Genomic DNA, 72,089 nt, shown 5'->3' on the forward strand with positions numbered 1-72,089 from the left:
TTGGAGATGAAGATCAAAGGCGTGAGATAAAAAGGCCATATCATATCACATTATGAATTGCATGTGATGTTAATCCTTTTTATGCATCTTATATTGCTTAGATCGCGGCGGTAGCATTATAAGATGATCCCTCTCACTAAAAATCAAGATAATAAAGTGTTCGTCCTTAGTTAGCACCGTTGCTAAGACTCATTGTTTCGAAGCATCACGTGATGATCGGGTGTGATAGACTCAACGTGTGCATACAACGGGTGCAAGCCAGATTTGCATATGCCGAAACTAGGGTTTGACTTGATGAGCCTAGCATGTACAGACATGGCCTCGAAACACGGAAGACCGAAAGGTTAAGCATGAATCATATAGATGATATGATGAACATGTTGATGTTCGCCATTGAAACTACATCGTCTCACGTGATGATCGGACATGGTGTAGTGGATTTGGTTCGTGTAATCACTAAGACAATGCGAGGGATATTGTTTTAAGTGGGAGTTCACATAGTTAATTTAAGAATTAATAGTAAACTCAATTTATCCTGAACATAGTCTAAATTGTATTTTGAATTAAATTTTGTAGAATTGGCATCCGTTTTCTACTTTGCGCTAGGCTTGTAATTGAGATAGAAATACTGTTAAGTCTGAGAAGTAACTTTACGTATTGGTACCATATTGTTAAAGAATCAAGAAATGATTAAGTCCTATAGCAACTTATGGTAATCCTCAAATTGCTGATTCAAAAAGCAATGGTTTCAATTGGTATCTAAAATTATCTTTTCTCCGTAAAACTTGATGTTCAAATCCGTTTGAAAAGTAAGGAGCTGAAAATTTTGTTTTCAGAAATAAGAAAGGTATGAGATATATGTGATATCTAAGACCTTATTACAAGATAATAGAATATAATTTAGTGAGACTACATAAACTCATAAGTTTTATGGGAATGTACGAAGGTTGAAGAAGCTAGGAGTCCCGATCCTCCAACTAGTTGGGCACTAACATTATTCGCATATCCATGTAAGCCATAGTAGCTTCATCATGATGTTGTCATGATTTGATGTGTAAATAATGAGTGAAATTGTTCATCACATTAAAAAGTTACTAATAGTGAAATCCAGAACACTTGTCATGTGATGATCAACTTCAAAGTGAGAACCTCAAGGTTATTGGTATTTTCCAACAAGCCTAGAAGTTATTGATGTTGAAGTGTTTTCAGAAATATGAGGAAAGTCGAAAGATAAACTACAAAAGGATTTTGGCAGAAAGAAAGAAAAGACTAGAAAGTCTAGCTCAGTTGTAAATAGATGATATACATGTTATGAATATATTCTTTGATTGGAAACACAATGGAATTCTTGGGTATTTGTACCATATTGGTTGGTATGAGATGTCCTACAACACAACGCAATACAAGAATACAATGACCTAAGTGACTGATAAGGAATGTGGTAATAATGCACGTCTGGACAAAATAAAGTGTTATTATGTTCGTCGTTGGCATTCTACCTAGCCCTTCAGAAATATAATAAAGAACTTAATAATTGTTATTTAGCTCTGGTCAAATAAAAACAATGAGTTGTTCAAAGTTATGACCGTACTCCATGTACGATGGATAAGTTATTATAAATCTTAATGGTGAAACACACATGCATAACACTGACGCTAAAATGCCATAAGGCAAATGATTTGAATTCCACTTATCTGTGGAACCGCCATTTTGGTCATGTTAGAAAGGAACGCATGAAGAAACTCCATGCAAATGGATTTTTGGAGTCATTTGATTTTTGAATCGTTTGGCACTTGCAAATCTTTTCTAAAGAAAATGACTGAAATACCGTTCATAGGCCAAGAGTTGAACGGGCTACTAACTTAGTGGAAACATACATGATGATATATGTGGTTCATTGGGCATAGTTGTGAGCGGAATATTCTTCTACTTCACGAAAACTTACAACAATGAATTGAGTGTATATATATGGATATATTTATTCGATGAGGAAGAAGTTTGAAACATTTGAAGAGATTCAAATAAATTTCAACATGAAGTGGAAATCATGGTAATAGAAAAGTCAAATATCTATGATTGGATCTGGATATTTGAATTGCAATTTTTAGCGAACATCTAAGAGAGTTATGGAATTGTTCCACAACTCACGTTTCTCGGAACACCATAGTTATGATGGAGTATTCGGAAGATGTATCCAAACCTTGTTGGATTAAGGATGATATAAATAAAATTATGCCATTATATTTTTGTAGATTATGCTTTAGAGACTACCGCTTTTACACTAAATAGAGCGTCATCATAAATCCGTTGAAATGACACCATATGAGTTATGGCATGGGTATAAACCCTAATAGTCCTTTCTTAAATTTTGGTATGCATAGCATAAGTAAATGAGTTTACAACCAAAATCGGATGAATGTCTTTGATGGTTATCCCAGAGAACAATTTGGGAATTCTTTCCACAATGAAGTCAAAGACAAAAGTGTTTGTCGATGTTACTTTTTCATTTCCAAAAAAATTGTTTCTAGTGAAGTATTTGAGTGGGAGGACAATGAAACTTGATAAGGTTGATGAACCTAAGCATGATGATCAGAGTAGCGAAACATCGGAAGTGGTTCCGGAAGCAGCCACGACGATCATGGCTCCCATGTCTACAAAGTGTTATAGTCATGGAGATCAAAGTACCTATTGAACCTTGTAGATGTGGTTTACTTTGTGATCAAATAAATGATTTGTGGATGATACGCGTACAGCACGCGACCGTTGGGAACCCCAAGAGGAAGGTGTGATGCGTACAGCAGCAAGTTTTCCCTCAGTAAGAAACCAAGGTTTATCGAACCAGTAGGAGCCAAGAAGCACGTTGAAGGTTGATGGCGGCGAGATGTAGTGCGGCGCAACACCAGGGATTCCGGCGCCAACGTGGAACCTGCACAACACAACCAAAGTACTTTGCCCCAACGAAACAGTGAGGTTGTCAATCTCACCGGCTTGCTGTAACAAAGGATTAGATGTATAGTGTGGATGATGATTGTTTGCAGAGAACAATAGAACAATTGCAGTAGATTGTATTTCAGATGTAAAGAATGGACCGGGGTCCACAGTTCACTAGTGGTGTCTCTCCCATAAGATAAATAGCATGTTGGGTGAACAAATTACAGTTGGGCAATTGACAAATAGAGAGGGCATGACAATGCACATACATGATATGATGAGTATTGTGAGATTTAATTGGGCATTACGACAAAGTACATAGACCGCTATCCAGCATGCATCTATGCCTAAAAAGTCCACCTTCAGGTTATCATCCGAACCCCTTCCAGTATTAAGTTGAAAACAACAGACAATTGCATTAAGTATGGTGTGTAATGTAATCAATAACTACATCCTCGGACATAGCATCAATGTTTTATCCCTAGTGGCAACAGCACATCCACAACCTTAGAACTTTCTGTCACTGTGTCCCAGATTTAATGGAGGCATGAACCCACTATCGAGCATAAATACTCCCTCTTGGAGTTAAGAGTAAAAACTTGGCCAGAGCCTCTACTAATAACGGAGAGCATGCAAGATTATAAACAACACATAGGTAATAGATTGATAATCAACATAACATAGTATTCTCTATCCATCGGATCCCAACAAACACAACATATAGCATTACAGATAGATGATCTTGATCATGTTAGGCAGCTCACAAGACCCGACAATGAAGCATAATGAGGAGAAGACAACCATCTAGCTACTGCTATGGACCCATAGTCCAGGGGTGAACTACTCACTCATCACTCCGGAGGCGACCATGGCGGTGAAGAGTCCTCCGGGAGATGATTCCCCTCTCCGGCAGGGTGCCGGAGGCGATCTCCTGAATCCCCCGAGATGGGATTGGCGGCGGCGGCGTCTCTGGAAGGTTTTCCGTATCGTGGCTCTCGGTACTGGGGGTTTCACGACGAAGACTATATGTAGGCGGAAGGGCAGGTCAGGAGGCGTCACGGGGGCCCCACACGCTAGGGCCGCGCGGGCCCCCCTTGGGCCGCGCCTCCCTAGTGTGGCGGCGCCCCGTGGCCCCACTTCGTCTCTCCCTCGGTCTTCTGGACGCTTCGTGGCAAAATAGGCCCCTGGGCGTTGATTTCGTCCAATTCTGAGAATATTTCCTTACTAGGATTTCTGAAACCAAAAACAGCAGAAAACAACAACTGGCTCTTCGGCATCTCGTTAATAGGTTAGTGCCGGAAAATGCATAAATATGACATAAAGTATGCATAAAACATGTAGATATCATCAATAATGTGGCATGGAACATAAGAAATTATCGATACGTGGGAGACGTATCAGCATCCCCAAGCTTAGTTTCTGCTCGTCCCGAGCAGGTAAACGATAACAAAGATAATTTCTGGAGTGACATGCCATCATAACCTTGATCATACTATTGTAAGCATATGTAATGAATGCAGCGATCCAAACAATGTAAATGACATGAGTAAACAAATGAATCATATAGCAAAGACTTTTCATGAATAGTACTTCAAGACAAGCATCAATAAGTCTTGCATAAGAGTTAACTCATAAAGCAATAATTCAAAGTAAAGGTATTGAAGCAACATAAAGGAAGATGAAGTTTCAGCGGTTGCTTTCAACTTGTAACATGTATATCTCATGGATAGTGTCAATGTAAAGTAATATAACAAGTGCAATATGCAAGTATGTAGGAATCAATGCACAGTTCACACAAGTGTTTGCTTCTTGAGGTGGAGAGAAATAGGTGAACTGACTCAACATAAAAAGTAAAAGAAAGGCCCTTCGCAGAGGGAAGCATTGATTGCTATATTTGTGCTAGAGCTTTGATTTTGAAAACAAGAAACAATTTTGTCAACGGTAGTAATAGAGCATATGTGTTATGTAAATTATATCTTACAAGTTGCAAGCCTCATGCATAGTATACTAATAGTGCCCGCACCTTGTCCTAATTAGCTCGGATTACCTGGATTATCATCGCAATGCATATGTTTTACCCAAGTGTCACAAAGGGGTACCTCTATGCCGCCTGTACAAAGGTCTAAGGAGAAAGCTCGCATCGGATTTCTCGCTATTGATTATTCTCAACTTAGACATCCATACCGGGACAACATAGACAACAGATAATGGACTCCTCTTTTATGCATAAGCATTCAACAATTATTAATTTTCTCATATGAGATTGAGGATATTTGTCCAAAACTGAAACTTCCACCATGGATCATGGCTTTAGTTAGCGGCCCAATGTTCTTCTCTAACATTATGCATGCTCTAACCATTCTAGCGGTAAATCTCCCTTACTTCAGACAAGACGGACATGCATAGCAACTCACGTGATATTCAACAAAGAGTAGTTGATGGCGTCCCCAGGAACATGGTTATCGCTCAACAAGCAACTTAATAAGAGATAAAGTGCATAAGTACATATTCAATACCACAATAGTTTTTAGGCTATTTGTCCCATGAGCAATATATTGCAAAGATAACGGATAGAAATTTTAAAGGTAGCACTCAAGCAATTTACTTTGGAATGGCGGAGAAATACCATGTACTACCTCCGTCCCAAGGAATAAGGCGCACGCGTATTCCAAGACGAATTTTGACCATAAAAATTAAGCAATAAAATCTTGGTTATATTATATGTAATTAGTATCGTTGGATTCGTATTGAAAAACACTTTCTAATGATGTCAATTTCACACAAATAATCTTTATATATTTAAAGTAATTCTTAGTCAAATGAAAAACACGTAAAACGAGGACGCCTTATTCCTTGAATCGGAGGTAGTAGTAGGTAGGTATGGTGGACACAAATGGCATAGTGGTTGGCTCAAGGATTTTGGATGCATGAGAAGTATCCCCTCTCGATACAGGGTTTTAGGCTAGCAAGGCTATTTGAAACAAACACAAGGATGAACCGGTGCAGCAAAACTCACATAAAAGACATATTGTAAACATTATAAGACTCTACACCGTCTTCCTTGTTGTTCAAGCTCTTACTAGAAATTATCTAGACCTTAGAGAGACCAATTATGCAAACCAAATTTTAGCAAGCTCTATGTATTTCTTCATTAATGGGTGCAAAGTATATGATGCAAGAGCTTAAACATGAGCACAACAATTGCCAAGTATCACATTATCCAAGACATTTTACCAATTACTACATGTATCATTTTCCGATTCCAACCATATAACAATTTAACGAAGAAGAAACTTTCGCCATGAATACTACGAGTAAAGCCTAAGGACATATTTGTCCATATGAAACAGCGGAGCGTGTCTCTCTCCCATACAATGAATGCTAGGATCCATTTTATTCAAACAAAACAAAAACAAAAACAAACCGACGCTCCAAGCAAAGTACATAAGATGTGATGGAATAAAAATAAAGTTTCAAGAGAAGGAACCTGATAATGTTGTCGATGAAGAAGGGGATGCCTTGGGCATCCCCAAGCTTAGACGCTTGAGTTTTCTTGAAATATGCAGGGGTGAACCACCGGGGCATCCCCAAGCTTAGAGCTTTCACTCTCCTTGATCATATCGTATCATCTCCCTCTCTTGACCCTTGAAAACTTCCTCCACACCAAACTCAAAACAACTCATTAGAGGGTTAGTGCACAACTAAAATTTACATGTTCAGAGCTGACATAATCATTCTTAACACTTCTGGACATTGCACAAAGCTACTGAAAGTCAATGGAATCGAAAAATCCATCAAGCATAGCAAAACAGGCAATGCGAAATAAAAGACAGAATCTATCAAAACAGAACAGTTCGTAAAGACGAATTTTATTGAGGCACCAGACTTGCTCAAATGAAAATTCTCAAATTGAATGAAATTTGCGCACCTATCTGAGGATCACTCACGTAAATTGGCATAATTTTCTGAGTTACCTACAGAGAATTTGGCCCAGATTCGTGACAGCAAAGAAATCTGTTTCTGCGCAGTAATCCAAATCTAGTATGAACCTTACTATCAACGACTTTACTTGGCACAACAATGCACAAAACTAAGATAAGGAGATGTTGCTACAGTAGTAACAACTTCCAAGACTCAAATATAAAATAAAAGTGCAGAAGTAAAAACATGGGTTATCTCCCATAAGCGCTTTTCTTTAACGCCTTTCAGCTAGGCGCGGAAAGTGTATATCAAGTATTATCAAGAGACGAAGCATCAACATCATAATTTTCACAGTTTGTCCCATTGGGTATCTTAGATGCTCCCTTATCTATAGTGGTTTTAAGAGCTTTATCAATTTTAGGCCTATAATAGCTTTTTGGTTTAGGCCCCTTAGAGACATACATGAATTTTTGCTCCTTACCCACATAAGCTTTCTCTCTAAACTTTATAGATGAAAAGGTTGAACCCAATGTTCCCATAGCCTCTTTAAGTTCACTAATCCTTTGGGTTTGATTATCATGAATAGCACAAGATTCTAAAATGGCAATTTTCTCATTAATTCCACCTAGAGATTTATCAAGTTTATCAGTGCCATCAAGTAATGCTCCCAAAGTAGTATCAATACTTGGAAGGTTTTGCTCTATGGTTTCCAACTTTTTCATGACATCTTCAAGAGAGGTTTCAATTTTAACTTCATTAACAGGTTGTATTCCAAATAAAATCTCAATAATGCAACTAGCTTCTAAGGCAGGAGTACCTAGGAAGTTACCTCCCGCGAGACAATCAAGAACATACCTATTCCAGCTAGAGATACCAACATAAAAATTCCTCAGTAGGATAGTGGTGGAGTGTTTCTTAGTGCACCTATTATGGGCATCACTAATTCTATACCGAGCATCTTTTAAACATTCTCCCCCTTTTTGCTTAAACGAACGAACTTCTACTTCAGGATTACTCATTTTAGCAATAGTAAATAAAGCAAACTAGATAAAGTAAATGCAAGTAACTAATTTTTTTGTGTTTTTGATATAGCAAACAAGATAGCAAATAAAGTAAAACTAGCAACTATTTTTTTTGTATTTTGATTTAGTGCAGCAAACAAAGTAGTAAATAAAACAAAGCAAGACAAAAACAAAGTAAAGAGATTGGGATGTGGAGACTCCCCTTGCAGCGTGTCTTGATCTCGCCGGCAACGGCGCCAAAAAACAGTCTTGATACGCGTACAGCACGCGACCGTTGGGAACCCCAAGAGGAAGGTGTGATGCGTACAACGGCAAGTTTTCCCTCAGTAAGAAACCAAGGTTTATCGAACCAGTAGGAGCCAAGAAGCACGTTGAAGGTTGATGGCGGCGAGATGTAGTGCGGCGCAACACCAGGGATTCCGGCGCCAACGTGGAACCTGCACAACACAACCAAAGTACTTTGCCCCAACGAAACAGTGAGGTTGTCAATCTCACCGGCTTGCTGTAACAAAGGATTAGATGTATAGTGTGGATGATGATTGTTTGCAGAAAACAGTAGAACAAGTATTGCAGTAGATTGTATTCGATTAAAAGAATGGACCGGGGTCCACAGTTCACTAGTGGTGTCTCTCCCATAAGATAAATAGCATGTTGGGTGAACAAATTACAGTTGGGCAATTGACAAATAGAGAGGGCATGACAATGCACATACATGATATGATGAGTATTGTGAGATTTAATTGGGCATTACGACAAAGTACATAGACCGCTATCCAGCATGCATCTATGCCTAAAAAGTCCACCTTCAGGTTATCATCCGAACCCCTTCCAGTATTAAGTTGAAAACAACAGACAATTGCATTAAGTATGGTGTGTAATATAATCAATAACTACATCCTCGGACATAGCATCAATGTTTTATCCCTAGTGGCAACAGCACATCCACAACCTTAGAACTTTCTGTCACTGTGTCCCAGATTTAATGGAGGCATGAACCCACTATCGAGCATAAATACTCCCTCTTGGAGTTAAGAGTAAAAACTTGGCCAGAGCCTCTACTAATAACGGAGAGCATGCAAGATCATAAACAACACATAGGTAATAGATTGATAATCAACATAACATAGTATTCTCTATCCATCGGATCCCAACAAACACAACATATAGCATTACAGATAGATGATCTTGATCATGTTAGGCAGCTCACAAGACCCGACAATGAAGCATAATGAGGAGAAGACAACCATCTAGCTACTGCTATGTACCCATAGTCCAGGGGTGAACTACTCACTCATCACTCCGGAGGCGACCATGGAGGTGAAGAGTCCTCCAGGAGATGATTCCCCTCTCCGGCAGGGTGCCGGAGGCGATCTCCTGAATTCCCCGAGATGGGATTGGCGGCGGCGGCGTCTCTGGAAGGTTTTCCGTATCGTGGCTCTCGGTACTGGGGGTTTCGCGACGAAGACTATATGTAGGCGAAAGGGCAGGTTTGGAGGCGTCACGGGGGCCCCACACGCTAGGGCCGCGCGGGCCCCCCTTGGGCCGCGCCGCCCTAGTGTGGCGGCGCCCCGTGGCCCCACTTCGTCTCTCCCTCGGTCTTCTGGAAGCTTCGTGGCAAAATAGGCCCCTGGGCGTTGATCTCGTCCAATTCCGAGAATATTTCCTTACTAGGATTTCTGAAACCAAAAACAGCAGCAGAAAAACAAGAATCGGCTCTTCGGCATCTCGTTAATAGGTTAGTGCCGGAAAATGCATAAATATGACATAAAGTATGCATAAAACATATAGATATCATCAATAATGTGGCATGGAACATAAGAAATTATCGATACGTCGGAGACGTATCAGTGGACAAAAGATCGATTTTGAACAATGATAAACCAACTACATACAAAGAAGTTATGATGGGCCCTAACTCCGTTAAAATGGCTATGCGCCATGAAATCCAAGATAGGTGAATACTTTTTGAAAGTAAATGGATCTATAAAATTGATGGACTTGGATGGAATATCCTTGAAGAAGCTCAACTTTTCGAAAAGTTGTTTACGACAAAGTTCAAAGAGTTGACTATGATAAGATTAGATCTTCCGTAGCGATGCTTATAGTCTATGTGGATTATTCTAGTAATCGCTACATATTTCTTTTATGAGATATGATAGTAGGATGGCAGAAATACATTCCTTACCAGAAGTGTGTATGAAGGATGTATACTAGATACAAACCAAAGAGTTTTGCCAGTCCATGGAATACTATATAGGTATACAAACTTCATTGGATAAAGTAAGTATCACGGAGTTGGAATCTTCAACGAATGAAATAATCAAAGAGTTTTGATTTCATCAGAAATGAATTTAAGTGGGAGCGCTGAGACATAGTTATAATATTATATGTGGATGACATATCATTGATTATAAATGATGTAATTATATACTTGATGTGATTAAAAGGTTTCATTGAGAATTAACTTCAATGAAAGGATATGGACTGAAACATATTTAGTGTCAAGATCTATGAAGATAGATTGAAACACATAATAAGTTTAAGTTAAAGTACATAGAATGAATATTGAAGTAGTTAAATATAAAAATATTAAGAAGGTGTTCTTTTCCATGTGAAGGTTTAACAAGACTTGAGTATATTTGACACTCGATGAGTAAAAACACATGAGTGATTTTAGATCACGGATAATATGTACAAAATCAGATGTCCTATGCTCTAAAGTGTTAAGAGCATATACCAGAATGATTCATGTAATGATCATTGGGCAACAGTAAAAATATCCCTGAGTGCTTTAGAAGAACCAAGGATATATATATATAGTGTTGTATGGGTAATGACAAACAAATCGCTGTAAAGTGTTGCACCGATATTAGTTTGGTCACATATAAAAAAAATCAATCTCAATTAGGCTAACTGTTGTTTAAAAGGTAGCACAATGAGCTAGAAGAAGTCTATGCTAGATTTAGATGAGTTCTAAATATTGTGATGGATTCTACAAACGAAGGCAGAGTATGTCATTGTTTTGACAATGACTAGGGAATTTTAAGTTGAGGAGTTCTTTGAGAACTTGTTGTAGTTCCGATAGTGTCAGAACTTTGAAGCTATATTGTGTGTGACAATATTAGTGACATATTTCAGACCGCGGAATTAAGGTTCCACCAGAAGACTGAACATATATGATTAATGCAACCTCATTTGGAAAATGAGTGATGCATTGAGACGCAAATGAATTGCAAAATACATACGTTTCTGAGCGTGTCGGATTCATTGACTGAAACATCTCCCATGAGCAAAACATGATAAGCACCAGAAGGCCAAGGTGTTATATCATTACAAATGTAAACTAGATTATTGACTCCAGTGCAAGTGGGAGACTGTTGGAGATATGCCCAAGAGGCAATAATAAAAGTGTTTATTGTTATATCTTAGTGTTCATGATAATGTTTACATCCCATGCTATAATTGTATTAACCGGAAACATTAATACTTGTGTGTTTTGTAAACATAAAGGAGTCCCTAGTAAGTCTCTTGTTAAACTAGCTTGTTGATTAATAGATGATCATGGTTTCCTGATCATGAACATTGGATGTTATTAATAACAAGATCATATCATTAGGTGAATGATGTGATGGACATACACCCATAGTAAGCGTAGCATATGATCAAGTCATTTAGTTCTTTATGCTTCAAGCTTTAATATGCATAGTAACTTAATCCTTCGACCATGAGATCATGTTAATCACCTACAACGGATGGATGCTTTGATGACACCAAACACTACTGCGTAAATGAGTTGTTATAAAGGTGGCATTAATTGTTCGGAAAGTATAGGGTTGAGGCACTTGTATCAATAGTGGGATTTGTCCATCCTAATGATGGATAGATATACTCTGGGCCCTCTCGGTAGAATGACATCCAATTAGCTTGCAAGCATGTGACTGGTTCACAAGGGATATCATATCACGGTACGAGTAAAGAGTACTTATCGGTAACGAGGTTGAACTAGGTATGGAGATACCGACGATCAAACTTCGGATAAGTAAAATATCGTGAGACAAAGGAAATTGTTATTTTATGTGAATGGTTCTTTCGATCACGAAATCATCGTTGAATATGTGGGAGCTATTATGGATCTCCAGGTCCCGCTGTTAGTTATTGATCAAAGAGGAGTCTCGATCATGTCCGCATAGTTCTCGAACCGTAGGGTGACACACTTAAGGTTTGATGTCGTTATAAGTAGATATGGAATATGGAATGGAGTTCGAATGTTGTTCGGAGTCTCGCATGGGATCCAAGACATCACGAGGAGTTCCAGAATGGTCCAGAGAATAAGATTCATATATAGGAAGTCACTTTCCAAGTTTGGAAATGATCCGGTGCATTTATGGAAGGCGCTAGAATGTTCTAGAACCTTCCGGAAGAAATCACCATGGAAGGTGGAGTCCCGGATGGACTCCACCAACCCTAGCCGGCCAGCCAAAGGGGAAGGTGGAGTCCATGGTGGCCTCCACCTCCATGGCCGGCCATAGGGGAAGGAAAGGGAGCAATCCCACTTCCCCTAGGTTTCACCCATATGAAAGTTTTTGAGTTGGACTCTTATTCGTATTTTGGGCAAACCCTTGGGGGTTCCACCTATATAAAGAGAGGGAGAGGGCTGACTACACCTTGGCCGCACCACCAAGGGGCACCCAAACCGGCGCCCCAAGCCCCTCCTCTCTCCCAAACCCTAGCTACTCCCTCCTCCTTCTTCTCCTGCAGCGCTTACGGCGAAGCCCTGCCGGAGATCTCCACCACCACCGTCACCACGCCGTCGTGCTGGCGTGATTCCGAGGAGGATCTACTACATCCACTGCCCGCTGGAACGGGGAGAAGGACGTCGTCATCAACACCGAACGTGTGACCGAGTACGGAGGTGCTGCCCAACTATGGCACCATCAAGATCTTCTGCGCGCTTTTGAAAGCGGCAAGTGATCGACTACATCAACCACGAGATTTATCTCGTTAACGCTTAGCGATCTTCGAGGGTATGTTGATCTTCATCTCGTTGCTACCATCTACTAGATTAGATCTTGGCTTGTTATTCGTTCTTGCGGTAGGAATTTTTTTGTTTTCTATGCTACGAATCCCATCAGTTGGATCCCAGCATATTTGTTTTGGATAATGACACACTCCATTTTAATTGCATAGAACGCTCTAGTTTTCGCTCTTATTGTTCTGCGAGTGTTCTAGTTTGCTAGTGCTGCGTTTAGCTCTTGGTTTTCCATTCTTATTTTGTTCAGACCTTGTTAATTTTGTTTTGTCATGTATGATTAGCTCTCTGGTCCTTATTGATTATTATCTATGAGAGTTTTTTCAAATGAGTTGATTGGTGTTGGAGACGAGTAAAATGTTTCATGCTTACAGTGATGCAAAGGGAAGCTTGTTTAGACTGTGGCATAGACTTTGGCATGTCATGTTTGATGTCATTCTTATCATATGCTTAGTGGTTATTGTTGTAGGATGACTTGTCTCAAATAGCTGAGAGTGCATAATGTGCCATTGAAAGAATCATGTGTTGTTTCCATCATAAAAATCATAATATTGTGTTATTCTCCTTTGATGCTTTATTGGGTTGACTTGGCACATGTTTACACCATGTTATGACTACAAACCAGTCACCTAAAGCCTCCGTGATCATTTAGTTTTTAACTTGTAATATCACTTTATGCTTTGATTAATAATGTTTTGTCGCTACGCATGATTATGACCATTATTGCTCTCTTAGTTGGTCGCTCCCAATCTTTTGCTAGCCTTCACCTATACTGAGTATGAGCTCTACTCGTGCATCCAACCACCAAAAACCAAATTTGATAAAGTGTCCACCATATCTACATACTAGCATCATTGCTATTCCAAATATATATTCATCATGTTTTTATCTATCTTTCAAATTAAATCTTGTCATGAGAAAATTAGTTAGTAAAGCTCTCACGAACTTGATGGCACATTTACTCGTGCACTTAATAAACCTGGACCATTGTGACTATCTTATGAAGATTATATGATTGCAAATTACGAGTTGGGAGTTAGCACAACCATGCTTTCATGAGGCACGCTCTCAACATTGCACTCATTCCTATTTAGTTGATATCATGTTCTTTTGTTTATGGATGCCTAGTGGTGTGAAATAAAATGGAAACTTGTAAGTCCATGGAGTTTGTATATGTGTTAGAGAAACGTCTGGGCGGCCAAATTAAGCCATGCATCATTCATGGTGGAAATTTACAGCGAACCATAATGAGCATTCTGTGACGCAACTTCAATAAAACTATGCCCATAGTAAATAAAAGGATTGTTGAGATGCTCATTGTCTGTTTGTCTTGTCATTTTGGTATGGGGGTGCTCCTATATCATGGGGCAGGAGGTACCCCGTTGGCGTTGTCAATGATACATATATACTTACAATGACAAGAACTTACTTGGAACCTAAATTGAGTAGCATGAGGTTTAGGTACTCGTATTCAAGGGGCACGAGATTTTCAACTTGTGATTTGTCAAGCATATAACTCATATTTGCCCTTACATTAACTTTAACCATTCAAGATGCTTATGCTAGGGGTAATAAGAGCTCAAAACTAATGAGTACCATACTTTTTTGGTAGGTTTATAAAACTTGTTAATCTTGCTTCCTTCTTCGAAGGACCCTCTCTTTTACTTTTATGTTGAGTCTTCATATTCTTGCTTTATGCACCAATTAAGGGAGCATAGTTGTCATTCTTAGTATAATATGCATAGTTCCAAAATTTATTATTGATTGATTCATGATTATGATATTGCTTGTTCTCAAATTACTTGTATCTATTCACCCTTTGAACTTTTAAGGTGTACTGGCATTTATGTTTTGCTACTCCATAAAGGACAAAATGAGTACCACTTTGCTATGTTTTATCTATGCTAAAAAACAAACAGTTACTTTCAGTACACAATTATTCTTGATGCCCCATGCTTGTTTTACACCAGTTTATATATGTTTTGATCAAGATTGCGTTGGCTGCATGAGTTAATCTTGGGATGCTGATACGTTGCAAACGTATCTATAATTTTTGATGCCCCATGCTTGTTTTACACCACTTTATATATGTTTTGATTACACTTCGTTGCACTTTTATAGATTTTCTGGCACTAACCAATTGACAAGATGCCACAGTGCCAGTTCCCTTTTTTTCTGCTGTTTTGTATTTCAGAAAAGTTGTACAGAAAATATTCTCGAAATTGGACGAAACAAAAGCTGAAGATCTTATTTTTCCGTAACGAAGACGAAGTCCGGAGGAGAGACGAAGAGGGGCCACAGGGCGGCCAGACCATCCCTAGGCGCGACCCAGGGCCTAGCCGCGCCAAGGGGTGGTGTGGGCCCCCTGGCCTCCACTGACCTTGCTCTTTCGCCTATTTATTCATGATCTCGGGAAAAATCTAAACATCCGAGCCTCCATCCACAAAAAGTTCGGACGCGGCCTCCATCGCTGACCCTAGCTCGGGAGGGTTCTGAAGCTCTTCCCGGCATCCTGCCGGATGGGGAGATCATCACCAGAGGCCTCTACATCGCCATGCCCGCCTCCGAAGTGATGCTTGGGTATTTCATCCCTGGACTACATGTCCATAGCAGTAGCTAGATGGTTGTCTTCTCCAATTTGTGCCTCATGTTTAGATCTTGTGAGCTGCCTATCATGATCAAGATCATCTTTATGTACTGCTACATGTTGTGTTTGCTGGGATCTGATGAATATTGAATACTATGGTGAGATCGATTATATACTTGTCATATGTTGTGATCTTGCATGCTCTCCGTTTTCTAGTAGATACTCTGGCCAAGTAAATGCTTGTAACTCCAAGAGGGAGTATTTATGCTCGATAGTAGGTTCATGCCTCTAGTTTTCTGGAAGAGTGACAATAACTTCTAAAATTGTAGATGTGATGTCGCTACTAGGGAGAAAACAACAATGTTTTGTCTATGGATAATTCTATTGGTTACTTTACACATATTGCTTAATGTGATAATCTGTTGCTTGCAATTTAATACTGGAAGGGGTTCAGATGATAACCGGAAGGTGGATTATTAGTTATAGACGCAGTTGGATTACGGTCTATGTATTATGTTGTAATTGAAGGAGATATGCCCTAGAGGCAATAATAAAGTGGTTATTATTTATATCTTTATGTTTATGATAAATGTTTATATATCATGCTAGAATTGTATTAACCGAAACATTAGTACATGTGTGATATGTAGACAAACAAGAAGTCCCTAGTATGCCTCTTAAACTAGCTTGTTGATTAATGGATGATTAGTTTCATAATCATGAACATTGGATGTTATTAATAACAAGGTTATGTCATTGTGTGAATGATATAATGGACACACCCAATTAAGCGTAGCATAAGATCTCGTCATTAAGTTATTTGCTATAAGCTTTCGATACATAGTTACCTAGTCCTTATGACCATGAGATCATGTAAATCACTTATACCGGAAAGGTACTTTGATTACACCAAACACCACTGCGTAAATGGGTGGCTATAAAGGTGGGATTAAGTATCCGGAAAGTATGAGTTGAGGCATATGGATCAACAGTGGGATTTGTCCATCCCGATGACGGATAGATATACTCTGGGCCCTCTCGGTGGAATGTCGTCTAATGTCTTGCAAGCATATGAATGAGTTCATAAGAGACCACATACCACGGTACGAGTAAAGAGTACTTGTCAGGAGACGAGGTTGAACAAGGTATAGAGTGATACCGAAGATCAAACCTCGGACAAGTAAAATATCGCGAGACAAAGGGAATTGGTAATATATGTGTATGGTTCATTCGATCACTAAAGTCATCGTTGAATATGTGGGAGCCATTATGGATCTCCAGATCCCGCTATTGGTTATTGGTCGGAGTGAGTACTCAACCATGTCCGCATAGTTCTCGAACCGTAGGGTGACACACTTAAAGTTGGATGTTGAAATGGTAGCACTTGAATTATGGAATGGAGTTCGAATATTTGTTCGGAGTCCCGGATGAGATCCCGGACATCACGAGGAGTTCCGGAATGGTCCGGAGAATAAGATTCATATATAGGATGTCATTTTATGTGAAATAAAATGTCGCGGAAGGTTCTATGGAAGGTTCTAGAAGGTTCTAGAAAAGTCCGGAAGAAACCACCAAGGAAGGTGGAGTCCACAAGGGACTCCACCTCCATGGCCGGCCAGCCCTAGATGGGGTGGAGTCCCAAGTGGACTCCACCATAGGGGGCCGGCCACCCCCCACATGGGAGGTGGGAATCCCACCTTTGGGTGGGAGTCCTAGTTGGGCTAGGTTTCCCCTCCTATGGAAGGTTTTGGTTTCGGGTCTTATTCGAAGACTTGGACACCAACACTTGGGATCCACCTATATAATGAGGGGCCAAGGGAGGGGCCCCGCCCCCCCAAGACCATAAGCTGGCCGCCCCCCATAGAGTGGCCGGCCACCCCCTCCCAAACCCTAGCCAAGCTCCTCCACTCCATATTGCCCGCATTGCTTAGCGAAGCTCCGCCGGACTTCTACACCGCCACCGACACCACGCCGTCGTGCTGTCGGATTCAAGAGGAGCTACTACTTCCGCTGCCCGCTGGAACGGGGAGGTGGACGTCGTCTTCATCAACAACCGAACGTGTGACCGAGTACGGAGGTGCTGCCCGTTCGTGGCGCCGGAACCGATCGTGATCAAGATCTTCTACGCGCTTTTGCAAGCGGCAAGTGATCGTCTACCGCAGCAACAAGAGCCTCATCTTGTAGGCTTTGGAATCTCTTCAAGGGTGAGACTCGATACCCCCTCGTTGCTACCGTCTTCTAGATTGCATCTTGGCTTGGATTGCGTGTTCGCCGTAGGAAAATTTTTGTTTTCTATGCAACGTTATCCTACAAAGGTATCGAGCCGTGTCTATGCATAGATGGTTGCACGAGTAGAACACAATGGTTTGTGGGCGTTGATGCTCTTGTTATCTTTAGTTTGAGTACTTTGCATCTTTATGGCATAGTGGGATGAAGCGGCTCGGACTAACTTTACATGACCGCGTTCATGAGACTTGTTCCTCGTTCGACATGCAACTTGTATTGCATAAGAGGCTTTGCGGGTGTCTGTCTCTCCTACTATAGTAAAGATTCAATTTACTCTTCTATTGAAAACATTAGTATCAACGTTGTGGTTCATGTTCGTAGGTAGATTAGATCTCTCTCGAAAACCCTAAACCACGTAAAATATGCAAACCAAATTAGAGACGTCTAACTTGTTTTTGCAGGGTTTGGTGATGTGATATGGCCATAATGTGATGATGAATATGTATGAGATGATCATTATTGTATTGTGGCAACCGGCAGGAGCCTTATGGTTGTCTTTAAATTTCATGTTGAGTAGTATTTCAAAGTAGTTGTAATAGTTGCTACATGGAGGACAATCATGAAGACGGCGTCATTGACCTTGACGCTACGCCGACGATGATGGAGATCATGCCCGAAGATGATGGAGATCATATCCGTGCTTTGGAGATGAATATCAAAGGCGCAAGAACAAAAGGGCCATATCATATCACATATGAACTGCATGTGATGTTAATCCTTTTTATGCATCTTATTTTGCTTAGATCGCGACGGTAGCATTATAAGATGATCCCTCACTAAAATCTCAAGATAATAAAGTGTTCATCCTTAGTAGCACCGTTGCCAAGTCTTGTCGTTTCGAAGCACCTCGTGATGATCGGGTGTGATAGATTCAATAAGTACATATGACGGGTGCAAGACAGCTTTTGCACATGCGGATACTAAGGTGGCCTTGACGAGCCTAGCATGTACGGACATGGTCTCGGAACACGTGATACCGAAAGGTAGAGCATGAATCATATGGTTGATATGATGAACACTTTGAGTGTTCGCCATTGAAATCACACCTTTTCTCGTGATGATCGGGTTTAGGTGCGGTGGATTTGGTTCGTGTGATCACTAAGACAATGCGAGGGATATTGTTTTGAGTGGGAGTTCACTTAGGTTTTTAATTATGTTGAATTAAAATTTGAACTCAATTTGTCATAAACTTAGTCTAAACTATTGCAAATATATGTTGTAGAGATGGGCGTCCCCAATCAATTTTAATCGGTTCCTAGAGAAAGAGAAATTTAAGAGAAACTGTTGCAACTTCATCGACAGGTACCGTCATGTGAGGATCTTCCTCTCTGGCGGAAATCTGCAATTTGTGCTTGATGCACCGCTAGGTGACCCTCCTGTGAAGATGAATCCGATGAAGTAAAAGCTGTTTACGCGACTCGGAAAACTCGGTACTCTCAAGTTCGGTGTGCCATCTGTGCGATCTGGAATCCGATCTTCAAAAACGTTTTGAGCACCATGATCCTCATGAGTTGATGAATGAGCTGAAAGCTATATTCGAGACTCATGCGGCGATGGAATGCTATGAAGCATCGAAACATTTCTTCAAATTTGTATGATGGAAGAAGGCAGCTCCGTTAGTGAGCACATGCTCGCCATGACCGGGCATGCGAAGAAACTCGATGACTTGGGAATAGTGATTCCTAACAGATCGGGATTAATCGTGTCCTTCAATCACTGCCACCAAGTTACAAGAACTTTGTGATGAACTACAATATGCAGAACATGAACAAGGAGTTACCTGAACTTTTTGGCATGCTAAAAGCTGCTGAGATTGAGATCAAGAAAGAGCACCAAGTGTTGATGGTCAACAAGACCACCGGTTCAAGAAACAGGGCAAGTCTAAGGAAAATTCAAGAAGGGTGGCAAGAAAGCTGCCACGCCTCCTATGAAACCTAAGAACGGCCCTAAGCCCGATGCTTGAGTGCTATTACCGCAAGGAGAAGGGACACCTGGAAGCGTAATTGCTCCAAGTATCCGGCTGATCTGAAGAGCGGCCTTGTCAAGAAGAAGAAAGAAGGTATATTTGATATACATGTTATAGATGTTCATTTCACTGGTTCTCGTTCTAGTACACGGGTATTTGATACTTGGTTCGGTTGCTCATATTTGTAACTCGAAACAGAACTAAAGAATAAACGACAACTGCTGAAAGATGAAGTGACGATGCGCGTTGGAAATGGATCCAAGGTCAATGTGATCGCGATCGGCACACTTCCTCTACATCTACCTTCGGGATTAGTTTTAAGCCTAAATAATTGCTATTTTGTACTGCGTTGAGCATGAACATTATATCTGGATCTTGTTTAATGCAAGACGGTTATTCATTCAAGTCTGAGAATAATGGTTGTTCTATTTTTATGAATAATATCTTTTATGGTCGAGCACCACAAAAGAATGGCTTATTTCTATTAGATCTCGATAGTAGTGATACGCATATACATAACATTGATGCTAAGCGAATTAAACTTAATGATAATTCTACTTATATGTGGCACTGTCGTCTTGGTCATATTGGAGTGAAACGCATGAAGAAACTCCATACTGATGGATTACTTGAATCACTTGACTTTGAGTCACTTGATAGATGCGAAGCATGTCTAATGGGTAAAATGACAAAGACTCCATTTTCTGGTATGATGGAGCGAGCTACTGACTTATTGGAAATCATACATACAGATGTATGTGGACCAATGAGCGTAGCATCGCGCGGTGGTTATCGTTATGTTCTAACCTTCACAGATGATCTGAGTAGATATGGGTATATCTATTTCATGAAACATAAATCCGAAACTTTCGAGAAGTTTAAGGAATTTCAAAGTGAAGTAGAAAATCAACGTAACAAGAAGATCAAATTTCTACGATCTGATCGTGGAGGTGAATATCTGAGTTATGAGTTTGGCATGCATTTAAAGAAATGCGGAATACTTTCACAATTGACACCGCCGGGAACACCTCAACGAAACGGTGTGTCCGAACGTCGTAATCGAACTCTCTTAGATATGGTTCGTAGTATGATGTCTCTTACTGATTTGCCGTTATCATTTTGGAGTTATGCATTAGAGACAGCCGCATTCACTTTAAATAGAGCACCATCAAAATCCGTAGAAACGACACCGTATGAATTATGGTTTAATAAGAAACCTAAGCTGTCGTTCCTGAAAGTTTGGGGTTGCGAAGCCTATGTAAAGAAGTTACAACCGGACAAGCTAGAACCCAAAGCGGAGAAATGCGTCTTCATAGGATACCCTAAGGAAACTATAGGGTACACTTTCTATCATAAATCCGAAGGCAAAATCTTTGTTGCTAAGAACGGAACCTTTCTTGAGAAAGAATTTCTCACTAAAGAAGTGACTGGAAGAAAAGTAGAACTCGATGAGATTGATGAATCTATACTCGTTGATCAGAGTAGCGCAAAGATCGAAGTTGTACCTGCACCGCTTACACCGGCAACAGAGGAAGCTAATGATAATGATCATGAAACTTCGAACGAGGAAACTGCGAACCTCGCAGATCGACAAGGGAACGTGCCACTCTGATTGGTATGATCCTTGTCTAAATTTCATGATTGTAGAAAAAAATTATTAGGACACTGAGACTGATGAAGAAGCGATGATGAGCACATAATCCAACAAATGGCAAGAAGCCATGAAATCGAAATGGGATCCATGTATGATAACAAAGTATGGACTTTGGTAGACTTACCTGATAGCCGAAAGGTCATCGAGAATAAATGGATCTTCAAGAGAAAAACAGAATCGATGGTAATATTATCGTCTATAAAGCTCGACTTGTCGCAAAGGGTTTCGACAAATTCAAGGAGTTGACTACGATGAGACTTTCTCACTGTAGCGAAGCTAAAATCTGTGAGGATTTTGTTAGCAATAGCTGCATTTTTCGATTATGAGATTTGGCGATGGATGTCAAAACGGCGTTCCTTAATGGAGATATTGAGGAAGAGTTGTATATGGTACAACCCAAAGGTTTTGTCGATCCTAAAAATGCTGACAAAGTATGCAAACTTCAGCGTTCAATCTATGGACTGAAGCAAGCATCAAGAAGTTGGAACCGACGCTTTGATAAGGTGATCAAAGACTTCGGGTTTATACAGTGTCATGGAGAGGCCTGTATTTACAAGAAAGTGAGTGGGAGCTACGTAGCATTCCCGATATTATATGTAGATGACATATTATTGATCGGGAATGATATAGAACTATTAAGCGATGTTAAGGGTTATTTGAATAATAGTTTTTCAATGAAAGACCTTGGTGAAGCATCGTATATATTAGGCATCAAGATTTATAGAGATAGATCAAGACGCCTAATAGGGCTATCCTGAGTACATATCTGGACAAGATTCTAAAGAAGTTTAGAATGGACGAAAGTAAGAAAGGGTTCTTACCTATGTTACCAGGCAAGGTATTGAGTAAAACTCAAGGACCGGCTACGAGAAGAAAGAGAAAGGATGTGTAACATCCCCTATGCCTCGGCAAGAGGATCTATCATGTATGCCATGCTATGTACTAGACCGGATATAGCACATGCCGTTAGTTTGACTAGCAGATATCAAAGTGATCCAGGAATGGAACAACGGACAGCGGTCAAGAATATCCTGAAGTACTTGAAAAGAACTAAGGATATGTTTCTTTGTTATGGAGGTGACCAAGAGCTCGTTGTAAACGGTTACACCGATGCAAGTTGGAACACCGATCCCGATGACTCTAAGTCACAATCTGGGTACGTGTTTATATTGAATGGTGCCGCGATAAGCTGGGCAAGCTCGAAGCGGTGCACGGTGGCGAAGTCTTCAACGAGAATCAGAGTACATAGCGGCTTCGGAGGCTTCATCGAAGCGGTATGGATGAAGAGGTTCATTGTAGAGCTCGGTGTGGTTCCTAGTGCATTGGACCCATTAATCATTTCTTGTGATAACATGGGTGCCATCGCCAATGCACAAGAGACAAGGTCACACAAGAGGCTGAAGCATATCAAGCTGCGTTACCACTCGATTCGCGAGTACATCGAAGATGGAGAAGTAAAGATTTGCAAAGTACACACCGATCCGAATGTAGCAGATCCGTTGACTAAAGCTCTCCCTAGGGCAAAGCATGACCAACACCAGAATGCCATGGGTGTTAGGTATATTACAATGTAATCTAGATTATTGACTCTAGTGCAAGTGGGAGACTGAAGGAGATATGCCCTAGAGGCAATAATAAAGTGGTTATTATTTATATCTTTATGTTTATGATAAATGTTTATATATCATGCTAGAATTGTATTAACCAGAAACATTGATACATGTGTGATATGTAGACAAACAAGAAGTCCCTAGTATGCCTCTTAAACTAGCTTGTTAATCAATGGATGATTAGTTTCATAATCATGAACATTGGATGTTATTAATAACAAGGTTATGTCATTGTGTGAATGATATAATGGACACACCCAATTAAGCGTAGCATAAGATCTCGTCATTAAGTTATTTGCTATAAGCTTTCGATACATAGTTACCTAGTCCTTATGACCATGAGATCATGTAAATCACTTATACCGGAAAGGTACTTTGATTACACCAAACACCACTGCGTAAATGGGTGGCTATAAAGGTGGGATTAAGTATCCAGGAAAGTATGAGTTGAGGCATATGGATCAACGGTGGGATTTGTCCATCCCGATGACGGATAGATATACTCTGGGCCCTCTCGGTGGAATGTCGTCTAATGTCTTGCAAGCATATGAATGAGTTCATAAGAGACCACAAACCACGGTACGAGTAAAGAGTACTTGTCAGTAGACGAGGTTGAACAAGGTATAGAGTGATACCGAAGATCAAACCTCGGACAAGTAAAATATCGCGAGACAAAGGGAATTGGTAATATATGTGTATGGTTCATTCGATCACTAAAGTCATCGTTGAATATGTGGGAGCCATTATGGATCTCCAGATCCCGCTATTGGTTATTGGTCGGAGTGAGTACTCAACCATGTCCGCATAGTTCTCGAACCGTAGGGTGACACACTTAAAGTTGGATGTTGAAATGGTAGCACTTGAATTATGGAATGGAGTTCGAATATTTGTTCGGAGTCCCGGATGAGATCCCGGACATCACGAGGAGTTCCGGAATGGTCCGGAGAATAAGATTCATATATAGGATGTCATTTTATGTGAAATAAAATGTCGCGGAAGGTTCTATGGAAGGTTCTAGAAGGTTCTAGAAAAGTCCGGAAGAAACCACCAAGGAAGGTGGAGTCCACAAGGGACTCCACCTCCATGGCCGGCCAGCCCTAGATGGGGTGGAGTCCCAAGTGGACTCCACCATAGGGGGCCGGCCACCCCCCACATGGGAGGTGGGAATCCCACCTTTGGGTGGGAGTCCTAGTTGGGCTAGGTTTCCCCCTCCTATGGAAGGTTTTGGTTTCGGGTCTTATTCGAAGACTTGGACACCAACACTTGGGATCCACCTATATAATGAGGGGCCAAGGGAGGGGGCCGGCCACCCCAAGACCATAAGCTGGCCGCCCCCCATAGAGTGGCCGGCCAACCCCTCCCAAACCCTAGCCAAGCTCCTCCACTCCATATTGCCCGCATTGCTTAGCGAAGCTCCGCCGGACTTCTACACCGCCACCGACACCACGCCGTCGTGCTGTCGGATTCAAGAGGAGCTACTACTTCCGCTGCCCGCTGGAACGGGGAGGTGGACGTCGTCTTCATCAACAACCGAACGTGTGACCGAGTACGGAGGTGCTGCCCGTTCGTGGCGCCGGAACCGATCGTGATCAAGATCTTCTACGCGCTTTTGCAAGCGGCAAGTGATCGTCTACCGCAGCAACAAGAGCCTCATCTTGTAGGCTTTGGAATCTCTTCAAGGGTGAGACTCGATACCCCCTCGTTGCTACCGTCTTCTAGATTGCATCTTGGCTTGGATTGCGTGTTCGCCGTAGGAAAATTTTTGTTTTCTATGCAACGTTATCCTACAGTAATACCCAAACGAATCTCATAATAATCATCTTGTCATGTATGGTCTTTATTCTGTCAATTGCCCAGATGCAATTTGCTCACTCAGCATGTTATTTATTTTTATGGAGAGACACCTCTAGTGAACTGTGGACCCCGGTCTTTTCTTTTACACTGATAAAATCATCTTGTTGTGTTTACTTACTGCAAATACCGTTTTCTTTAATTTCACTGCAAACAAACATCTATTTTCACACTATACAGTTAATCCTTTGTTTCAGCAAAACCGGTGAGATTGACAACCTCACTGTAAGTTGGGGCAAAGTATTTTGGTTGTGTTGTGTGCAGGTTCCACGTTGTTGCTGACGCCGGTAGTGCGCCCTGCCACTAGTTAGCTAGCAACACATTCAGAAGTCACGCCTTTCTCCTACTATTCGATTAAACCTTGGTTTTCTTACTGAGAAAAAACTTGCTATTATGCTCATCATACCTTCTTCTTGGGATTCCCCAACGGTGTGCAATCTGAGCTCATCAGGAAGTGTGTGCGTTGACGCTCCGCGCCACGTCGAATTTCACCCGTGGGTCCCACCTGGCCGCCACACAACCAATTCCACAACTATTCCGTAGTTTCATTCTCCCAACCGCTGCTTTAGTTCCCGTCTATCGCTTCAGTCCCCACTCGCTGTTCCATGCTTTAGTGAGACATCTCACATGAGGTGGTTCACCATCTTAATGGATGTGCCAGTTCCCTAAGCGGAGACGCCTATCCTCCTATATTATAGCACCACCTGCTGCACACGCCTCCACACCTCCCCCTCACTCGTCTCTGTCGCCCTATCCTCCACACCTCCCGCCACACTCGCCTCTGTCGCATGGTCTCGCCACCACCTACTCCATGTTGGGCGCATTGGTTGCATGCCTCTGCAGCCCAAGCCTGTGGCCCCGCCACCCGAGCCCGAGCTTGAGCAGGCGTACTTCGCTTTCAACGATGAGTCCGATGACTCCGGGTTCGACTAGTGGAACCAAGCTCGTAGCGAACGCATATGCTGAGGTCGCCGAGGAGGAGGTGAAGTGGGCCACGGGAGGAGGAGTTTGTCAAGGACCCGGAGCAGGCGGCTATACTGGCGTCCCTCAACATGACGCGTGACAGGAGGGTTAGAGAATAAGTGTTCGAGGAGACCAGCGCCACCATCTTCGAGCGTGACATGTGGCCACGGAGGAGGCGGCTGAGCGGCAATGGCTGCTCGAGCTCCGCTCAGCGCCAGGCCAAGGAGGCTTCCCTCGAAGAAGCAAGGGTCACCCAGAACGAAGCGTCCCGCGAGTGGTGGGTGACACTCAAGGCCGAGCGTCGCAAGGGATCTCTAGCGATACCCGCGGCTATGTTGCACCGCCAGATGCGTGAAGAAAGGCTGTCAAGGAAGGCGATGGAGCAGGCGGCCAAGGGGATGAACGATGGCGAGGATGGCCTGTCGCGGCCCCAACTGGTAACTAGTAGGCTAGATTTTAATTAAACTATAGCAGTTTTTTTTAAACTTCGTAAAATATAACTAAATTTGAATGAAAACTCCCGAGGTCCCTAAAATTATAGGGGTGGCCGGTGTGGGAACCCTTTCCTATATCAAAAGGGGTACTACCGGCCTACCGAGGTCCTCAACAACACAGTACCGGCCCTTCTGCCGTTGTTTATCTAGGGACCCTGGGTGAGGATGCTCTAACATACCCAAATCGAGATGTTCACATCCCTAAGCTGTCGGGACGAATGCGAATGGGACACGCACTGATAGAGGTCAGCACCCAATGCCTCACGAGCAGCAACACATGCCGGTCATTTTATTCTGCTCGTTAGTCGTTACGATGTCATACTGTCTGAAAACTGCATCAGCTGACCAGGTTTCAAGCTCAAAGAAAAACTGACCAGGTTTCGTTCGTGAACATCCATAAGCTATCAGAGGCAGGGGTCAGATGTTCAGACGTCGACGTAGCGCGGCAGACCCCGACCGAAAATAAGACGCCACGAGAACTCTTCAACGCCGGAAGCAGAAAGGCGACGCCGCATAGGCAGAGGCTGTACGAAAGCGCATACGTACGTGCGTAGCAATTCAACAAGCTGCTCTCCAGTTTATTCTGGCAACATCACCACATAGTATAATTACTCTTGATATGTTCGTGCATACTATTGTTGATCTTGATATGTTCTGACTTCTGAGAGAGTACGGCGTCTTGGAAAAACTGATGATTCTCATTAGATGTTGACACCTAAACAAACGGAAGCCAGGTTGGCTGGGTGTGCTCTCCCGGCGGTCATGTTTTGTGACAGTATGCAAGAGGGTGCTTGAGACGGTTACCGTCCGTTTTCCGCTAAAATCGGGCAATTCTCTTCTTAATAAATGAGACGAAACAAAACTCTTGTCTCTGTTTCTAAAGAACAAACAACAAACGGAAGGTTCTCATTTGACCAGACAAGCAGAGACATCCTTCTTAAGCTTTTGTCTAAGAAGAATGCATGGTGTGACATGGACCGTCCGATCACGTAACAGTGCATGCTGTTTTGGCATACCCAGTGGTTTGGCTTGCCCATAGCCATATTGACGGGTACTTGGAATGTTCTTAATCCTTTTTAAGCTAGACTAGCTATAAAATCAAGTAGAGTTGACCAGATCGATCAAGGGCAAGTGGCAGAGGTAGGTCATGGAGATTTTCGGAGGTTCATATGGAATGGACGAACCGGTCAATCCTGCATGTAGTCTCTTGACTGACGGAGGCGCCGCATCACACCATGCAGTAGGTAAGGCTGCTGATAACACGAGGAGAAAACCGGCTTCCATTCGAATATTGTTGTTTAGAAAGGGGAAGAAAAGCATATTCGTGTACTGTTTGGCTCAATGCTCGGGAGATTGGCTGCAATATCTGTGTACTAATCATGGAATATGTTGGAACTGAAACTTTAACATGTTTGTAGCATGCACGATCAAGTACAGGTTGCCAAGACAGGTTTCAGAGTGGGAGGTCAAACTTTCTTATGGTTGACATGGGAGAAGTCGATGGTTTAGTCAACGCAGTAGGTACATTGCAGTGGCGAGTGGGCTGGTCAGTGGTCACATTACAGTAGGTACATGTAGATTCAGGACGAGCCTTTTTTCTGGTCCGCACGTACACTGTCAAGGTCACACTGCTTTCCATTTTCAGTTTTCAGACAAAAAGGAAAAGCTGTGGCCGATGTGTACATCTACCTAAGGGCATCTCCAGCGGCGCGACGCATTTTAATGTCCGCGAGCGTCCGTTTATGTCACGCTGCGGACGCAAAAATGACCGTTTTTGTCCGCGCGTCCATTTGCGTCTGGGTCTGCTCCAGCGGGGCGACGCATTTAATTTTTTTTCCTTTCTTCCCTCTTCTCCATTTAAACATAGTTTCAAATATAACATTTTAAAACATGATTTTACACAAACTAACACATAGTTAGGCACATGGTTTACACAAACTAACACATAGTTTGAACCATGGTTGACACAAATATAAAATTTAAAAAAACAGAAGCCACTTGTGTTGATTTCCGTATGTTCGCTGCCAAGGAAGAACATTCGAGGGCACACCTAATCATCCAAACTGGAAAATCCAGCGGGAGGAGACGGTGTCCTTGTTGGTTCTACCGAGGAAGAACAGACAGAGACCTTCACTACTGGCTTCGTCTGGCCTATAGCCAGATTCGCTGCAAAGAAAGAACACTCGACGTTCTAACTATCGGTGTCGGAGCCGGAGTCGTCGGTGTGGTAGTGCCTGCGGCAGGCTGTATCGTCGAACACCTTGACGATCATCTCGCCGTCCCCCTCGTAGAGGAAGGTGAGCTGGCAGCCGGGCTCGAGGTCGAGGTCACGGGCGAACTTGTCCCACCCCGTGTGCAGGTACATCTTGCCCTGCCCGTCGAACAGGACCTCCACGATCCAGCGGCAGAAGTTGCAGCTGGCCTCCCGTAGCTGCAAGTGCGCCGGCTCGACGCCGTCGACGAACTCGGCGAACTTGTCCGGTAGACGCTTGATGGCGAGTGGGTCGTCGTCGATGCGGAGGAGGAACTCGAAGCAGCCCTCCTCCTGCGAGGACGAGGAGGGCGCAGGCGACGGCGAGCGTGGGGCCGTAGCTGCTCCACCACGGCGGCCCCTGCCCCGGCCACGGGGCGCCAGGCCGCGGCCTCGACCGCCTCGCCGGCCACCAGGACCGGCCATGGACTTCCTCGCGGGCTTGGCTGCGTCGCAGGAACACCTAGGCGGCGCTACGGTCGAGCTTTGTGGCGGCTAGCTAGGGTTTCTTTGGAGGAGTGGATGAGGAAGAAGAACGCGCGCCCCCTTTATATAGGCCGGCGGCATGCGGTGGCCGCGGGACGCGTGGCGTCGCCATTAACCTGGTTGGCGGAGGTGGGCGGCCGCTCGGCAGCCGAGGCATCGTCGCCATTAGTGGCGCAGTGTGCCGAAGCGATGCAGCGACACAGCTTTGCAGTCGCTGGCGCGTTTGAGAAGAGGCATCGACGCAGGGTCGCTGCCAGGCGGGCCAGCCGAAACGATGCAGCGACGCAGCTTTGCAGTCGCTGGCGCGTTTGAGAAGACGCATCGACGCAGGGTCGCTGCCAGGCGGGCCAGCCGAAACGTCCGCCAGACACGAGCGACGTTTCCGGACGTCCGCCGAGACGCAAACCTGGCGCATATTTGGGCCAGGTTTGCGTCTCCGCGGACGGCCCGGTCACTTTGCGTCGCCCCGCTGGAACAGGCCCCAGACGCATTTCCGGTCACGGCGGACGAAAACGTTGTGTCGCCGCCGCGGGAGATGCCCTAAGGATTGCAAGATAGAGAGCAAACCTAGCAAAGCGTCGACTTAACTACGGTTCGTTCTTACTTAACAATTATTTTTCTTACTTTTTCAATAAAATAATATTAATACTAAGGTGATATCAATTACACTTAACCTGTCCAACAACATAATGACTAAAGCAAGTCTAATTGCTTTTTTTTTTTGATGTGGTATAAAGATCTGTACACAATAATAACAAAACATAAATTTTTGTTTAGGGGAACAACAAGAAATAATGGAAGAGTTTGAACATAAAAGAAGTCTAGCTCCAATCTTATGCTACCTAGGGCTCTACCCCTGCTAACAAACTTACTTACTCAGACAATTACTCCATTCCATCTCACCAAAAGTGTCTCAACTTTGTTAAAATTTGGATGTATCTAGACACTATCTAGTAGGCAGTTGCATTCAAGTTTTGACAAAGTTGAGATAATTTTGGTGGGATGGAGGGAGTACTACCGACGAAATCAAGTCGGGCATCTCTCACTTGAATAGAGCAAATTTCACAAAACCACATTTATTAGAACTAGAGCTTCACAAACCACAACAAAAGAAAATCTTATCAGAAAAATAAAAAAATGTGGTAAATTGATTTAGATAACCTAGATCCCACGATTTGATAAGTTTGACATTGTCATGATGTCATCTACACCCCGAACCCACAAGTTAGATGCACATGGTAGGAGGCGGTTTTCTTTAGTTTTTGTTCAGCCTAAGAAAACACAAGAGAACCGCTTCCTCTGTCATGTGGCCTAATTTGTTCGAAAAACAAAGTCAAGCTTACTAAATTGTGAGATTTAGATTGTCTAAAACAATTTACCAAAAAAATGTGAGATTTTCTCTTTTTTTTTAAAAAAAAAATCGTACATTGCCTGGACGGAGGATGAGATCCTCACGCTATGGAAATCAACCTGCTAATATTCGTTTTTTCTGATCGATTTCCTACCGTGTGTTCAGAAAACCTCCGGGTGGTAGTTCCCCGGCATGGAGCTCCCGGGCGCTGCGTTCCTGAGGTGCACGGACAGCGCGTACTTGTCCGCCTCCAGCCGCTTGACCTGCTCCCGGTACTGGAGGATCTGACCCTGGAGTTGCCTGCCCTTCTCCTCGTCCTCCTGGCGCCGCCGGTGCTGCGCTAGTACCGCCCTCTTCAGGAGGGAGTTATGCTGCATGGCGGTTCTCAGCAGCTGGTCCTTGTCGCCCTGTACCTGCGCGGCGCGAGAGCAGACGCTGCCCCCGAATGCCTCGAGGACCTTGGCGGCGCTGCACCGGGCATCTTCCACGGAGGTGGCGCTCACCAGCTGGCTCACGAGGACCTCTGCCCAGTCACCCGCCGATCCGATGCTCTCTGCCGCGGCAGCGGGTTGTGCCGGGACAGCCGCGGCGAGTTGATCGGCGACGCCGTCGCTATCTTGCGGCGAGTCCAGGCTCAGCTGGAGCATGCTTTCCAGCAGCGACTCGAGTTTCTCGGCGTCCATGGTGGCGGCCGGCGACGCCTGTTCCCTTCTCGCGGTCGACTCGAGTCGAGAGATCGGAAGTAGACTTGTGGAGAATCCCGGCGCGACGCTATGTATGGGATGGCTGGCTCGTGCGACGCTATTGGAAACGGAGTCCATGTCCGTATCCGAGACGGTCCGTTCCGTTTCTTCTTTGAGCGGGCTCGACCAATCGGTTCGGTGCGACCAAGCTCCATTGGCCCAACAGCTTTCCAGCCCTGGCCCGTCCGAAAGATCTGGGCTTAGCGCTCGGTCTGAAGACAGGCACGTGGGCCCGCCACGATCTTCTCTGCGCCATCCATAGCCAGATCGGACGGTCCGCACACCATCTGGGCCCACCACGGCTGGGTGGTCCTCGTGCAGACCACGCACACATCTTCCTTCTCCTCTCTCTCTCTTCCTTGCCCGTGCAGTCACCGATCCAGCCAACCATCCCGAAGAAGAAGAAAAAATCCCCGATCCAGCAAGCACAGCGCGCACCGGCGAATTTGGTGGGGAAGGAGATCGAGGCGGGAGGATGTCGTCGGACTCGTCGTCGTGGGCGCGCGCGCTCGTGCACATCTCGCCCTACACCTTCGCCGCCATCGGCATCGCCGTGTCCATCGGCGTCTCCGTCCTCGGCGCGGCATGGTGAGCCCAAATCTCCCCCCCCCCCTCCTTCACGCAAATCTGCTCGGATCTGCTTACGCTGCTCTCTCTCGCAGGGGGATCTTCATCACGGGGAGCAGCCTCATCGGGGCCGCCATCAAGGCGCCCAGGATCACCTCCAAGAACCTCATCAGGTGAGCCTTGCTGCCGTCATGGGCCTGGTTTTGGTTCCGTGCCGTCTCGCTTGCGCCGCGGTAGCTAGATTTGGCCCTGCTTCGCTCGCTGTTAGCTCCTGATTTGTGATTTCGTGCCGCTTTGAAATTGATGATTATGCGAGGCTGCATCAAGCCCTCAACGGGTTGGGCATTGTTTCTTCTGTGAGCTTAGTTAACGTCAGTGCTCGAGGAAATTTGTTAGGAGGATAGTTGAATAGAGCCAAGTACCATTCTTCTGTTAGTGCTGCTTCAAGTTAGCTTGCCATTCTCTTGTCTTGTTCTGCAAAGTACTTATGCATCCTGGATTCTTTCTCTGGTCAATTACTCTATATGAGTTGACTTACATAGATCTCTTGGTAGGAAGAACAGGGCATCGTCTCAGTTGCAAGCTATCCAAATACTCTCAAGAATACGCTAATGAGACATTTAACGAATGCTGGCTGGCTGGCTGGCTGGCAACAATGTGCATTTATTACCACCTACCTGAACCTTTCATCATCACTTAAGTTTGTCATTATGGCCTTTATGGTATATATATGAAGGGTTAACTTTGTTTTTGTAAACTATTGATTTGTAGCGTCCTTGTCATGTATAATTCACCTCTACTCACTCTTTGTTGATACTTCTTGTTACCGCTTATACTTACCATGTGAAGAAACTATCGTGATGTCTAACCTGGAAGTAGATCCTTAGCCAATTGTTGTCTCAGTCAGGCATCCTGAATCCTCACGTTTCCCACTTTATTATCAAACTGAATTTATTGTTTTCTAAGTTTTTCACAAGCGCTCCGCATGCACATATGCTGGCAACACACAAAAGCTATACTGCTATCAACTTCACTGGATCGTGGTACATAGAAAGTCAAAGCTGGAGGGGACATGTTGTTTTGGCTCATAGGTCCAAATTCACCTATTATGAAAAATACATTTGAAATGTATTTTAAAATGTCAATAAATTCTGAAACAAAATTCTGGGTGTACATACGGATATGCAATGTTCACACATCAAATTTTGTGACAAAAGGACATTTTTATGGGCTGTGTGAAAAAGACAATTAGCTAGGGGAAATCAAGTTCCTCTGTTATGGTTAGGGAAATCAAGTTCGTCCAGTGATCTTGCGTGGTGCAGTCTTGTTCTTTAGTTGGGCTTTATCATTTGATTCATCATTCAAAGCTGTGCTTGTAGCTTTTATTGCTCTACTATTGTTGTGATGTAGGATGTTCATTAGAATGATAATATTATAAGTGTGTAACTATAATGTTGGCTCTGCACGGATGATCATCATTCATGCTTAATCTATTATAGTCTTAATATGTAAAGTAAGGTGTTTTCACTTCACAAATAATGTCATGTAGCACAGGCACTTAGCTAGAGGAGGAAGCACACAAGTACATATGCTGTATTGGAGAAACACCAAGTCTGATAGGAACCTGGGAGTTAAATTGACAGTTTTATACACTTGTTAATACACAAGCTAAAACTGCTTTGTTACTAGAGTACAAGCTTAACCAATATTGGAGATACTAGTGGAGTGTTTGGTCCGTTATTCGGTGAGATCTGCACTGCCCCTATTTATTTAGTAGGCCATATTTAACGTTTTGTGTAGTCCAACCAGTAATAAAGATGGAGTCGTGGTGATGAATTTCAGTAGTTTCGTTAATTATAGCTTTGGTATACTCCCTCTGGTTCATATTAATGGACCTCATCTAGATGTGTATGTATCTAGCTAAGTTTTTAGACTAGATGCATGCGTATCTAGACAAAGTTGAGTCCACTAATATGGACCGGAGGGAGTCATAGCATGTGCATCTTGTGAATAAAGTATATGTTTTTAACAACCTATTAGTTATTTTGCTCATTTGAACTCAGCATTGTCATTTGTAATTTCTGAGGCAAAGGGCACTTACAATACATCGTGATGCATATGAGTACTCTTCTAACAGTTTGCAGTGGATAACACAACATGGATTACTTGATTTTTGGGATGTGTTTGGTAGCTTAAAAAAATTAATTACTCGTCTTGCATGACTGGATGATGCTGGATCTCATCCTTAACAGACAAACACGGTTTAATTGGTCATTTAAGCGGGTGGCTCCTTTTTGTGCCAAGATGTTTTTGAAGTTTTTTTTTTTTTTTTGCGTTAGTCCCTGAAATAAGTTCCATACCTGGCTTATAACCTGCCTCTGTCTCTCTGTAAGAACTCTCGGTATTTGTGTAAGGAAACAGGAGCCTCCTGGTTTGAGAAAGATTGCATTATGTCGTCAGTAATTCCCATAATTTCACTCACTCAACTGAACACCATCAGATGGGCTTATCTTGGCATCTAATGATTTATGCCTCTTTTGAGGAAAGTAAGAAAAGAAATACAATCTTGTGAATTTGGCAAAGCTGGTTGGGATGTTTGCATCTAATTATGTAGTAGAAATTTATCTGGTGTTAATTCTCAATTTTCTGATTAGCATATCGTGGGTATTGCCTTCTAACTTTTTGATACATACATGTATCTCCTTTGCTTTACAGTGTCATCTTCTGTGAGGCTGTTGCAATTTATGGTGTAATCGTGGCAATCATCCTCCAAACAAAGCTTGAAAGTGTGCCAACATCCCGAATGCATGATCCAGAGTCCATGCGAGCTGGTTATGCAATCTTTGCCTCAGGTCTCATTGTTGGCTTTGCTAATCTTGTTTGCGGGTAAGTGCCAGAGTTCAGATTTTGTTTTCTTGTGTATTATGTTTCCATGGTTCCAGATGATCAGATTTCGAACCTTCAGGGTATGCGTGGGAGTAATTGGAAGCAGCTGTGCACTGTCTGATGCTCAGAATTCAACACTCTTTGTAAAGATCCTGGTGATTGAAATCTTCGGCAGTGCTTTGGGCCTGTTTGGAGTGATCGTGGGCATAATCATGTCAGCTCAAGCAACATGGCCAACGAAAGCCTAAGTCCATCCATCTGGGAATCTGTAAATTATATTCGGTGAAACCTTTGGTCAACATGTGTTCAACTACTTATCTATATTCTTTTTTTTTTCTTTTGCACATTTTTTTGGTAAATCACATCGGTGCTTTGATGCACCTGATCGTAGAGATACTGTTCCTATTGTAAAGACTCCATGCCTGCCAGCTATCTTGTAGGTGCTATTGCTTTTGCAGAACGTGGGCTGCGTATTGAATAAGAGCATTGAACTCGAGAATAAGCATTTTTACTTACATTTTGCTCAGTGTTAAGTCCTGTGCAGTCACAAATTTAGGATGACATAAGGCCCTTTTGGAGCTCTGACGGGCATGCCTGTTTGGTGCGTAAGACGTTGATATTCTAGTGCTACTTGTGTTAATTTTCAGTGGGCAAGATGCATACTAGTGGAGCGTTGGGTGGATATGCTGTAAATCCATCCACCTAGTTCGAGTCCAACTTTTACGTTAACATAAAAATAAGATGGTTGATTCATGTTTTAATCGTGAGAATAGAAAAAAACAGAAAAATACTACTCCCGCCGGCTCAAATTAATATGCGCAGCTATATAAGCTATATATTGTACCTAGCATATGTGTAAGCTAGGCCATTTTTTTGAAAAAGGGGATTTAGAGATTTTATTACTACCTCCATCTCAAAGTAGGTCATCAAAGCCTTATGTCCAAAAAACACAAACAATGTACGGTGACCCAATATACCACTGCATATTATAGTACGTAAAAGCAAGTTTAGTAGGTCCCGTATTTAGTCGATCCATATCGGACGTGTAAAGGACCCTGTAAACGGTTTTTACGGGCTGAAAACGCTTCATAAATATCAGGCCCGGTATTCTCAACATGTAAAACAGAATATTATGATCATGTTTGATGTAAAAATTATAGCTATGCATCACATCGTATTCATGATCATATTTGATATGGAAATCTATCTAAAACCTTGCTTGAAAATACGGCTGGAGATGCTCTTATGGGCGACATAGTCGACATACTAACCGATTTGGGGTTGACCCGGGAAACGCAGTTTAGGATTGAGGACAAAAGGGAGAATCAACCACGGTGATGCGGGAGCGGAGGATCCGATATGAATCCAGAGAGTCAATCTTGGAGGAGATGGAAAAGTTCTGCACCCTGTCGCAGAAGGAACATCAATCCAATTCGATCTCCGATCTGTTCAATAAGCTGCGACACAATATTTATAGAATCGCGTGCGAGAGGGATTTCAAATTGAGCGAGGTAAAGTAAGTCCAGGAGACGGACGAGGTGCTGCTGAGGATCTCCATGGAGACGGAGGACAAGACCAAAATCAACTTGGAGACAGAGGAAACAAAAGAGAGGGACAAGGGGTCGCCGAGAGTTTCCATGGAGAAGGAAGAGAAGCTCTTTCATGACTACCGTCGCAAGTGGGAAACGTCGTGGTCCAGCAAGTTTGGACGCTGTGGTCGATTCGAAGACACAAGTGAGTTAACATGCCACTGATCTGCTTCTTGTTTATGCCTAACAAGTAGGACGGGAGAATTTACTTGTAATAATCTTCTTCTGTGATGGCTGCAGCGTTATTGAGTCCTATGCACTTTACATATTGTGCACCGGGACGCATCCCATATGCTGCTTCTACTGGGAGAACCTTGCAGTTCTACTCCATCAAAGTCGCGGAAATAAAAAAGGCTCTTGGGTTGACATGGCCGCTGGATGTGTACGGTGTAGTTGCTGCCCGAGACAATGTGGATCGCAATCGCAACATTATCTTCCTGCGTGGAAGGGATGACTGTCAAACACTCACTCAAAAGGTTCTTATCATATTATTTATATTCTCTTCTAGTTATCTGCGCACTTGTTGATTAGTTCAAAGGAGGTGAATCTAGAATTACGTTCTGTTAAAACACTTGTCAAGCAATGCTCTATTAAACAATAGACAATCACAAGGTGCATGCAGGGGGAGGGGAAAAATACTTCTAGCTTAGCAAAACTGATTATTTAATGGCAAATGCAGGATCCATTTTTGCGCTTGACTGGTCCGTCTCGTGCAATTGTGACTCGGGACCCTATTCACTTGGAAATCGAGCTAAAAGCAAAGGGAAGAACAAAGTCTGAAGATAGAGTGTTGATGACCGATACCTGGTATTACAGGGATAATTATTGTGGGTTATGTACCCTATATACCCCTCTTGTCACTAACCTTTGCACGATAGTGTTAAGCTCTGAGGAACTTGAAGAATCGGTCCAGGCCACTATTGTGGGTGTCCGTATTGTTGAAGGTAGTTTACCTGCAAAAAAAAAAGATAGTTCGCCTCCTTTTAAATATGGATGTAGAGTTGTCTGCTCCTCAACACCTCTGAATGGTATATTGCCTGATTCTCAACATATTACTGAGCCCTCATTTCGGCAAGTTGTGCTTCAAGATGGAGCAATGTCCGTGTGCAAGGATGGTTATCTTGATTTGGCAAGGCATGTCGTTTCTGTTGAATTAGGCAGACGGCTCAAAGTTATTGTTTATGCTTACTCACGATCTGGGGATATAGCTCCCCGCGGTCATATATTCTTTGATGCCCAAAAGAGCAATGTAAGTCATGGTTTATGTTACATTGATGACTATGAGGTGGAGATCTCTGTTGCTTGGTCCTGCCTTGTTCGGGAGAAGCTTTCCATATTGATGAAGGGGCGTGTCTAAGTATCTTGGTGTCCAGACATTATGAAAGCTGTCAAACTATATGTATTTAGTCTTCCAGTGTATCAATTCATGCTAGTTATGTTATCGGAACTATTTATGTACTGGGCTGCTGGTACTGTTTGTCCTCACAATATTTCTGACTATTTATGTATTGGTTAATAAATTATCTTCTCATGCATACTGTTTTAGCAAAAAATCAGCAAGACCTTTCGTGGTAGCACAATCTTTCTCTTCAAGAAGCAGGGTTCGTTTGTTAGCATAGTTCTTTGTCAAGTAATTCTTGAAGCTGATATGGCCGATTGCTTGATATGTATGAAGGGTTGTCCTCTCATTCACATCAGATCGCCATCGAGGAAACATCTAAAGTATGATTCGTGCCCAGGTTGGAAGGATTCTTGGTGATTTGCTGACCGTTTGATCTCTTCACCATTTTGACCTAGTGGTCCATTCCTCTCAATGTTGTTGTCGCCGCCGTTGTGAGTACGACCGAGTTCAATTTGTTTTGATGGGTGAGGTTTCAGACTTTTGGGTGCGAAAGCGTGTTGATGGCGATCTTTGTGTTCTGTAGGAGGGCGATAAGGCTAACGAGATGGGTGGCGCCGTCGTGAAGAAGGGCTGCGGTGGTCAATTTGGACTAGGAGGATTGGCTGGCTCCACCACCCCTGAAGCTTCTGACCAGGGCTGCAATATATGTAAGGATAAAAGGTCACACGAGCTGAGGTATAGCTATGCTTTATCTCTACGTTGTGCCATTTTGGATAGCTATGTTTTATCTGAGGTATATCTATGTTTTATGTGCATGCTGTGCATTTTGACAAGGGTAGCTGTTGTTCACCATGATGATCCCTGATACAACTGAGATGTTGGCGTGGAGACACTGTTTGCTATGGATTAAGTGATGCGATTGAGCATTTGTAAGGATGTTCTTTAGCATCTTTGGTGTGGAATTGTCTGCTTTAGTTGGATCATGCATATGCTGATCAGATGACACCATAATTTTCCTGGCATCAGCAGCACCCAGATTCTTACTGCTTGGCTCAGTGCAGCTAGAATTTGCCAGCTAGGTCTGTAGGTGTTGTAGGCTAGTAGGGACCATGACAAGCAAAGAGCTGCTGAGGTGCTTTATAGTTGCTTTTTCAAGGAATCCTGTCTTTTCATTTTTCTAGGACACAACCCTGCCTTTTCATTGAAAAATAGTTCTCCCATCCCAGAAATGAAGTCATGACATTGTCTTGAGACCTGAATACTATTTAGACATATAATGTGTCTCATGGGATATTATGCCAAATAGTGTTTTATGGGATATTATGCCAAATAGCGCCTTACGGGACACTATGCCAAATTAGAGCCAGTCTGAATTGGGTATTCTGTTGCTTTATGAAATGCTGCACTGACTTTGCCTATGGTACATTGGTACCTATCTTTTTCTAGACTACATACCTATCTTGTCTACATGAGAATATGTTGGAAAGTTACTACTAGTTCCAAAGAAAATACTTTTGTCAGAAATCACATGTGAAAATGAAGAGATGTAGTATTCTCCCTTTCTATTTTGTATCGAACTAAAACATGTAGTACTATGACTGGAATTGCCTGATTATAGTTTGATAAAATGTTTTTGCAATCTTTGTAGTCTCATCCTCAGTCTACAATAATGTATATATTGTGATACATTAGATGAATTTTATTCATAAGCATACTGTTGAACTTAAACCTGGAACTAACATGGGTTCCCTCCAGAATGTGGCCAACTAACTATGACCATTCATCCTAATATTGGTGAAACTAAAATAGAATGTCACTTATCAAGAAATTCTCACTGACAGGGGCATGTCCATTAGTGATGCATGATTCATCCATAGTATCACCAATTACTTTAACATAGATTAGTAGTAGAAGTATTGATAGTCTGCCCAGAAACACATACTGTGCGGATAATATATCTGTTTGTAAATCCACTTTAGACACCCCCTAGATAATGCTATCAATTAGTGAAGCCCCATGAATCCTCCTTTTATTTATGCTTTCAAGTTATCCCTACCAACAGAATGAGCTCCTGGAGTTCTCCCATCATCTAACTTTTCACCTGCAAGGACATCCACTAAATAATATAGTAGGGCCAAGACTAAGCATAACAGGGCAAGAAACCAAAGTAGACGAAACAAATAAGTAATGAACTTCCACAAGAATAAGGAATGAGATGCAATTAGGTTGTCGATATGTATCAGTAGAACTAAAGCTTCGGGTTTAATCTTATGCAAGCAAGTGCTTTAGAATCAGTGCTATGGAAGCAATAGAAATAAATCTCATCTGAGGTATGTTCTTCAGCTAGTCAATAACAGAACAACAACATCAAAGCCTTTTTCCCATGCAAGTTGGGGTAGGCTAGCTAGTCAATTACAGTCTCATCATAAAATTGACAAGCAAAATTCATGCAATTGCATCTAAGCACATGCCGTCCTGATCCAGTGACAGCCTGTTTCTTTGGGAAGCGGTAAGCACAGATTGTATTACCGGCCAGGGAAAATGACCTTGAGGCTCCAGCGGAGGATGAACTCCTAGTGCTTGATGTTGGCACGTGAGGTCATCCGGTAATACAATCTGTGCTTACATGAGCCTCCCTGCTTGCTGAGGCAGTTGACATGATCCCCGAATCTGTTGGATCTCCAAAAACCTGGCACTGCAATATTTTCCGAGGCAGTCAACCCATTCCTCCAAGGTCTTGGATCTTGAACACCTAACATTTAGCGAGGGAAACTTTGGTTGCAACAGCCGGTGCAACCCCTAGTCGTATCCATCAGTCGGCGCGGAGGGCACCCGCTATGTTGATCTCTTCCTTGATGGCAGCAGTGATGCAGGGCCTTACTTCTCCCTGCGGTGGCCTACCTCTTCGCCTCTGATTCAGATTCATACCTGACGCCACCGACACGCCACCTATGGCTCCTGTATTCCTATGGTGGAAGAGCATACTAAGATGGAGAAAGGAATACAGGGAAGCTGCAGGAGAAGATTGAGAATGCCAGCATGGAGTGTGGGTAGGTCATCGTGGGAAGATTAGGAGATGATTTGGAGCAGGGTGCAAGCAAGAAATGAGGAAGACACGTTGGGAATTCAAGAGCGAAGCTGGCAAAAAAATCAGGAACCAGATCCACACCAGGGAGCAACGGATCACCGTCACCATCACCAACTCCCCTTTGATGGTGAAGATAGCTTTCACCACGATCCTCCCAAATCATGCATGATATTCTGGTCACTGATTTTACCACGTTACATGGATCGTCAATCTGAGCCTGCAATTGGGCTGTAGAAAACGTTCCTACGCAAAAAAGACTTGTTTATATTCCCACTGCAGTCCAGTTTCACTAGACTGCAGATGTACAGCTCTTTTGCAAGATCACTTATCATCCTCATGGACAAATTAGATTAGCTCAAAATCTAATTAACAATCGAGAAACAAATTTTCATTTGTTTTTTTGCTACTAGTTGGTAGTTTCTAAAGATGTTACTCAACTATAATGTTCCAAATTCTGCAAACGACGTTCTCAGATCAGAGAAACAAGAGGTAGCAAAACTTTCTGAAGATACATTTCATAAGGTTGTTGGAACAGTTAAGAAAGACCTTCGGGCCAAGAAACCACCTTAATGTATAGTTCTTGATGAGCTTACTGAACCACAAATGAAGAAATCGAAGGAAAATATCCTCATTACTCCAAGCTTTATGCTTGGTGAAAGCCCTGTGTGATCACTGATGGGCATGTGCTCAGTTACGTTAAAATAGTACAGACAAAAACCGAGAGGTGGTCCACCGAATCGGTCCACCGCTAGCACCTCCTGTTCCTCTGCTCTCTTCTCTTCTTTGCGAAACGCCCAAGGTAGGGTTCTCGGTGGCTGAGCTATTAGCCCCCCCCCCCCCACCCCCACCCCCCCAATGCCCCCACCGCCACCACACCGCTGTCGTCCTTGCGTCAGCTGATGTGTATTTAATCTGATCTGTTCTCATGCTGTGAGCTTGGTCCTGCAGTTTTTTATTCCATCAGATTTGCTATATTTTTTGATACATTTTCTTTTTGGTGTATTGGTTCAGTGTACCATGGTGCAACCTAGAGTTTATAGCATGACTTAAACTGTCAGTATACCGTGGTGGAATTTTCATTTTTGCAACTAAAAGCAAGGATATGGATCAACTGTTGAATAATACTCTCTCTGTTCTTGTATACATGGCCACAGACTCATATTCTAGGTACTAAGAAAACAAATCTAACTAATAAATAGCATGATTAATTATTTGAAAATGTTCTTGTGTTTCGAGTCAATTGAAGGTGTTGCATGTGGTGCGTTCTTCTCTATGGCTGCATGCAACATTCACATTAATAAGCACCATCCTACTAGGTAGAAATCTATTCAGATTTTCTCTATTAGTGTTAGTGGTTTTGTATAGATGAAAAATGTATTTTCGATAGTGGCCTTGTATTCAAGAATGGAGAGAGTACATATGTATACTCGCGTAAACTATCAAAAGTAAAGTGACAAAGGAAATGCTCTGGACTTCTCTATTGGACAATATTATCCTTTTTGCTAAGAAATCAGGTTATTTGGTGAGTCCTTTAATCATCTTGAAGCTAACCTTTTTGTTTTGTTTTGCGTTTCCTCTTATTTGCATATCATTTGGCGGTTTTAGTACTTCCTCCGGTTCAAATTACTTGACTCCACTTTGTCTAAAAATAGATGTATCTAGTTAACAAACGTATCTAGGTACATCCGTATGTAGACAGAGTGAAGTCAATTAATTTGGATCATAGGAAGTATTATTATTTATGTCTTTTGATCTTCTCATGCTGACTGCTCTTTGCAAGATACTTCAACACATCCTATAGATCTTTCTGTATCACTTGATGATAAGTTGATATAGAATATTTCTTCCTCTGGGACCATTGTCATTTTTTCTGTCATGGCATATGTCTTTATAATAAAGCTTATTTACATAAGAAAATTTATCGTGCTGAGTGGATGCCATGAATACCAAAGCATGCTTATTAAGCTTTCAGACGATTTGAATTGTGTCAATTATTCACCGATAACATAATGGTGCTTAATGGACAACAGGAGAGTACGGTTTCTAGCAAATCATGTTGTCAGGAACACGGTATGTGTACTGCCATTTAGTTTAACGAATAATAGAGAGCTCAAGTAAAATCAGCAATACCCAATCCGAAATAGAAGATCCACTAAAAAGAGAGAGAAAAGAAATACATCTCACGCGAGAACACACCTAATAGTAAGATTACTAATTGCCATATATACCATGGTAAACATATGTGCATACATAGCTCCAAATAGACATGAGATGCTTTTGAACAGGGGATACAAAATATTTATTTGTAATTTAGGAAGGAACATCACATAATCGAATAAATTGGCTAGGGAAATCAAACTTGACCTGCAAATGTCACTTAAACTTACAGCTTTTCCATGGGTGCTTACACTCTCCCACTCCTTATAAAATAAGAAGAAATATTAAATCACCTAAGCCGTGTATGCTTGTATCACCTTAAAAGCCTAAAGTTTCTTGAACTTGGTGCAATGGGTCGTCTGTAAGTGTCATACCGTGATACATACTTATCAATTATAGTGAATGATTGTTGTATCACCATCCCTAACACTTATCCACTCAGTGGACCAAAACGTTTTTCACAGCTCTAGCAAACATGGACATGCATATACTCAATTTGTTGTGCACTCAATTTATAAGTAAATGATAAAGCTAGCAGAACATACCTTTTACCACCATTCCTAGTATAGACTCCATTGTTGCCTAAAGTGCAGCTAAAATTGTAGTGTTGGTCCTAGGTATCTGTTTTCATAATGTTCTGTCAGGTTGAACATTATTATTTTTCCTCGGTGTTGTGACAACATTACCACACCATGCAAATACAACTTCACTGTTCCTGCAAGAAGAGGCAATATCAGACATCACATATAATAGATACATGCAAAAGTAAAAAAAAAAAAAAAAAACTGCATTTGTGCTGTAGACCTCCCACTTTGACCATAGTGAATCATGCATCGCTTCAGATCATATAGCTCAAAGAAAAGGCCCTACACCATTACATACACAAATAACTCAACAAATGTTTGGTTTGACCCGAAGAAGGGTGATCTGAAATAGCTCAGAAAATGAACGGTACAGCTTGATCAGTAGTTTTTTTAAACAGAAGATAAGTCATATTTGGATGCAGCATGGACCGGATTAAATAGTTTAAGCTTATAATTTAACCATCCCCAATGACAAAGATTAGAAAAGGAGCTTGAATTATGATCACAATGTACATACGTGAGCAATATATAGAACCAGTAAGGACTTAGTTAGGTGCAGCCAGTCATGTAACAGGTGAATTACAAAAAAAAAATGAAGGGAACGAATTTTGCAACAAACGAGAAAGAGGAAACAAGAAAATGAAAAATAATGGAAAAGCGAAAGCGTCAACCTTACTTTGAAGAACTGATACATTTTGCTTAAGAAAAAAATGAATCCACTAATCTTCACTGCGACATCTCATAATGCATGTAGGAAGTAGAAATATATGTCATAGATGAAAGATCAAAGCGCTAGAGGGAGAATAATGTTTTAATCAAAATACTTAGCTCTTACTACATCGACCAATCTGCAGCTGTATGGTGAATTGGTGACTAATTGAAGCACATAGACATCATATTTTTTTTGGTACACTATACTGAATACATGTGTGTGGAATATATATATGCCTGCACAAACATTCTCATATCTGATGACATCAACCAGATTTAAAGGAAGATGTCAACATAAAAAAAAAAAGTCATGTCTAGTTGTAAGCAGTGAGGAGTAATGATTAACAGGTTAGATTTTTTTAGAAGGGATGAGTAACTAAAAATATTGGTGAATGTTGACATCATTTGTGTTCGCATCACAGTCATTGGCAATTCATCAAACAGTTCAAGTGCAAAGGACAAAGAGCAATCTCAAGCAGGGAGGCAAGGTTAAAGTCCAAGTTGTAGACTGTCCGATTAGCGGGTCGGTCAGGCACCAACAGGAGCTGTCCATACCAACTCATGCCAATCGTCCCTGCACTACCGCCACATGGGCCGTCAATGTTGCCGCCGTGCATCACCCCTTACTGAGATGGGAACCATGGCCGCACTGCAGTGTCGCCGTGATCCCAGCCCTCCCAGTGCTCCCTGACTCAGCATTCCCAACACGGTCGGTCGTCCATGGTTAGGAACTAACACGAAACTCTAATCCCCACCGCCTAGTGCCCACCTGAATCGCCGAGAGAGGGTGTACACAAGTCCGACCAGTGGCTGAGATCTCCACCAAAAAGGTCTGCTCCGTCGTCGAGAGCAGATCGATGGTTGGTGAGACGTGTCCTCAGCGTCGCCGTTCTAGCTTCCCCACCATGGATACTACAAAAAGAAAGAAAAACAAGATGCAATCAAGAAGAGGATGAAGGATGGGTAGAAGAATGTGGGCAAGCTATAAACTGTTGCCAGAAGGGTTGGGGACACCTCCATTAAGGATCCATTAAGAGCATATCCAGTTGCTGGGCTCCCAGGCCGAAATCCGGCACTAAATAGCACCGGATGGATGTAAATTTTGGCCTGTGGCGGTTCAGTTTCTTAGCGTGGAGCCCAGGAAATCCTGGTGATATGACGAATTCAAACGGAACATGACGAAAATCATTCAAACTTAACCTAAAATAAGAGATATTTAACATATATAGGAGTTCGTACATATATAAGCCGAATTTGTAATATATTTGAATTCGGCTAGAGGGAATATTAACTAAACATAAAAACACGACGTTCTACATGCCGAAATGGTGGTAGAACGTCGTGCACTCACCGTCGTTGTCGTCGGAGTCGCCATCGTCCTCGGGCGGCGCCTGCTAGCTGCTGCTCTGGCCGGGTCTCCCCAACGGCTAGAACCCTGGCCAGGGTCGCCGAGCGATACCACTCATTGCCGCCGCTGTCCTCCAGCTTGATGAGCGGCGCGCCGCGCGGCCGCCTCCTCCGGAATCTCGCGCTGCTGCTCCGCCTCCTCCCTCTCCCACTCCTGCCTGGACCAGAAGAGAGCCGCGTACATGGGAGGGCGTTGTCGGCGGGGACGAGGTCGTTCAACGACCTCACGATCGCCTCGCGGATCGTGGCGTCCTCCGTGGTTGCGGCCTGCTCGGCGGCGTGGTCGGTCGCCGCGGCAGCCTCCCTCTTTGTCTTCCGCTTCCTCCCGCGTGACGGAGACGGGGCACGCCCCTCGCGGATGACGAGGGCGCCGGCGCTGCATCTTCGGGTTGTCGGTGGAGACGCGGGCTCCATCTTGATGGGGCACAAGCCACTCCTCGGCGTTGCAGTAGGCGCTGACATAAGCATCCCCAATGGGCCTGCCGAAGATAGTACCCGGGATTTATTCAAGGCCCATGACTCGAAGAATAAGAAGATTCGGAAGCCCAAGATACTATTATGGAAAGATAGAGTTGTAATAGGAAGTGTAATTTGTAATTTTGCGGGGAGGGTCAGAAACCCTCCCGGATTCTGTAAACTTGTGTATACGAATCCCTCGGCTCCGCCTCCTATATAAGGGGGAGTCGAGGGACAAAGAAAGGATGGAATCATTGTTTTCTAAACCTTAGTTTTACAATCGTCGAGTACTTTTCGGCTGAAACCTTCGAGATCTACTTGCCCTCTACATCCAACGAAACCCTAGTCTACTACTTGTAGGCATTGACAAGTTGATACCTTGTCAATTGGCGCCGTCTGTGGGATTTAGAGGCGACAAGGAGCTGATCTCGATGGCACGTTCAGGATCGTCGACTTCATCGATAGCAAGCAATATCATGGACAGAGGTAAACAGATCGAAACTGGTCTCATTGATTTTGTTCCTCACCCGCCCTCCCGTTTGGATGCATATGCGTATCTGGAGGAGCCCACGGAGATGACGTTCGGAAGGTTCCACTTTCGCGTCGGAAAGGAGGGAACGTATCGTCTCGAAATTCCGACCTTCTCGAGGTTCTCAGCGGTCGATACTGACTCTTCAAGCTCGGCATCATCGGTCGAGTCAGGCGACGAAGAAATCTCCTCGCCACGTTTCATCAGCACCAGGGCAAGTGAAAAACTCGCCAAGATCTTCAGTGACATGTCTTTCGAGTCGTCTGCGGACTCCAATATAAGCAGCGATTCTGATATTGTTGACAACTTCGACTTTATCGACAAATCTACTACTGTGGGAAAGGTCTTCGCCAGTCTATATGATGGTGTCACCGATCTTGAAAAAATAGAAAAAATAAAGTATCATCAGATCTATGCGATCGGAGATTCAAGCAGACCTCAAGAACAGACATCAGAAAACTTCGACGAGGCGGGAAATCCGTTCGTTGATCCTACGGACCTTACGCGAGGACTGGGGACAAAATATATCGGCACGGCAACACGGGAGATGGTGCGATTTCCGCAGGCAGTATGGGATCGAGTGGAGAGAGCTATCAATGGGACAGAACCAATGACTGTCGCGGCAACACCAGAGGAGTTACAGGCGTACCAATATAAGCTCGCGCGTGCCAGGCGAGAACTCGAGAAACAAAAAATAGAGCTCGATAAAAGGCAAGAAGCAGCATCGGCGTCGAGTAGGCGAAGAGCAGCATTGAGCCGACAATCAGGAACTTCGGGCAGCAGTCACAGAGAAGCTCGCAACAGGGCAAGGTCTCGATTAAACAATATACCTGAAGCAGAGAGGGAGAACCTAGTCCAAAATCTCGACATGTCCTTTATGTCGATAGACACAAGGGGAAACATTATCCCGAAAACACCAGAAGCAGGGTACATGGCGACGCAAGCTTTCATCCTCGCGTCCAAACCACCTGCCGGAGATCCAAAAGAGGCACTGTACAACATGGCTATAGCGGGAGTTGGAGCCATGGGAGCAGCATTTGTAAATTCACCTCCCGAAGGATCAACAAGGCAAAACAGTCCACGTCCTGTTGTCGTAGAGGCAGTTCCAGAGAGAACGGGTGAAGCAAGGGATACGGAAATCCAAGCAAGGGTAGACAGAGCACGACAACATAGAAGGGAGCATCGACATTCTTCAGAGATAGCCGAAGAGGACATGTGTGGGCTACCATGTTTTACAAGGAGGGTCCGAAAAACTCGGGTACCTTCGGGGTTCAAGTTGCCTGATAACTTCAAAAAATTCGACGGATTGCAGGATCCTGAGGATTGGCTGGTAGATTATCTCGAGACAGTGAAGTTAATAGGCGGAACGAGGGCAACTGCGATGCAAAGTATTCAGGTGCACTTGAGTGGAGCTGCAAGATCTTGGATAAAGAAGCTTCCTTCAGGTTCCATCGACAGTTGGACTGACTTCGAGGACATATTCGTCAAAAACTTCCGGTCTACCTGCAAAAACCCTGCGACACTCGAGGAATTGAGATCATGTCGACAAAAACATGATGAATCAATGAGGAAGTACATCCAAAGGTGGAACATCATCAAAAACTCGGCAGAAAACATATCGGATGAGAGAGCAATAGATGCGTTTGTGGCAGGAGTTCGACGAGGAGATTTTGTGGAGGACTTGGGAAGAGCCAACCCAAGAACAGTATCAGCATTAATGGAAATAGCGAACAGATGGGCAGATGGCGAGGATGCTGTGCATAATAAACGACACAGGTCTCCTGAGGAGGACCGCAGTCGAAATTTTCAAAATAGACGACGATTTTCTCAATTTTCGAGTTATGATCCACCAAGCCAAATTTCGGTTGGGTTTCGAGCAAGCGCTGGAGGAAGCAATAGAGATAATTATCAACGAAGCAACGAGCAGCGAGGCGACAACAGAGATGATTACCGAAACAACAGGCCAAATAATGGGCCTAGGTTCCAGAGGCCCTTCGTGTCCCCTGAAGATATGATGAACGGCCCGTGTCAGATGCATTTCTATGTCGACAATAATGGGAAGAGGCAGTCGGGACATTTACAGAAAGACTGCCGAAATTTTCAAGCAATGATGAGGTTCGCCGGGCAAGCCAATGCTCAGGCAGCAAGTCGAAATCCTCAAGGACCTAGGAGTGAGATCCACCTGCAACCTCCTCCCGCAATTACAGACGAGAATCGACATCAGCTCAGAATAGCGGCAGCACCAGCACCACCACCTTATGTTGATCCCAATTCCCATGGAGCGGTCTCGATGATTCAGAAAGGCAGACCGTCCAATAGAGCTCAGAAAGTAATCTCGCGACAGGTGTTCATGGCAGAAAAGATGCCTCCACCAACAGTCGAGTACCTCAATTGGTCAGGACAGGATATTGGCTTCACAATTGCGGATCATCCGCAGCAAGTTCCTCGCAGTCAGCACTTATTCTACCAGCAGTGATCGCAGGATTTGATGTATCTCGAGTTTTCATTGATGGAGGCAGCAGTTTAAACCTTATGTACGCAGATACACTAAGGAAGATGAACATATCCTTGGCAAACCTCAAGCCAACGGACACACGTTTCCACGGCATTACACCAGAAAAGCCAAGTTACCCATTGGGGAAGATCAATCTCGATGTTCAGTTTGGCACTCGAGAAAACTACAGGATAGAGAGGCTGGAGTTTGAAGTCGTGGATTTCCCATCACAATACCACGCTCTGTTGGGGCGCCCAGCATATGCCAGGTTTATGGCAGTACCACATTACACATACTTGTTGTGGAGGATGCCTGGACCTAAGGGGCCGATCACAGTTAAAGGAAGTTTCGCGCTAGCCGATAAATGTTATAAGGATTTCCATCGGCTCTCAGAAACCTTCGGGATGCAAGCAGAATACATGGCGTCAAGGCTCACGACTGACTACAACGTACTGCCAGACGTGGGGAGGCCGAATAAAGAATCAACTTTTAACACTGCAAAGGATTCCAAGGAAGTACAGATCCACCCGACAGATCCGAAGAAAACGACGTCCATTGCAACAAACATGGACCTCGCATAGGAAAGCGCGCTCGTCGAGTTCCTCCGTGAGCACTGGAGAATCTTCGCATGGTGTCCAGCTGACATGCCAGGAGTACCCAGGGAACTTGCCGAGCATCACCTAAACTTGGATCCAATTGCGAAACCAATCAAACAACCTCTGCGGCGTTTTTCGGAACCAAACCGCAAGGCTATGCTGTCGGAAATCGATAGACTCAGAGAAGCTGGTTTTATCAAGGAATTACATACAGAAGCCACGTGGGTAGCTAACCCAGTGCTGGTGCCGAAGAAAAACACAAAAGTCCTTCGCATGTGCGTCGACTTCACGTGTCTCAATAAACATTGTCCAAAGGATCACTTTCCCCTCCCAAGGATCGATCAAATTATCGACTCCACAGCAGGATGTGAACATCTTTCCTTCCTGGATGCATACTCTGGTTATAACCAGATCAGATTGAAAGAAGAAGACGAGGTCAAAACAGCGTTCATCACACCGTACGGCGTGTTCTGCTATCGAACAATGCCCTTCGGTTTGAAAAACGCGGGAGCAACATATCAGTGGATGATGCAGAAGTGCTTGGCAACACAGATTGGGAAGAACGTACAAGTATACATCGATGACGTCGTCATAACAACAAAAAAGGGGGACACGCTAATCGTGGATTTGAAAGAAACTTTCGACAATCTCGATAAGTTCTGTCTCAAGTTGAACCCGACAAAGTGCTCTTTCGGCGTCCCTGCAGGAGAACTTCTCGGGTTCTTAGTTTCAGCAAGAGGGATCGAAGCAAATCCCGAAAAAATCCAGGCCATCGTAACGATGAGGAAGCCAACAAAGTTGAAAGAAATACAGCAGTTAACCGGGCGAGTCGCGGCTTTAAGCAGATTCGTCGCCAGGTTGGGAGAAAAGGCGTTACCTTTTTACGCCTTGATTAAACAGGGAGAGAAGTTCCAGTGGAATGAAGAAGCAGACAGAGCCTTTGAGGATCTCAAACGTAAAATCTCGACACCTCCAATCTTGGTGGTGCCAAAAGAGAAGGAACCTTTGTTGTTATACATTGCGGCCACGCCTCAGGTGGTAAGCACGGTACTTATCGTTGAAAGAGAGGAAGAAGGAAAACTCCACGGAGTACAGAGGCCAGTATACTTCGTCAGCGAAGTTTTATCGCCTTCAAAACAGAGATACCCTCAGTATCAAAAGCTAGCATATGGAGTGCTTACAACCGCAAGAAAATTGCGGCACTATTTTTCGGCACACCCGATAATAGTGGTTAACGAGGCTCCCTTGTCCAACATACTCAATAATCCAGAAGCTACGGGTCGTGTCTCCCTTTGGGGAATAGAACTTTCCCCTCGGGACATCACGTATGAAAAAAGAAAGGCAATAAAGTCACAGATTCTACCAGACTTCATCGCAGAGTGGATGGAGCTACAAACCACAGGACCACCAGATTTATCGAGAACTTGGACTATGAACTTCGACGGGTCCAAGAGATTAGAAGGAGCTGGAGCAGGCGTGATACTAATATCACCTGAGGGCGACAAGCTGAAGTACGTTTTGAGGATGACGTTCCCTAACGCATCTAACAATGAAGCAGAATACGAGGCCCTCATACACGGGATGAAGATGGCGAAAGCTTGTGGCGCAACCCGACTAAAAATCTTTCGCGACTCGCAGTTGGTAGCTCAGCAAGTCATGAACCAATGCGACGCAGTCAATGACAGCATGATAGCATAGAAGGAAGTCTATAATGAGCTCGAGAAGTTGTTTGATGGATGCAAAGTAAATCACATCAGTAGGCTGAGCAATGATGAAGCCGACGCTCTCGCAAACATCGGATCACAATGCCTTGCAATTCCACCGGGCGTGTTCTGGGAAGAGATAGCAGAGAGATCTACGAAGTTGACAAAGCCAAAAAAGAAGGAAAAGGACAAGAAAACCTCGGAGGCTAACAAAGAAGCACCAGAGGAAGAAGAAGAAGAAGAAGAAGAACAGGACTTGGTTATGATGGTACAAATACCATGGATGCAGGTGTATATATCATATATCGTAAAAAAAGAAATACCCGACGATCCAGTTGAAGCAAGGCGAGTTATTAGACGATCTAAAGCCTTTACTGTGGTAAAAGGGGAGTTATACAAACGAAGTATCTCGGGAGTATTACAAAGGTGCGTCACACCCGAGGAAGGAAGAATGATCTTGAAGGACGTACACGAGGGAATTTGCGGACACCACGCGAGTAGTCGAGCTATTGCCGCAAAGGTGTTTCGAGCTGGATTTTACTGGTTGACAGCAATAGAGGACGCAAAGGAGATAGTATGAACTTGCGACGCGTGCCAGAGATTTGCCGCAAAACCGCACTCTCCGGCAGCAGAGCTGATGCCAATACCATTGTCCTGGCCCTTTGCTCAATGGGGCCTAGATATGGTGGGTAAATTACACAAGTCCTGGCCAGGAGGAAAGGAGTATATGCTCGTAGTTGTCGACAAGTTCACAAAATGGATAGAAGCAAAGCCGATAAACTCACCAGACGGGGCATCTACCGTTAAGTTCATAAAAAGCATCGTCTTCAGGTTTGGAGTGCCTCATAGCATCGTCACGGACAATGGTAGTAACTTCACATCCCATGAATTCAAGGATTATTGTGAAGATGTGGGTATTAAGCTACACTTTGCTTCGGTTGCGCACCCACAAACTAACGGCCAAGTCGAGAAAGCCAATGGCATCATCTGCAATGGCATCAAGAAGCGCTTGTTAGCACCACTGGAGAAAGCTCGACACACTTGGCCAGAGGAGCTGCCCAGTGTGTTATGGAGTATACGAACAACACCAAATACAGCGACACAAGAAACGCCGTTCTTCTTGGTCCATGGAGAGGAAGCGGTGTTGCCAATCGAAATAGAACACGATTCTCCACGAGTCGTAGAGTATGATGAAGAAGTGTCGAGAAAAGCACTAGAAAATGACGTCGATGCACTCGACGAAGATCGAGATGAAGTACTTTCACGGGTAACCAAATATCAGCAGGACCTGAAGAATTACCACAGCCGACGTTTACGACCAAGATCCTTTCAGGTGGGAGACCTAGTTCTTCGGCTCACGCAAAAAAGTCATGAAAAGCTCGAGTCGCCATGGCTTGGCCCTTACATCGTCACAGAAGTAATCGGAGGAGGAGCATACAGGATAAAGGACAAGAAAACAGGGGTAGTCGAGCAAAACCCCTGGAACGTGGCGCAACTCAGGCGGTTCTACGCCTAGAGTCGAAATATAGTCCTTGTAAAAAAACAATGTACTGAAACACCCGCGAGCTTTCAGACGCACTCTTTTCCTTTTTCGGGGCACCGAGTGGGGCCGGGAAAGGTTTTTAATGAGGCGGGCTCGCGGGGCTGCAATATAATAAAGATAGTTGAGATATATATTTCTTCGACAAGCTCGGGGGCTTGTGCTTCAGACTTGCAATATATATATTGCCGAAAAATATTTTGCCTTGGTGCATAAACACCTCGCAAAATAAACATAGATACAAGATAGCGATCAACAACAGAGACACGGGGGCTCATACCCGCAAATATAGCATACACAATATAACTTAGCTGCTTTGGTTCAAAACCTCGCACATACAATATAGAAATTCACCACCACAACACCCGGAGGCATGATAAGGAAATTTATGGACTTTACAATATATAACATATTTACAACATACAAGAGACAATTCTTGAGAAAAATTCAAAGAAAAAGAGAAGTCAATGATGGCCCAGTATATTATCTATGGTCATCCGATTTGAAGTACGAGTGCTATGTTCAGCATAGCTGCCTTTCACGAAGAACTCAGAATCCAGCCGAAGAAGTTCGTCCATCATATCTTCGGCTACAGGGGTTACATAAGCGTCAATTTTGCGAATATCCCTTTTCTTTTTCGCCATCTTCGCCAAGCACTTGGTGACAATTTGGCTCATATCAAACTTAGGATGGCAGATTTTGATCATAATCATAGCAAATCTGGCACCAGCAGAGAGCTGCGCCCGAACAAAGTCATGGATCTTCGGAGCATCTCGGAATTTCTCCATCAAGCCAAGAAGAGTATCGGGTGCTTCATTCCGAGGAAACATTGTTTTGAAAACCAAAGACAAGGTTCTCATACAGAAATCCAGGAAATCGCGAACCTGACAGGCGCGGTCTTGAAATCTGACAATCTGACGGGTCCTTTCTGGAGTGGCCCAGAACAAACAGCCATGGTCAAGGGAGAGATTGACGAGCAGGTTGGTCCTCGTGTTTACCCTGTCATCTTCAGCCGCAGCATCGAGAAAGGAACCTATTTGATGACAGCATGAAGATCTCAAAAAGGATACAGCAGAAAGATAGAAGGAGCTTTGGTTCGAAATAAAATACCAGATATATCGGCAGCGGCCTCATTCATCAACTCAAGCATGGAATTCTCTCGAGAAGTTGCTTTTTCAGCTTCAGAAACGGCAGCTTCTTTGGCAGCCATGGCCTCTTGAGCTTGTTGAAGAGCAACTTTTTCAGCTTCGGAGGCCTTGCGAGATTTTTCCATCATTACAAGTGTTTGCCTCTTTGCATATTGAAGCTGCTGTCGAAGTTCTTCCAAATCTTGCGACAAACTCTCACTCGAAGAATTTTCACCAAGTTCAGTATTAATGAGAACTTTCTTCGAGTGATTGGTAGGCAAAATATCGGAAGGAGCATGAGTTGGAGTATAGTTATCAAATATCAACTGAAATTAAAAAAAAAATCGACATCAATCGTCAAGCAAAATAGAATTCCATTGATCTTCAGAATAATTACAAAAGACATTACAAGGAAGCTAGCGGGAAAAGTGTTGCCAAAAGCTACTTTGGCGACAACCTCAAAAGGAAAAAAGAAAAAGGAAAAAAGAGAGGGGAGGAAAGACAAGGCGATCTACTTGACCTCCGGCTTCGATGAACTTGGAGCTGGAGTTGGTTTGAATCCAAGGAAGGCAAGGATTTTCTTCGAGTTGGGCTTGGCGGCCTTGATCAAAGACACCCATGTCTTCATTTCCATTTTCGGCACGTCACCAACTTTAGCCCAGTCGACGTTTTTCTGGCTGCTAGCAACCAAGGCAATAGTACCTTCAACACCAACCTTCACGCCTTCTTGTCGAAGGTTGTGCCCAAGATCCTCTTCAACACTAAAGCACTTGGCTAGTTCGCCGAAGGTCTTTGGCTCTTCTTTCTTCGGGAAGAAGTATGGAAATAGCTTCGCCAGGCTTGAGTCAGCATCTTCCATGCCTTGGCGCGCTTCATCTCTGTGAATCTCGAGGAGGGAGAGCGCGTCGAGGAGGGGGTCATTCTCAGGAAATTCGAGTTCATACGGTTGACGCGTCCTCCCTGATGGTGGAAAACATGGCTTGTCAAAAAAGGAATACCAAGACAATCATGAACAAAGAGAGTTAAGAGCACTTACTAACAAAACGTCAACTCTGCGACGATAAGCGCGAGATAATTTCTTTCTCTCGGGATGTTTGTTGGGTGATGTGGTCACTCAGAGAGGTTTCCGCGTTGAGAAGTCTTTTTCGAAGATCTTCAACAAGGGCGGCATTGGATTCAGCCTTCTTGCGAGCCTTTTCGCTCTGTTCTAGTTTTAGAGCAAGAGCATCAGCACGTTTGTTGGTTTCTGCAAGGTCAGCTGTAAAACAGGCGACAGTAACAATTGTCATGTTAACAACCATGATACAGAAGATACAAGCAGGAAAAAATAACAAGATGGTACCTTTCAGCGAGTTCGAAAGATCACGGTACCCGACGAATTGGGTACCAAGGCGAAAAAATTCGTTCATCAGAGGCTGAGGAGAGAACCAGATAAAGAAAAATCAAATACAGTGCAAAAAAGAAGGGGTTGGAAAGCTACAAGCCAAAATAGAGGTGCGAAGAAAAAGAAGGGAAGAAACTTACGTCATTTAATGAAGAAGTCGTGAAACCACCACTTAGTTGGGTGGGTTCTTCGACTGGCTCAACCCTTGCTCTCTTCGGTGAAGGGGCTCGGGGGCTTGCAGCTGGAGCAGTAAGTTCAATACCTTGTTGAGGTGTTGAAGTTTCATCTCCATCTGGTTGAGTTTCCGAAACGACCAAAGTGCGAGACGTGCTCGTTCGAGCAGTCACATCAATGGCGGGATTATCTCCCTCTTCATCACTGCAATAAGCAAGTTACAGTATAAAAGAGACAATATAGAAAAAAATTCGAGAACAAATATTAAAAGGAAACTTACGAGCTGATAAGGGCAGCTTCGTAAGGGTTTAAAGTTGTCCCTCCTTCAGTGGGAGCAACTTCTTCGGCAGCTTTGGAGGTGCCAGTGTCGACAACTTCAAGCCTTTTCCTTTTGTTTCCCGTGGAAACAGCATAAGGAAGGGATTGCGTCGACTCGCTGGCGTCAGATTCAACTTCTTTTTCAGAGGAAGCCGCAGATTTGCGAGAACCTGCGACTTCACTCTCAGGGAGAGTAGTACCCTGGTTGTCTTCAGCGACAACAGCTTGTTCTTCGACTTCTCCATCTTCAGGAAGAGGAGAAAGGGAAGCCAAAGTTGGATGGTTCTACAGAAAAATAGCGACAAGAAAAATTACACAGATGTCAATAAAAATTTACCAGTCGAAAAAAGCAGGAAAAGTTCGGGGAAAGACAAAAAATTGAGAAGACAAAATACCTGGGGGAGAGGATTGGTGGCGCTGTATGGTTCCACACGGCAAGAGGACGGAATAGGATCCTTCTTGCTGAGTGAGGAAATTCTTCGAATAAGCTTCTCCAAGTCCTTCACGGAAAGATCCTTGGAGAGCCTATTAGCATCGTTTGCACCAGCATAAGTCCAAAGGGGATTTTTGCGAGCCTGAAGAGGCCGCACCCTAATCCTAAGGAAGTAGGCGGTGATCTGGATACCCGACAGTTCCTTGCCTCGGGTATTTTGAAGCTGGTGAATACGGGACATGAGGGCCTCTGTCGCCGTTTTTTCTTCTTCGGTAGCTTCAGCATCCCAGGAACGGCGGCGAAGAATCTTGGCGTTTCCGTCAAAAGGGGTTATGTTGTGCTCGATAGAATTGGCACTTTCTTCGTGTATATAGAGCCACCTTTTGCGCCACCCTTGGACAGAGTCAGGGAATTTGACGTCGAAGTATTCAACGTCGAAGCGGACGCAGATAACAACGCCGCCTATGTTGTAGGTGGCGTTGTGGGAGCCATTGCGGCGGAGACAGAAGATGCGCTTCCACAGAGCCCAGTTAGGAGGGACTCCGAGGAAGCACTCGCAAAGAGTGATGAAAATGGCGACATGGAGGATAGAGTTGGGGGTCAGCTGGTGTAGCTGAATCCCGTAGACAAAGAGAAGGCCACGAAGGAAATCATGGATTGGGGTGGAAAGACCGCGGATGAGGTGGTCGACAAAACTAACCCGATACTCGATTGGCGGAGCAGGGTAGCTTTCTTCACTGGGGAAGCGGATGGCGCCCTCCTTCTTCATCAGTCCCAGCCTCTTCAGCATGTTCACGTCCTGGTTGGAGATTTTAGATCTCTCCCACTCGAGGTCTTCAGCGGCCATCTTCGATTCAGGAGTGCTGTGGCGAGTAAGTCGCGCGCGTGGTGGCATCAACGGCAACGAAGGAGCAAAGCTTGTGCGTGGGTGAGCTCAGAGAGAATTGGGCGCAATGGAGGTTTTTTGCAAAGGGGAGCAGAAGTGCGGCGCGAGCGAAGGTATGAACGGAGGTAGAAGAAGGGTTTATATAGGGATTTGGCGAAGCAATGCACCGTTGGATGGAGAAATCGTACGGTGGAAAATGGTCTTGTAACTGAAGGGTAAAAAAGTATTTTTACTGGGATGGAACGGAACAGGCGCTACAGTACATGCGCCAGGAAAAGCGGAGGACGTGTGCCCCCCACTTGCACGACGTGTCAACATGGCAGAAAAAGAGGACCCACAAGGCAGGGAGAGAATAGTATTCAAGCTTTCTGGATGCAAAGGTCGTGGCTATCGTCAGTTATGAGGTCACTTTGACCAAGGAAGGAAATTCCGACATGAAAAATAAAAGAGAATTGGCGACAGGGAAAATTATTGAATACTTCGGGAGCCTTTGATCAAATACAAATTTTTGCCCAAATGCTCGGGGGCTACTTTGAAAAAAGTAAAATTCGAGTATGACAATATAGAAATTGCGGGAGCCTATGATCAAAACGCAAGAATTTGTTCATAGCCTCGGGGGCTACTCCCATCGGGAGCGCTGTTCGCGCACCCGATAGATATGAAAAGCTCGAGAAAGAATGACAATATAGCGACACGATGCAATAAAATGTTGAGCCTACAACCAAGCACTAGTTCTTGGCTGTAGCCTCGGGGGCTACTCCCATCGGGAACGCTGTTCGCGTGCCCGATGAAATTATAAAAAGAGAGAGAAAAAGAAGAAAAAGGGAGCATATTTCGAGTTATGAAAATAACTCTACATATACTCCCATCGGGAGAACAATATAAAGTCATCCGTTGACTCAATAAAATGTGTTATTCCAACAGCCGAATACGCACTCGACAATATATTCTCAGAACGCCAAAGTTGCGAACAATTTCTGAATGCCGCAAAACTTTGCGAAGGTAAGACCCCAGATACATTCTGTGCGGCGTGGCACCGTCTCTGACGTCGGTTTGCTACTTTTTTCCGTATCAACAGATACGAAGAAAAATCCTAACGGACGCGTTAGGTACCCGATTAATATGACTGGGACTCGACAGAATGGTAACACCTTAAGCGGCACCTGTCGAAGTTTACACCAGTATCCCGAGATCATGTCCAGGGACGTGATCTTGAAGTAGGTTTTTGCGGATTGCCACTAGAGCAGTTAACTAGTACCTGATCCGTCAGATGAACTAGCCCCAATTACCATTATCCCTGTACAATATAGAAATTCATACGCAAAGACGTGTGATAAATTTCAGAGTTGTCGAATAAATATAAGAGTCGAGATTTTCCTTGACTCTACGATTCAAATAAAATCTCGGGGGCTACTGACATAGGCATCCCCAATGGGCCTGCCGAAGATAGTACCCGGGATTTATTCAAGGCCCGTGACTCGAAGAATAAGAAGATTCGGAAGCCCAAGATACTATTATGGAAAGATAGAGTTGTAATAGGAAGTGTAACTTGTAATCTTGCGGGGAGGGTCAGAAACCCTCCCGGATTCTGTAAACTTGTGTATACGAATCCCTCGGCTCCGCCTCCTATATAAGGGGGAGTCGAGGGACAAAGAAAGGATGGAATCATTGTTTTCTAAACCTTAGTTTTACAATCGTCGAGTACTTTTCGGCTGAAACCTTCGAGATCTACTTGCCCTCTACATCCAACGAAACCCTAGTCTACTACTTGTAGGCATTGACAAGTTGATACCTTGTCAGGCGCCGATCCACACGACCTCGTCGCCGACCTTGACGCAGAGCGCGATGACGAAGACGACGCCATGCGCCGTGGCATCCAGGCGCTTCCGTGTCGGCGCGTGATACATCCAAATTGCATAATTATTTTATATCATAATGTACTATTATTTATTGATGTATTTCATATTTAGAGATGATACTTATGTTATTTCATCTAATTTTGCATGTTTGATGATTATTGGAGAATTAAGTGCCGGAGTCAGAATTCTGCTGGAAAAAGGACCGTCAAGATACCATATTTGTGAAGAACAACAATTCCCGGAAAATACCCAGAAGTTCCTATTTTGCCAGATGCCGGAGGAATCCAGAAGGGGAGCCTGAGGTGGGCCAGGAGGGGCCCACACCACCCCTAGGCGCGGGCCACCCCCTAGTCGTGCCTAGGCATGGTGTGGTGGCCGTGGCCCACCTCTGACAGCGTTCCTTCGCGTATTTCATCCCCCGAGAACCCTAAGCAGAGGGGGAGCGAACAGAGAAATATTCTGCCGCCGCGACGGGGCGGAAAACCACAGAGAGAGAAAAGCTCTCCGGCAGGCAGAAATCTATCGAGGAAATTCCTTCCCGGAGGGGGGAAATCATCGCCATCGTCACCGTCATCGAGCTGGACTTCTTCGGGATCACCATCATCATCATCATCATCTCCATCACCAGCACCATCATCTCCACCATCTCCACTCCGTCCCGCTGTAACATTTTGGGTTTGATCTTGTCTAGTTCACAGGGGAAACTTTCCCGGTGTTAATTACTCCTTGTAGTTGATTCTATTGAGTGAAACCATTGGATTAAGGTTTATGTCCAGATTGTTATTCATCATTATATCACATCTGATTATGATCCATATGATGTCTTGTGAGTAGTTCATTTAGTTCTTGAGGACATGAGAGAATTTAAGATGTTAGTACTGGAACTATGTTGAGTAATATTTAATGGTTTGATATTTAAGTTGTGGTGTTATTCTTCTAGTGGTGTCATGTTGTAAGGGTATTATACCCTTATCCATTATTTTGGTAACAATGACACCGTGCTAGAGTATTTGGCCTATGATACGTCTCCGACGTATCGATAATTTCTTATGTTCCATGCCACATTATTGATGATACCTACATGTTTTATGCATACTTTATGTCATATTTATGCGTTTTCCGGAACTAACCTATTGACGAGATGCCAAAGGACCAGTTGCTGTTTTCTGCTGTTTTTGGTTTCAGAAATCCTAGTAAGGAAATATTCTCGGAATCGGACGAAATCAACGCCCAGCATCTTAGAATCCCCGGGAGCTTCCAGAACACCCGAGAGCCGCCAGAGAGGGGCCACAGGGGGCCCACACATGGGGCTGGCGCGGCCCAGGCCCTGGCCGCGCCGCCCTATTGTCTGGTGGCCCCAGACCCCTTCTGACGCCGCCTCTTCGCCTATAAGAAGCCCCTCGACCTAAATCTTCGAGACAGAAAAGCCACGGTACGAGAAACCATCCAGAGCCGCCGCCATCGCGAAGCCAAGATCTGGGGGACAGGAGTCTCTGTTCCGGCACGCCGCCGGGACGGGGAAGTGCCCCCGGAAGGCTTCTCCATCGACACCGCTGCCATCTCCACCGCCATCTTCATCACCGCTGCTGTCTCCCATGAGGAGGGAGTAGTTCTCCATCGAGGCTAAGGGCTGTACCGGTAGCTATGTGGTTAATCTCTCTCCTATGTACTTCAATACAAATAATCTCATGAGCTGCCTTACATGATTGAGATTCATATGATGATGCTTGTAATCTAGATGTCATTGTGCTAGTCAAGTGAATTTTACTTATGTGATCTCCGGAGACTCCTTGTCCCACGTGTGTAAAGGTGATAGTGTGTGCACCGTGTGGGTCTCTTAGGCTATATTTCACAGAATACTTATTCACTGTTATGAATGGCATAGTGAAGTGCTTATTTATATCTCTTTATGATTGCAATGTGTTTTGTATCACAATTTATCTGTGTGCTACTCTAGTGATGTTATTAAAGTAGTTTATTCCTCCTGCACGGTGTAATGGTGACAGTGTGTGCATCGTGTAGTACTTGGCGTAGGCTATGATTGTGATCTCTTGTAGATTATGAAGTTAACTATTGCTATGATGGTATTGATGTGATCTATGCCTCCTTTCGTAGCGTGAAGGTGACAGTGTGCATGCTATGTTAGTACTTGGTTTGGTTATGTTGATCTGTCATGCACTCTAAGGTTATTTAAACATGAACATCGAATATTGTGGAGCTTGTTAACTCCGGCATTGAGGGTTCGTGTAATCCTACACAGTTAGTGGTGTTCATCATCCAACAAGAGAGTGTAGAGTCTAGCATCTATTTATTTATTCTGTTATGTGATCAATGTTGAGAGTGTCCACTAGTGAAAGTATGATCCCTAGGCCTTGTTTCTAATACTGCTATCGCTGCTTGTTTACTGTTCTACTGCATCTGTACTGTCCGCAATATTACCACCATCAACTACACGCCAGTCCTGGACAGCAAAGCACTTTTCTGGTGCTGTTGCTACTGCTCATATACATTCATACCACCTGTATTTCACTATCTCTTCGCCGAACTAGTGCACCTATTAGGTGTGTTGGGGACACAAGAGACTTCTTGCTTTGTGGTTGCAGGGTTGCATGAGAGAGATATCTTTGACCTCTTCCTCCCTAAGTTCGATAAACCTTGGGTGATCCACTTAAGGGAAACTTGCTGCTGTTCTACAAACCTCTGCTCTTGGAGGCCCAACACTGTCTACAAGAATAGAAGCTCCCGTAGACATCAAGCACTTTTCTGGCGCCGTTGCCGGGGAGGAAAGGTAAAAGGCACTCATACTCCGATTCCAGGTAACAGTACTTTTCTGGCGCCATTGTGTTTGTGCTCGAAGTTATTTCCTTTAGATCCTGCAATTGCATCTTTTTGTTTCTTGTTTACACTAGTTAGGCATAATGGACAACAATGAGCTTCTTATTCTATTTCCTGATTTAAGACATGGATGGTTTGATCCGAAAATTAAAAAACCCATGGAACATATTAGCATGAACACATTGAACACTATCGTTGCTAATGCTATGGAAAATTCTAAGCTTGGGGAAGCTGGTTTTGATGAGCATGATCTTTTTAGTCCCCCGGGCATTGACGAGAAAATTTACTTTGATGATACTTTACCTCCTATTTATGATGATTATAATGATAGTAGTCTTTTGGTGCCACCTACTATGGAGAGTACATTTGATTATGATTACAATATGCCTCCTACACTTGATGAGAATAATGATGATAGCTACTTTGTTGAATTTGCTCCCACTACATCTAATAAAATTGATTATGCTTATGTGGAGAGTAATAATGTTATGCATGAGACTCATGATAAGAATGCTTTATGTGATAGTTATATTGTTGAGTTTGCTCATGATACTACTGAAAGTTATTATGAGAGAGGAAAAGATGGTTGTAGAAATTTTCATGTTACTAAAACACCTCTCTATGTGCTGAAATTTTTGAAGCTACACTTGTTTTATCTTCCTATGCTTGTCACTTTGCTCTTCATGAACTTGTTTATTTACAAGATTCCTATGCATAGGAAGCATGTTAGGCTTAAATGTGTTTTGAATTTGCTTCTTGATGCTCTCTTTTGCTTCAAATACTATTTCTTGTGAGTGCATCATTTAATTTGCTGAGCCCATCTTAATGGCTATAAAGAAAGAACTTCTTGGGAGATAACCCATGTGTTTATTTTACTACAGTAATTTTGTTTTATATTTGTGTTTTGGAAGCTGTTACTACTGTAGCAACCTCTCCTTATCTTAGTTTTGTTGCATTGTTGTGCCAAGTAAAGTCTTTGATAGTAAGGTTCATACTAGATTTGGATTACTGCGCAGAAACAGATTTCTTGCTGTCACGAATCTGGGCCTAATTCTCGGTAGGTAACTCAGAAAATTATTCCAATTTACGTGCGTGATCCTCAGATATGTACGCAACTTTCATTCAATTTGAGCATTTTCATTTGAGCAAGTCTGGTGCCTCAATAAAATTCTTCTTTACGGACTGTTCTGTTTTGACAGATTCTGCCTTTTATTTCGCATTGCCACTTTTGCTATGTGGGATGGATTTCTTTGTTCCATTAACTTTCAGAAGCTTTGGGCAATGTCCAGAAGTGTTAAGAATGATTGTGTCACCTCTGAACATGTGAATTTTTGATTATGCACTAACCCTCTAATGAGTTTGTTTCGAGTTTGGTGTGGAGGAAGTTTTCAAGGGTCAAGAGAGGAGGATGATATACTATGATCAAGAAGAGTGAAAGCTCTAAGCTTGGGGATGCCCCGGTGGTTCATCCCTGCATATTTCAAGAAGACTCAAGCGTCTAAGGTTGGGGATGCCCAAGGCATCCCCTTCTTCATCGACAAATTATCAGGTTCCTCCCTTGAAACTATATTTTTATTCGGTCACATCTTATGTACTTTACGTGGAGCGTCTGTTTGTTTTCATTTTTGTTTTTGTTTGAATAAATGCATGCTTGTGTGGGAGAGAGACACGCTCCGCTGGTTCATATGAACACATGTGTTCTTAGCTTTTAATGTTCATGGCGAAGGTTGAAACTGCTTCGTTAATTGTTATATGGTTGGAATTGGAAAATGATACATGTAGTAGTTGCTAAAATGTCTTGGATAATGTGATACTTGGTAATTGTTGTGCTCATGTTTAAGCTCTTGCATCATATACTTTGCACCTATTAATGAAGAAATACATAGAGCATGCTAAAATTTGGTTTGCATAATTGGTCTCTCTAAGGTCTAGATAATTTCTAGTATTGAGTTTGAACAACAAGGAAGACGGTGTAGAGTCTTATAATGTTTACAATATGTCTTTTATGTGAGTTTTGCTGCACCGCTTCATCCTTGTGTTTGTTTCAAATAACCTTGCTAGCCTAAACCTTGTATCGAGAGGGAATACTTCTCATGCATCCAAAATCCTTGAGCCAACCACTATGCCATTCGTGTCCACCATACCTACCTACTACATGGTATTTCTTCGCCATTCCAAAGTAAATTGCTTGAGTGCTACCTTTAAAATTTCCATTCTTCACCTTTACAATATATAGCTCATGGGACAAATAGCTTAAAAACTATTGTGGTATTGAATATGTACTTATGTACTTTATCTCTTATTAAGTTGCTTGTTGTGCGATAACCATGTTCCTGGGGACGCCATCAACTACTCTTTGTTGAATATCATGTGAGTTGCTATGCATGTTCGTCTTGTCTGAAGTAAGGGAGATTTACCACTAAAATGGTTAGAGCATGCATACTGTTAGAGAAGAACATTGGGCCGCTAACTAAAGCCATGATCCATGGTGGAAGTTTCAGTTTTGGACAAATATCCTCAATCTCATATGAGAAAATTAATTGTTGCTGAATGCTTATGCATTAAAGAGGAGTCCATTATCTGTTGTCTATGTTGTCCCGGTATGGATGTCTAAGTTGAGAATAATCAAAAGTGAGAAATCCAATGCGAGCTTTCTCCTTAGACCTTTGTACAGGCGGCATAGAGGTACCCCTTTGTGACACTTGGTTAAAACATGTGTATTGCGATGATAATCCCGGTAATCCGAGCTAATTAGGACAAGGTGCGGGCACTATTAGTATACTATGCATGAGGCTTGCAACTTGTAAGATATAATTTACATAACACATATGCTTTATTACTACCGTTGGCAAAATTGTTTCTTGTTTTCAAAATCAAAGCTCTAGCACAAATATAGCAATCGATGCATTCCTCTTTGAAGGACCTTTCTTTTACTTTTATGTTGAGTCAGTTCACCTATCTCTCTCCACCTCAAGAAGCAAACACTTGTGTGAACTGTGCATTGATTCCTACATACTTGTATATTGCACTTTTTATATTACTTTACATTGACAATATCCATGAGATATACATGTTACAAGTTGAAAGCAACCGCTGAAACTTCATCTTCCTTTGTGTTGCTTCAATACCTTTACTTTGAATTATTGCTTTATGAGTTAACTCTTATGCAAGACTTATTGATGCTTGTCTTTAAGTACTATTCATGAAAAGTCTTTGCTTTATGATTCAATTGTTTACTCATGTCATTTACATTGTTTTGATCGCTGCATTCATTACATATGCTTACAATAGTATGATCGAGGTTATGATGGCATGTCACTCCAGAAATTATCTTTGTTATCGTTTACCTGCTCGGGACGAGCAGAAACTAAGCTTGGGGATGCCGATACGTCTCCGACGTATCGATAATTTCTTATGTTCCATGCCACATTATTGATGATACCTACATGTTTTATGCATACTTTATGTCATATTTATGCGTTTTCCGGAACTAACCTATTGACGAGATGCCAAAGGGCCAGTTGCTGTTTTCTGCTGTTTTTGGTTTCAGAAATCCTAGTAAGGAAATATTCTCGGAATCGGACGAAATCAACGCCCAGCATCTTAGAATCCCCGGGAGCTTCCAGAACACCCGAGAGCCGCCAGAGAGGGGCCACAGGGTGCCCACACATGGGGCTGGCGCGGCCCAGGCCCTGGCCGTGCCGCCCTATTGTCTGGTGGCCCCAGACCCCTTCTGACGCCGCCTCTTCGCCTATAAGAAGCCCCTCGACCTAAATCTTCGAGACGGAAAAGCCACGGTACGAGAAACCATGCAGAGCCGCCGCCATCGCGAAGCCAAGATCTGGGGGACAGGAGTCTCTGTTCCGGCACGCCGCCGGGACGGGGAAGTGCCCCCGGAAGGCTTCTCCATCGACACCGCTGCCATCTCCACCGCCATCTTCATCACCGCTGATGTCTCCCATGAGGAGGGAGTAGTTCTCCATCGAGGCTAAGGGCTGTACCGGTAGCTATGTGGTTAATCTCTCTTCTATGTACTTCAATACAATAATCTCATGAGCTGCCTTACATGATTGAGATTCATATGATGATGCTTGTAATCTAGATGTCATTGTGCTAGTCAAGTGAATTTTACTTATGTGATCTCCGGAGACTCCTTGTCCCACGTGTGTAAAGGTGACAGTGTGTGCACCGTGTGGGTCTCTTAGGCTATATTTCACAGAATACTTATTCACTGTTATGAATGGCATAGTGAAGTGCTTATTTATATCTCTTTATGATTGCAATGTGTTTTGTATCACAATTTATCTGTGTGCTACTCTAGTGATGTTATTAAAGTAGTTTATTCCTCCTGCACGGTGTAATGGTGACAGTGTGTGCATCGTGTAGTACTTGGCGTAGGCTATGATTGTGATCTCTTGTAGATTATGAAGTTAACTATTGCTATGATGGTATTGATGTGATCTATGCCTCCTTTCGTAGCGTGAAGGTGACAGTGTGCATGCTATGTTAGTACTTGGTTTGGTTATGTTGATCTGTCATGCACTCTAAGGTTATTTAAACATGAACATCGAATATTGTGGAGCTTGTTAACTCCGGCATTGAGGGTTCGTGTAATCCTACACATTTAGTGGTGTTCATCATCCAACAAGAGAGTGTAGAGTCTAGCATCTATTTATTTATTCTGTTATGTGATCAATGTTGAGAGTGTCCACTAGTGAAAGTATGATCCCTAGGCCTTGTTTCCAATACTGCTATCGCTGCTTGTTTACTGTTCTACTGCATCTGTACTGTCCGCAATATTACCACCATCAACTACACGCCAGTCCTGGACAGCAAAGCACTTTTCTGGTGCTGTTGCTACTGCTCATATACATTCATACCACCTGTATTTCACTATCTCTTCGCCGAACTAGTGCACCTATTAGGTGTGTTGGGGACACAAGAGACTTCTTGCTTTGTGGTTGCAGGGTTGCATGAGAGGGATATCTTTGACCTCTTCCTCCCTGAGTTCGATAAACCTTGGGTGATCCACTTAAGGGAAACTTGCTACTGTTCTACAAACCTCTGCTCTTGGAGGCCCAACACTGTCTACAAGAATAGAAGCTCCCGTAGACATCAGCCTAATACATGTTTGTAAGGATAATCTGAGGTATTAGCCAAAGAGGCATAAATGGTGTATCAAAGGAACAAGAAGGCTAAAGGAGACCCCCCCCCCCACTTCGACAACAATCAAAAGGGGGTCTACAGCAGGAATCCGGTCAGTGTCCCGGTTGAACCGGACCGTGAGCTGGCTGGCTCCGGCCTGCCGCCCGGTCGACCGGAAGCATGGTCGGGCGCTCCGGCGCCGACCGACTCCTGCGCTGATGCCAACCGGGCGACCTACTGGGAGACACGAAGTGCCCCCCGGTCGAGCTCCGGTCTGCCGCCCGGTTTGGACCGGCGGGTCCGGTCCCTGGCCCGGTCTGACCGGGCTCTGGACCGGACGCCCCGGCGCCGACCGGGCTCTACGCTGACTGCAACCGGATGGAGTACTGCGGGACATTTCGAGGGTCCGGTCGTGGTCCGGCCTGCCGCCCGGTTTGGACCGGCGGGTCCGGTCTCTGGTCCGGTCCGACTGGCCCCTGCGCCGGGCTCTCCGGTCTGTGGTCTGGTTGACCGGGAACCTCGGGAGAAAGCTGATGTGTCAAGTGAGCAACGGCCATATTTCAAGTGACACTATAAATAGCCCTTCTCCTACCTCTGAAAAGTTAGGCACTACACTACAAGTTGTTCTTGAGCTCTCTCTCTCTCATACTCCATTGCTAGAAACACCAAAAGCCTCAGATCTCCCTCCTCCTCCACCCAAACTCAAATCCCTCCGGGGAAACGATAGAGGAGGACCCGATCTACTATTCTACCAAGCCAAATCTCATTCCCCCTTATATTCGTCAAGAAGCTTGCTTCCTAGGGTTCCTTGGAAACCCTAGGTGGGCAAGAGTGGTCCGGAAGCATCCGGGCTGTGGATTTGCTCCTGGCAAGATTGTGAAGGTTTGTAGGCTACCTCAAAGTCTACCACAAGTGAGTGAGCTATTCCTTCGTGGGATAGGCTCCGGAGAATAGGCTGAGCCTTCGTGGCGTGGGGAATCCTTCGTGGGACCTCCACCCCTCCAAACGTGGCGTACCTTCTTGCAAAGGAAGGGAACACGGGAATACATCCTCGTCTCCGCGTGCTATCGGTTATCTCTAACCGAACTCCTTACTTGTGATTTAACTGCCTGTGAGAGCCTTCGTGCTCGAGTTAGTTGTATCCTCATATAGGTTGTTTCACCTAGTTTGCATTAGGCTCATCTTTATATTCCGCAAAGCCTAATATTGCAAAGAAAGAATTAAAATTTGTAGAAACCTATTCACCCCCCCTCTAGGTTTACCATCTCTGAACTTTCAATTGGTATCAGAGCCTGGACTCTTATTAAAGGCTTCACTGCCTTAAGAGTGAGATGGATAAACTATTCGAGGGTCTAGATGAAGACTCTAACCTTTCGGTTAAACAGATGAAATCTAGATTCTTGGCATATGATGCCGAGAAGAAGAAAAAGGAGGATGACCTACAAAGCCAAATGGCAGAGATGACTGCCATGCTTAAGAACTTGACTAGTGGGACTCCTAGTGCGGCTTCGGCCTCCCTAGGGAGCTTTCATGAAGTCAACCATGACTATCCCAAAAACACTTCACCCATGCCTCATATAAACCATAGTGGGAATGTTCCCCATTTTGATGGAACTCACTTTCCTTTTTGGAAATCTGCTATGGAATCTCATATTCGCAGCTACAGTGTGGAGTTATGGGAGATCATTGTTCATGGATACCGGGAGCCACATGATCCCGCTCGGTTGACCTCCACCGAATTCTACAACCGTCAACTCAATGCCTCCGCACGTGACAAGATTAGAAGTGGCATCAACCGCAAGCTCCTTGATCAAGTCAATGACATTGACTCCGCTAAAGAGTTGTGGGATCGAATCATAGTACTCCAAGAGGGAACCGATTTGATCCAATCAGCTCTTTATGAGACCGCAAAGCAAGAGGCCCACCAGTTCATGATTCGAGAAGGAGAATCCGTGGCCGATGCCTATGCAAGGGTTGGCGCTCTTAGAGTAAGGGTCAAGGGACTTGGTGTTGAGAAGTACAATGACGGCTTCGAGATGAATGAAGCATTCATAAAGTCCAAGGTCATTGCTATGATTGCTGTCAAGCAAGAAGACACCAACCTTGCACTCAACTTGCAAATCATGACCAAGAGTGCTGATTTGAACTCCGATGACCTAGTCTCCTATGTGGCCGCCAATGAAAACATGGCCAAGGCAGGAAAAAGGCTCATGGCAATGAACTGTGTTGATGAAGCCTCACACAACCATGAAGCGTCACACAACCTTGCTCTCAAAGCTAGAGCTAACCATGGAAGAGAAGAAGACGATGAAATTGAAGAAGAAGAAGAAGAAGAAGAGATGAATTCAACTAGTGACATTGCTACCGACTTTGCTTTCTTTGCCAAGAAGTACAAGGCAAAGTTTCCAATGCTCCTCAATGACAAGAAGAAGAATAGAACTTGCTACAACTGTGATGAAGATAGCCACTTTGCAAATAAGTGCCCTTATGAGAAGAGGGTAGACAAGCCAAAGTTCATCAAAGGGGTCAAGCCAAGATTGAAGCCAAACCCAATCAACGATCGATACAAGAAGAACAAGGGAAGAGCCTTTGTTGGGGCCGAGTACTTGTCCGATGAAGAAGAGGAAGATGAGGAGAAGGAGGCCGGAGTGGCCGGTTTGGCTTTCTCTAAGCCCGGGTCACTCTTCACATATGACTACTCCAAGGATTACTCCACGGAGAATGATGTTGGTTCTTCCTTCATGGCAAGAACAACTCAAGATGTTGACTCCGATGACTCTCCCTCCTCTACAATCGTTGGCTTTTTTCTTATGGCAAGAGAAACCAAGGTAATGGAATCCCCACCTTCTTTATCTAGTGTTCTTGATGATGAAACTGAAAATCAAGAAGAATTAATTGTGCTTAAGGAACTTTACAATGTTAGATGCACCCTTCGTGGTGAAGCTCTTGTCAAGTTTTATTTCTTGATGGACTCCCTCAAACAAAAGGATGAGTCCATTGAGGAATTAGAATATCATTTGAATGAAAAAGAACGGAGATTCAATCTCCTAAGACAAGAGCTAAAAACCGAAAGGTGCATATCTCAAGGCCTTAAGCAACAAATTGAAACTTATGAACTTGATAAAGTTAAGGACCTAGAAACTATTGATAGGGCTCAATCATTGACTCAAGAGCTCAATGCCTCAAAGGAGGAGCTTGAAGTTGCTCATGCTTCTCTCACTAGGGATCTTGACCACCTTGAAAGAGCTAACAAGCTTGTTAAGGATGATCTCAAGAAACTTGGAGAGAACCATGACCTACTCCAAGAAACCTACAAAAAGGCTCTTGGATCAATGAAGGATCCCATTGTTGTTGAAAAGCTTGCTAGCTCCTCCACTTCTTTTACTAGTGAGCATGCTAAGCTTGTTGAGGAACATGTTCGTTTACAAGAGGAACTCTCTTTGCATGTTGAGACGAATGCATATCTTGAATCCTTGGTGACTAAATATGGTCTCGACTATCATCCTAATGAATCTTCTTGTGAGCAAGCATCTATTCTTGAGGAAAATGTTAGGTTAACAAAGGAACTTGCAAATTTCACCACCGCCAAGAACAAGATGGGATTGGATGACCTCTTGAGTAAGCAAAGGTCAAACAATCAAAAGTTTGGACTTGGATATACTCCCAAGTCCTACAAGAAGAACAACTACAAGAAGGAGAAGCCCTCTCAAGATAAGAACAAGAAGGTCACTAATGATGGCAAAGCCTCAAAGGGCAAAGCCACTAGTGGTGACCGCACGGGGCCAAACAATCACTATGCTTTATTTGTTGATTATTATGGTGATGTTTATGCTAGCTATGTTGGCCCTCGTAATGGCTATGCTTATAGAGAGTACTCAATTTGGGTACCAAAAGATATTGTTGCCATTGCAAAGGAACCCATTAATCGATGGGTTCCTAAATCCTCCACTTGATTTTGTAGGGGTATTCCTCCGGTGGTCCAAAATGGATGTTTGATAGTGGATGCACCAATCATATGACCGGAGGAAGAGGTGTGCTTGATCAATTCATTGAATATATCAACAAGAAGTCAAGCATCACCTTTGGTGACAACTCAAAGGGAAAGGTACTTGGGTATGGCAAGGTGGCAATCTCTAAGGACTTGTGCCTTGAGACGGTCATGCTTGTTGAATCCCTTGGCTATAACTTACTTTCTATATATCATCTTGCCGATGCCGGTTACAATTCATATTTTACTAATTATTGTGTGAAAGTCTTTAGGAGTGACAATCTCAAATTGGTCCTTGTTGGATATGTGGAGAACAACCTTTACGTGGTTGACCTCTCGAAAGAGAGCTCCTCTCCCTCCACATGTATAATGGCGGCCAAGCATGACGAAGGTTGGTTGTGGCATCACCTCCTTGGTCATGTCAACATGAGAAATCTTAAACAACTCCTAAAGGGTGAGCACATTGTGGGACTAACTGGCATTTCTTTTGAGAAAGATCGTGTTTGCAGTGCATGTGTAGCCGGAAAGCAACTCAAGAAGAAACATCCTATCAAGAGTATCGTCGCCACATCTAGGCCTTTGGAGCTCCTTCATTTGGATCTCTTTGGGCCATCACATTATGATACTCTTGGTGGGAGCAAGTATGGACTTGTCATTGTTGATGATTACTCAAGATACTCTTGGGTCTTTCTCCTTAAGTCTAAGGACGAGACCCATAGAGAGTTCATCACCTTCGCCAAGAAAGCTCAACGTATGTATGAATCCGAGATCAAGGCGATTAGGACCGACAATGGCACCGAGTTCAAGAACTACACCATGCAAGAGTTTGTTGATGATGAGGGCATCAAGCATGAGTTTTCGGCACCATACACCCCTCAACAAAATGGTGTTGTTGAAAGGAAGAACCGGACTATCATTGAGATGGCAAGAACCATGTTGAGTGAATTCAACTCACCCCACAACTTTTGGGGAGAAGCCATCTCTACGACTGTCCACTACTCCAACCGGCTCTTCCTCCGCCCCCTCCATAACAAAACTCCATACGAGCTTCTCACAGGTAACAAGCCTAATGTCATGTACATTCGTGTCTTTGGATGCAAATGTCTTGTTAAGAACAACAAAGGAAAGCTCGGTAAATTTGAAACT

General features: G+C 43.6%; 3 protein-coding genes across 3 annotated transcripts; 2 read left to right on the forward strand and 1 right to left on the reverse strand.

The window, feature by feature from the left end:
- Positions 1 to 30,563: 30,563 nt before the first annotated feature.
- On the reverse strand, positions 30,564 to 31,085 carry LOC127339722 (uncharacterized). Its single transcript, XM_051365541.1, has one exon. The coding sequence runs from the start codon at positions 31,083 to 31,085 to the stop codon at positions 30,564 to 30,566; it is 522 nt and encodes a 173-aa protein (XP_051221501.1).
- Positions 31,086 to 31,501: 416 nt separating this feature from the next.
- LOC127342895 (V-type proton ATPase subunit c''2) lies at positions 31,502 to 35,115 on the forward strand. The gene is made up of 4 exons (XM_051368922.2): positions 31,502 to 31,733; positions 31,808 to 31,885; positions 34,428 to 34,598; positions 34,678 to 35,115. Exons 1-4 carry the CDS (start codon positions 31,621 to 31,623, stop codon positions 34,844 to 34,846), a joined length of 531 nt encoding a protein of 176 aa, XP_051224882.1. The 5' UTR covers positions 31,502 to 31,620; the 3' UTR covers positions 34,847 to 35,115.
- A 717-nt stretch (positions 35,116 to 35,832) lies between these two features.
- LOC127342894 (uncharacterized) lies at positions 35,833 to 37,722 on the forward strand. Its single transcript, XM_051368921.2, has 3 exons — positions 35,833 to 36,332; positions 36,428 to 36,663; positions 36,867 to 37,722. The coding sequence occupies exons 1-3, from the start codon at positions 36,155 to 36,157 to the stop codon at positions 37,542 to 37,544; spliced, it is 1,092 nt and encodes a 363-aa protein (XP_051224881.1). The 5' UTR covers positions 35,833 to 36,154; the 3' UTR covers positions 37,545 to 37,722.
- The last annotated feature ends 34,367 nt before the right edge of the window (positions 37,723 to 72,089 follow it).

Source organism: Lolium perenne, chromosome 3 (assembly GCF_019359855.2).
Source record: "Lolium perenne isolate Kyuss_39 chromosome 3, Kyuss_2.0, whole genome shotgun sequence".
In the NCBI taxonomy this organism is placed as follows: Eukaryota; Viridiplantae; Streptophyta; class Magnoliopsida; order Poales; family Poaceae; genus Lolium; species Lolium perenne.

What these genes read in the sequence shown, in the direction of transcription:
- LOC127339722 (XM_051365541.1), bottom strand. Translation starts at nt 31,085, where the DNA reads ATGGACGCCGAGAAACTCGAGTCGCTGCTGGAAAGCATGCTCCAGCTG.
- LOC127342894 (XM_051368921.2), top strand. Translation starts at nt 36,155, where the DNA reads ATGGAGACGGAGGACAAGACCAAAATCAACTTGGAGACAGAGGAAACA. An exon ending in TGGTCGATTCGAAGACACAA is followed by an intron (nt 36,333 to 36,427) that starts GTGAGTTAACAT and finishes TGATGGCTGCAG; the next exon opens with CGTTATTGAGTCCTATGCAC. An exon ending in GTCAAACACTCACTCAAAAG is followed by an intron (nt 36,664 to 36,866) that starts GTTCTTATCATA and finishes TGGCAAATGCAG; the next exon opens with GATCCATTTTTGCGCTTGAC.
- LOC127342895 (XM_051368922.2), top strand. Translation starts at nt 31,621, where the DNA reads ATGTCGTCGGACTCGTCGTCGTGGGCGCGCGCGCTCGTGCACATCTCG. An exon ending in TCCGTCCTCGGCGCGGCATG is followed by an intron (nt 31,734 to 31,807) that starts GTGAGCCCAAAT and finishes TCTCTCTCGCAG; the next exon opens with GGGGATCTTCATCACGGGGA. An exon ending in ACCTCCAAGAACCTCATCAG is followed by an intron (nt 31,886 to 34,427) that starts GTGAGCCTTGCT and finishes TTTGCTTTACAG; the next exon opens with TGTCATCTTCTGTGAGGCTG.